The sequence below is a fragment of the Melozone crissalis genome, unplaced genomic scaffold (genome assembly GCF_028551555.1).
Source record: "Melozone crissalis strain CALT ecotype California unplaced genomic scaffold, PUWL_Pcris_2 ptg000045l_1, whole genome shotgun sequence".
NCBI lineage: Eukaryota > Metazoa > Chordata > Aves > Passeriformes > Passerellidae > Melozone > Melozone crissalis.
The window spans coordinates 14,939,489-15,000,436 of NW_026535823.1; the positions used below are offsets into that span (position 1 = coordinate 14,939,489).

At 39.0% G+C, this 60,948-nt stretch overlaps 1 protein-coding gene across 2 annotated transcripts; it reads right to left on the reverse strand.

The window, feature by feature from the left end:
- Nucleotides 1–770: 770 nt before the first annotated feature.
- SNX7 (sorting nexin 7) lies at nucleotides 771–57,006 on the reverse strand. Of its 2 annotated transcripts, none has more exons than XM_054285658.1 (9): nucleotides 56,986–57,006; nucleotides 23,587–23,769; nucleotides 21,660–21,770; nucleotides 21,089–21,253; nucleotides 19,905–20,106; nucleotides 17,881–18,080; nucleotides 14,455–14,541; nucleotides 8,874–9,026; nucleotides 771–1,170 (listed from the first exon to the last, which is right to left on the reverse strand). In XM_054285658.1, exons 2-9 carry the CDS (start codon nucleotides 23,707–23,709, stop codon nucleotides 1,090–1,092), a joined length of 1,122 nt encoding a protein of 373 aa, XP_054141633.1. In that variant the 5' UTR covers nucleotides 23,710–23,769; nucleotides 56,986–57,006; the 3' UTR covers nucleotides 771–1,089. The 2 variants fall into 2 exon arrangements, with proteins under 2 accessions (XP_054141633.1, XP_054141632.1); XM_054285657.1 differs by lacking the exon at nucleotides 56,986–57,006 and adding an exon at nucleotides 29,453–29,635.
- Nucleotides 57,007–60,948: the final 3,942 nt, after the last annotated feature.

Below are 60,948 nucleotides of genomic sequence, written 5' to 3' on the forward strand. Positions count from 1 at the left end.
ACCAGAGCAAGCTCACAAAATGCCACCACAAAAGGTGCAGGTGATGGCTGAAGCCCTGCTCTTCTGCAAGGCCAGAGCCCTGGTTAGGCTGTCTCTAATCCCTGGATCTCGTTCTTTCCTTATAAAGCCTGTGGCTTGCTCAGACCTTAACCACCAGGGAGAACTGCAGAAACTACAGCTGCAGACTGGAGGACCTTCTGGGTGGAATAATTCAGTGACTGGAAGACTTTAATGCATATTGCATGAGTGAATCAGCTGATCGTTTTAATGCAAACCTCTTATTTTCTTAACCCCTCCTCTTCCACACTGACTATCTAAAGAGGAAAGAAGTTGATGAGTACAGGAATGTGAGCCATGGGAGCAGGTTTCACCCTGCAAACTCCAAATGGAAGTTCTTGTGTTGGCAGGATCAGTGCTGTGACTAATGGTATCACTGTACATACAGTGTTTCATGAACTATCACTTTTTTCTTTATCCTTTAAAAAATGTCAAACTGAAGATGTCTAACAAACATGTAAATAATGCAAACTGAAAAGTAAATTATCAACACTTTAAAGCAGCATTAATCTCACAGAACATGTTTGGCATCTTTATGTCCTATGTTGCCATTGGGCAACCTGAAAGATCTATTAAAATAATACTAAAGTACTAGTCCTTGAGGACTACATAATTCTGTAAGTACAAGAAATTACTCAAGAAAGAGAATCTAAAGAAGCATGCTAAAATACCAAAATACTTCAAAAAGACGAGGATACAGACTGATGACAAACTTTCCTTAGTCAACTTTTTATTAAAATGGAGCTATTTTTACATATTTAAAATACTTTATATCAAAATTACACAATATTTATGAAAAAAATTGTATGCAAATGCATAAAAATATGTAAAATCAGAGCTAAGCAATATAAAGCAATATATAGCATGTTTCAAAATGTATTTCAGGACTAGAATACCTGAGTGTACAATAAGCTGGTTTCTTGCATTTCACTGATTTTAACAGTTAAATTTAATAATATATCTGATCTCATATAAAGCACTTTGGTTGGGAGAAACTGCATGGAAAAGGCAGAGATCAAGCAGAAATATTTCTCAAGGCCTGTCTTCAGAATCTTCATCCACATGAAGATCCACTGTTTGAGATGCTAGGAAGGACTCCCACGTGGCAAGGCACTGAAAAAACCAAAGAAATACATGAGTGCAGCAGAGAGATTTCTGTGAACTGTTAGCCAAGGAGAAAGAGAATTTAAAAAAATTGCAGAATACACACACATTGTCACAAGCTGCTTTTGTAGGATCATGGTAAGAGCAAAATACGGTTTCCTAGGCAGCTCAAAATGCAAAATGTTACCTGACATGCTGAGTGAGCTGTAAAGGTCAATTTTACATAATGACAGGCACACACTGTGAGCACTGTAATTGTATGTTGTAGCATGGAAGATGCTATCATTAATTATGCTCTTCTTTAATCTGTTCCTTTAGTTACAGGCAAAGATCTCTTCCAAATAGAAAGCACATTGTCAGGCACTGTTCTCTTGTAATCTCTGTGGATTCCTAATGTGTACCCAATTTTCTTTCCAAGTTAAATTAAACCATTTTTTTTTCTAAATAAGGAGAGAATTCATTTTCCCCCAGAGTAATGGGAAAGAAATAGAACCAGAAAGACAGAAGCTGGGAGTAGGGAAATTGTTATCCTTAAGTGGTATTTCTCGGCTTATGGAAAAATGTATTTACAATTGTAAAAACTATTTTTTTTTTATCTGAAGCATCCTGCAGGCAGTAAAATGAAAAAACCAGAAAACCAACAAAACCCCCCAATTACTTTGGTTCAATTTAGCTTAAATGAGTGTTGGCAGCTTGGTAAGCCATTCTAAATCAGAAATTATTGTTGAGAGCCATGGCAAGGCTGTCACAAGGTAACCTGCAGTGAGTTGATGCTTGTTACCCAAAGCACCAGGTTTCTACTATTTCAAGTCTGTCAGTAGAACAGGACAGGCAAATTGCTGCAGTAATTTCCTTGTTCTGATGCTATTGAAAAAAAGCCCTTGAAATGGAAATGTTCTTAAAAAAATTTGACTTACACATTCATACCTATTGTTCTTGACAATGCAGCTGATTTACTACTTCCTCTACACAGTTCTTTTTCCATGAAGAATCTTTATTATGCACCATAAATAAGTCTATTGAAATTTCCCAGGAAATATATATTAAAACCTGGACAGCACACTCCATTTACCTGAACTTTGAATTGAATCAGTACCCTGAAAACAGTGTTATTTCCTAACTGAAATCTTTTGCCAACAACTATTCAAGCCACAGCAACCTGCTAAGCCCAGCTCATTGAAGCACCTTGTATCCATCTGTCATTGCTTAGGAGACATGAAAATGACCCTGCTTGAACTTGCAGCCACCTAACTCCATTAGACATTTCTTGTGAATGACTTCCAAACTCTGCCATGAAATATGGAGATTTAATCATTCTACACTGAAGAGCCAGGTCCTGGTATAACTGCATGTCTGTGTGTCAGCAGATGAGTGGGAGGATCTGATAATGTTAAATATAAGCTTGAAGAGAAAAACAAAGAATACAAACAGGATGACTGGAGCTGGGGGAATCCATGATGATTCAAGGATACAGAACCAGGGATACCCAGAAAATTAAAGGTGACAAAAGTAACAAGAAAAAGAAAAAAAAAAAAAAAGCAGTAGCTTTGTCTCTAAAGACATAAGAAAGTAGAACAAGTGGGTCTTCAGGAAAATGAGAGCAGTTAAAACCCCGAGCCAACTGAACTAAAAGATCACAAAGAAAAAGCATGAGTTTACTATTGCACAGGTTTTTGGCTATTATCAGGTACGACATCATTCCTGTTATTCACATTTAAATTCATGGATACCTTGAATTTACTGCCCCAGTCTTTCTCTTCAGATCTTGCTGACAAAAGTCCCAAGTAACTTCTGCTGCTCTTGCACACAACAACATTATGCTACTGTTCAGAGTGTATCTAAAGTCTGAATTACTGTGAAAAGAGAGGACTAACAGGATAAGGTTCATGTGGAAATCTGCTTTCTTCATTGACTTTTTGGAGAAATGTTATTTAGAAATGGTACACCAGGGAGAAACAGTGACGATACTGCCAGCCTGAACAGTAAAATACAAGTGTTGAAAACTGATTTCTGATTTAAAAGGTCTTTTTGACCTTTTGTATAAAGCCTTAAAGTTTGATCATTAGATTCTCCCCTACTTCACTGTGGCATCTGAGTCTATCTGAGAGGCTTGAGCTGGAATGTGGCCTCTTGGTTTTGAAATGTCGGTGAGGCAGCTACTAGCAATTTGTCTTCACTGTGGCTCTCAAACTCCTCAATTTCTGTTTGTTAGAGCCCAGCCTGGATCACCATCCTAGAAAGCTGCAAGGCACGGCTGTTTTTCTAAGCTTTTTCTAGGTGTGGTACAAGAAAACATCACTTTTTCTTGAAGTGTCTTTCATTGGAAATGACAGATTTTTTTTCTGAACCACAGTTTAACTGAATTACCACATAAGTCCAAGTTTTGTTATTCCATCATTTCAGTAATGTGAATTAAAATACATGTATTGGCATTGGCTGCAATGTAAAAATGGCTTTGTGTTATCTTTGCAACACTGAGCCAAGCTGCACATGTTAAAATGCAATAGTAATACATTGCTTGACCAGATAGATATGATCTACTCAAGTCTGTCCAGACAAAGATGCAAAGCATTTTTTTCACACAAGTTATTCAGCTTATAATTTATCCCTCTTTATGGAACCAAAACACATTTTTAAAAATGTAAGAGCAATGGTGGCTCATTTCACTGTCAGACATCACAGTGCTCCTACAGCTGACAAACTTTATAATTAACCACACCAAAATAAAACTAGATCCCTGTGCCTTAGGGCCAAGCTTTTCACATTGTGAAGCATGAACTGCATAAACAACATTTTGTTAGTGATGTATACTTCAACATTATTACCAAATGACTTTACTCCATTCTCCTGGGAGGTTGAAAATGGAGATCAAAATAGAGGATCAGCCAGTTTTCACAAAGGAGACAGAAATGAGAAAACTCCAGAAAATCCAAACAGAGGAAATTAAATGTGTTTGCACAGGATTGAAATTCATAATCCAATTACTCGTAAAAGTCCAATGGAAAACATAATAAAAAGCCTAAATACACAAAATGAAATAGCGAGAACTTAAATAAGGCTACTTTACCTGAAATATTCTGATTACTACTGGAGGACACATATCTATTCTGCAACATCATTCTTAGAAAAAGCAGCAAAAAGTTTTTCATATAGTATAATTTCATATATAATGAAAAAGGAGATATAAAAATTGAATATGTAGTAAGGATGCTAGCAGAAGCAGTGTGTCCCATGCCATGTGTGTTTCTGTTCCGGTTATCCGTGGCTGATACCTTAAAACCAGCAATTATGATGGAATTTTTTTGGCGTAGAATCTGAAAATGAAGTCTTGTTTGTGTCTGAAAGTATTTCCATTATTTCTGTGTGCAGGGGAACAAAAACTAGACCACTATCTGACTATTAACAGAAATAGTAATTCTCACTCCAAAAAAATCTTCCTGAAATTATTAAAAAAAAAAAATTTAAAGGCTGAAGTGAATGAGGGTTCAAAGATGGATCTGCCTTTGAAGCAACAGGGACAAAGAGGCTCAGATAGGGGAGCTTTTGAAAATCTCATGGAGTTTGGTAGCTGAACTCCCAGGCATGGCTAAGGCAGGATGTAATCAACACACAGGAGCAGCCAACTTTCTGCTACATGACCAAATGACTGCTTAAATGCATCACTAGAGAGGCCTATAGGGCAAATAAAAAATCTCATCTATTTTTCTGTAACTTTTACAAGACTGAGAGGTTCATAAGGGCTTTGGAGTTAGAGGGAAGTTGCTGTAATGGGGAACAAGTATTGCTTTGAATCTTTTGGATCCATTTATGCCTGTACAACAAATTGTGCTTGAAACACTTCAGAAAATCAGGAAATTATTTACTTTTTTGAAAAATAGTAAGATGTGCCAATACCAACAAGAATCTGACTATATCAAAGGTAACTAATTATCTGATTAAGATGCGGGGATTAATTACCCATGCAATAAATAAAATCAAATTATATACTTTAAAACAAAGGTTCATCCATGCTCAAGAGAAAACAAATTCTTTCAATGCCAAAACTATCATCCGATTTTAGGAAAAACCACCAATCTGTCTGCATTTCCTGGAGTACCCAACAAGCAGTGGAAACCCAAACTCTGGTATATTTGCTGGATTTGCAATCTATAACTAGTCTTTGGGTTGGACTGTAACCTAGCCACTTATTCTGGTGGTTTCCTAAAAAAAATAGGTTGCCAAAATTCATTGGCTGCATATGTACTAGCTATACTAAACACATGAGAAAAAAAATGAAAAATTTAGCACATGTTGAATTGCTTCTATTCTTTGAAGCCAGAGTTCAACAGGGCCTGGTTTGGTTCTGCTAGTCTGCAGCAGCAACACCTCAAACCTGCCAGCTAAGTAACACTGCCAGCACCACCACTAACTCTGCATCCTGCTTTGGATTTAGTGATGCTCCATCTTTAGAATATCTATTTCTAAATTAAACAAAATATTCATGGTGACACTCAGTTTCTCAGATGAAAGCTCCACCCTGTGGACAGTTTGTGATTCCAGCTGTTTGGCAGATACCTCTTCTGGACTAAGCTGTCAGACCATGGTGTCATGCCTAAGACCTCATGAAAAGGAATAAAATAAATGGTGCGCTGTTAACACATGCTGAATCAATGCCATTTATTTCAGAAATAGAAGTAAATTGATGAACTTTTAAAAACTAAAACCTTTTCATTTTGTTTCAGAAAATCCTCCTTATTCTAGCAACACATTTACTGTCATTGTAAGTACAATATTATTTTGGATTTAAGACTTTGTGGAATACAGAGAGACTTAAGGATGTTTTCAACTCTTTTCCAGAGCAAAGAAAGTACAGAACTGTATGAAGCACTGAGACCAGCTACAGGAATACCAAATGATTGGTCAGTCATGGTAATTCTTGGCTCCTAAATGATTTTAAATATATTATAACAAACCTTGCACATTATCAATTGAAAGCTTTCATTTTCAACAATGTAAATCTGTAACACTGGGATTTTATTCACGTCTTTGTTACCACAGCATTGAGAGACACAAAACAGCTGTAGAAACAAAGGAACACCTCCTATTCAAGTTTAATAAATGCAGATAGCCAGTGAACTGGAAGACTACAGGAATAACTTCTAAATTGTAAATCTGGAGAAACATTATTACAGGTAACACTTTGGAGTAACATTTAATTCATGTGAACATTAATTCAGCTAAGGAAGAGATGCTCTTTTGTGCTAGCTAAGTGATGCTTGACAAGTTGACAGCAGAATCCTTAGGAGGCAACTACAATTAAGCTAAAACCCAAACAAATGTAAGGTCATATTCTTTGCCCATTGTGACAAAGATGAAATAATATTTTGGAAATTCTAGTGTACTTTGACACGCTGCTGTGTTGTGTTTGACCACACTGGCTTGGGTTTATAGTTTTGAAGGGCTGCATTCTCTACTGCAGCAGCCATCAGAAAGTACAAGATGCCTGTCTCTCAGTACTTTGTGGCTCCCAAAATCTAAGGGCTGCAGAGAATCACTGTGAACAGAAATGTCTCCTCCTTTAGTTGTGTGCCTGGGAAATGCACTCAGCAAGGGAAGTAATGAGAAGCACAGTGAAATGCTGCTGTAGAGAAGAGAATGGGACACTGCTCGTGGAGAGGCACAGACAGTTTAACTGAGGGTAGGGGGAAGTTGTGGAAAGGATGAGAAGCAGGTAGTGACTAAGTTAGAAAGCAGGAGATGATTTCTTATAGGAGCTGGACAGAAGAACTGGGTGACTGAATCACATTCATAGCATCCATGGTGCCTGGGAAAATGCACAGATCATGCTTTGGGGAAGAGAAAAGGCAGGAAATAACATGTGGGATGTTACAGCAAGAAAAGGCTTAGTAAGCATCAAATGGTGCATCAAAAGTCTGAATGAGTAACTTCAGACATGTGAAAGAATGCTAATGAAGCAAGTAATAACTGAACAAGTGAAAAACACTGTAACAGACACTGTGTTTGTGCATGAGTTTAATGAGTCAGACTCTAACTATTACATTTAAGGCTGGATTCTCTTTCCTACTGAAAGCATAAAAACAATATTCTGCTTCTCAGGTTTCTGAGATTCCCTTCCTGAAGTTTCACTCCCAAACACCAGGTGCAGATGCCAGAACTGCTTTTCCTGCTGCTTTCTGAAGTATACAACTTGTAGTTTAAATACACAGGCCTCTGACAGTAATCAGTAATCACTTCTCTAATAATTAACCATCACTGTTAACCACGGGTCTCAAATAAACAAATTTTAGGTGAAAACTCCCAATCAAAATATTAACTTTATCAAGTTCTTTTGAATATCATGATTAGATGGTGATTTTATGATAAAACAGAAAGAGATTGGTAAGCTCTTACTTTGCAAACAAGGAGTGATAGAGTTAGCACAATTGTTACTTATTATTGCAACTGCTGTAGTAAGATAAGGTGCTTTTTTCATTATTCAAGAAAAGCACCAACAAAAGGTTGTGCCTCAGTATAAACCAACTTGTCTGGTATTTCAGAGGCTATTTAAGAACCTCTGGCAGTTACAGAGAGAGCTGAATAATTTTCTACAGTTTGTGGCTTAAGAACAGTAATTTAATGTACAATATGTGCTTTAGTGCTCCGGATTAAACTTCTAATTCAGCAAAAAACCATTTCTAGACAGGAAAAAGAACCAAATAATTATTTTTATATTTTAGCTAATCAGTCACAAAGAAAATATTCTAATATAGTTCAGCATTGTTTTAACATACATATTGCTGCTATAGAAGTCAGAGACCATCAATAAACGAAGACAATGTAAGAGGATGCCAAAAGCTTGCTGCCTGATTTCTGAAAATATTTTGATCTTAATATGTAACAACAGATTGTCAATGTCCATGCATCTCACAGACTGCATATTAATTAATTAGACTTGATAATCAAGAGCTCTGTCTTTTCAATTATGTTTTAACAAAATGATTTGTAAAATCAGAGCACTGCCATTGGCTAATGTGCAATCCATAAAAGGCTCAGACTACAGGACTGAAGTTACACATACCAAAATATATCTGTGAAAATGACTAATTTATGATTAATAGATAGCTCAGTGCATTCCATTTTTTCCCCCAAAAGTAAGGAGAAATTATTTTAAAACCTTCAAGACATGTGGGATATTTTCAAAATGCGCATTTCAATCAACATGGTGTTCCCCATGAGGAAACTTCACAGAATGCTTAATGTATTTTGTTATATGTTTTTAAATTCTTCTTCCTAGCATATATTCTTGGAAATTCTTACCAAGAATATTACCTGAGGCATTTGAGCTGAAAATAAAAATCTGATGGAATCACACTTAAATGTTTTCCTCATACAGGTCTGAGCCTTTCAGAGGGCTTCTTCATGCTCTCACAGCAAAATGTTTCCAAACTGAAATATAGCAGCTGACACTGAACCAAAAATCATGTTCCAAGTTGTTGTGGTTAGTAAAACAAGAGTGCCCTCTGTCGATGATGAACTCAGGATCAACGACTTGGGCACAATAAAATATATTCTGCTTGAAATTTGTCAAATTAAGCATAACTGCCCCACTATTCCCACAGAAACTGATTCCAAAGTTATCAAATATTTGAACTAAAATGGAAAAATTCCTCCTTACCATGGACTTCTTCACTGAAATAATAAAAAAATAACATTTTTGTGAGAAAGAGTTTTACCTCTTCATAGTAACGTAGATTATTCTCAGCCACATTTGTGAATGTTGATCTCATATCCCACTGCATGTTCTGCTTCCATCTGTCCCAATCTGCTTTCAGAGCATTATTGGCATGTTCAACTTTGTCTTCAAGTTTCCCAATCTCTTCTGAGAACTAAATATTAATTTTAAACATTAAAAAATATTAGGAAAATCACCATTTCCAAAATTATTTAAACCAATTGACTGTAGTGGAGATGAAGAGAACTGCAGAATCAAGGCTAGTATTTAACTTAGCAAAAAAAGTCTTTTCCCAGGGATAAATTTAAAATTAATTCTTAATTAATAACTCACTACAATTTTTGAAATATTAATAAGAGAAAATATAGATCAGAATGAAAGTATTCCTGGAGATATATTTTATTACTGAGAGAATTACAGACTCTGGCACCTCTTTACTAGCACTTGACATTAATGCATTAAAACAGAAATATATAGAGGGCTTTACCGAAGCAGAATCAATTGTACAAATTAGATTTGGCGAGGAAAACTGAGAAAATCCTGTCAGAATCTTTGATAACAGGAGAAAACAGAATGGGGAGAAGACAGCAGAAATCAAAATCACAAGCTTTCTGATTTCTTGCCTGTCACATTACCATCTTTTCTTGTGGAACTGTGTGTGACCATATGAGGGAAAAAGAAATACAGAAGCAGAGAAAGAAATGAAATGACTTCTACAGAGAAGAAACTCTTTCACAGCAATCCAGGACCCAAAACTTTGAGGGCTACTCTTCAGACATTACTTGGTTCTCATTACTGTAGATGCACAAGCTGACTTGCCAGCTAATGGGAGTAAGTGGACAGCAGCCCTGTCTTTAATGAGTTTTTCTGGTCTTCTCAGTAATTTGGTTACCTATTGTCATTTACTCATCAGCTGTGTCTGTTCTGGCTGGCACCAGGTCACAGAACATCTCCTGTCACATCTCCTGTCACATCTCCTGTGGCTACAGTGCAAAATCCCCTGCTGGGACTGCAGAGCCACTGTCTGCAGCAGGAGGGAAGGCAGGCACAAAACCACCAAAATAAGGAACATCAAGCAGGAAAACTTAATTCCTTGGATTGCTTCCATTGCAACTCAGGTTCATACATTTCTTCTTCATCCTTATATTCTGCCATAAAGCAAATAGCTTCCTCTTCATACCACACCTGTGTGAAATTGGATAGCTACTTTTACTTTCTGCAGAGCTAGTGTTTTCATTGATAGGAAGTTCAGGATTCCAGGACTAACTTCCAGGATTTTAAAGGAATGCTTATGCTCCTGGTAGAACACAGAAACCTCAGAACTCGGAGCAAGACATGGAAAGCCTGGGTGCACAGCCTCAGCTTGGACCATGCAGGGGAGAACAGTGATCGAGTGCAACAGCAGTGATGCTGCCATCAGACACAAACTGAATCATCAAACACTGCCTGAAAGGGTCACAGAACCTGGATCCCATTGTGCTCTTAAAGAAGCCAAGAACTCCTTAGCTAGTAAAACTGAAAATTTCACCTGAATCAATGTTATCCACAGTCAATAACAAACATTTTTAGTTAGATTTGATTTCCGCACTGATTTTCTTTGCCACACTTCTAGGTTAATGACATACTGGTTATTAATGAGGAACAAAATGAAAAAAAAAATATTTCTACTTTACTGAAAAGCCTAAGTTTAGTTATCTGGCCAAACTACTAATCAAGCTACAGACAAGAATAATTTCAACTATTAACACTGCATTCAAAATGAAAAGGCTAATCCAAAGCTTAAATGTGGGGGAATTACCTTTAAAGGAATTACAGACAACTGGATTTGGTATTTTGACCATGTTCCATGCTAATTGCTTTTCCTTCAAATACCAAAAAATGAATGTGCACAGAATACTGAAAATGATGACATTTTAAAGATGATTTAGAGCAGGAAAGGCAGTTGAATCCATTCTCTGCCTTCTCAAAAAAAAAAAAGTTCCTATGTAGGAATACACTAGTCTATACACATAAAGAACTTTGACTTAAAAGTCCTGGCTGCAGCTTCCCCTTACCTCCTTGGTCTTTACAACTTTATAACTTTAAGTTATTTTACAGTTTGTTTTTGTCTACCCTTTTCTAGGAACTACAAACTTCTTCCATACTGCAGTCAGAACATGATATGGACAGGCAGACTGTTACACAACTCTGCCTGGATATGCAGTTTAAACATCCCACTCCAAAGCCCCAAAAAAATCACATGTTGTATTAAGCAGGGGTTGGACTTATGGTCTAAAGGCAGCATTATGACACATGTCACCATGTCAAGTAGACATGTTCAAGGTCTACTTCTTCAAAACTGAAAAAAACCAACAATGCTACTCTCTTTAGCTGCCATGACAGCAGAAATTGAAGAAGAATGGCTTGGAGTTAACTAAAACATCTAGTTTTTGTTAAGTCCAAACCAAACCACACCTAGCATGTTCCTCATTTACAAGGTGTAAATTGTTACAACTGATCCTGCAAATTAAACAGGATTCTTAATCCATTTTCTTACAAGGATCTCACTGAGGCAGCCAGTGTGAGAAATGAAATCTCCCACCACAGCACTAATCAGCCAGGGGACCAGAGCTCAGGAAGGTGGGAGCCAGGCATTGCTAGGGCAGAGTGCTGCAGACATGGACTGTGTGACTGTAGCCAAGGAGACATGGCCCAATAGCCAGATTACATGGTGACAGTATTTTACACCATCTCACTAAGCAAAATAGCACAAATTTCTAGCTGCTATGTGAATTAATCCTACAGCTTGGTGATACTAACCCCTTTTTAGCCTGGAGTTAAAACACAAAATATATTCAGAATGTAATAGATTCAGCATTTCATCTCTTTACTACTCAGTTTCAAGCCTGAACACTAGAATCCTTAAGTTGGCATTTAATGCTTATCTTGCTTTGTCAGAGCACATTAATACCAACCTTTTTTTTCAGAATTATTATCAGCCCTAGTGGCAAGACTAAAACCATTAAAAATGCCCAAACCATAGAGGGATACACCAGCATTGCTGTGTAACCTTCAGGATGGAGTGAGGGAGTCATGGAGCAGCATATTCCACTATCTTTTCAGCCACAGCTCTGGAGGTAAGAAATGCCTGGTTAAGCAGGAGGGTACCAAAATCGAGCCCAATCTCTCTGTCAGAGCCTGCATGCAAAATCACAGTCTTCAAACCACCCATACCCTGAATAACAGCCTCCTTTACGGACCAAATTTGGGAGTAAAAACCAAGGTTCTGGCTTTTGTAGCAGCACCAGCAGCAGCTGGTTTCTAACACAGCTAAAGAAAACATTTTTTTCCCAGCTGATTAGACTAATGTCCCATAAGGTTTAATTTGCAATTTCAGCCTATTTCATCTGCACTGACCTTAGGGATGTTTTACATTCTTCTGCTGTACAACCTTGTATTTGTTAAATCATTTAATGTTTGCCACGACCAATGCTAAATATCTCACAGCCTTTTATCAGCTCTAATGACAGTCTGAGACTTCTTATCTGTGGTGGAAATGTACTTCAAATGAGATTAGGGTTCATGCCACTCATTGTCAGCAAAATTTCTGGCTACTAGATGGCACTGACAAGTTCAATCTGACATCTATGAGATCATTAGAAGCTACAGGAGGTCTGCATAGGAATAGATATGTACAAATATACCCAAACTTGGTGTCTGAGACCTGCTCCAACAACATACCTGTATTATGACCACCTTTATAAGAAATAAGTCCGATTAGAAGTGGTAGAAAATATTTCAACACATAATAAAAATGAAAACATATTAAAAAAATGACCAAGAAAATAGTTAAGTCACTTGAATGGTTAAAAATAGCAGTACACCATTCTCTGTTGCCAAACTATTCTTACTAGAAAAAGGCTTCAGCTTCTAATTAAGAAAAAGTCTTCAGGATACAGCTGCCACTCAATTAGAGAACACAGGATTTTATTATCAGATTAGACTAACAGACATCTGTTTTACTGCTCTTCTGAGACTGCAAGAAGAACCAGACTCTCAAAAACAGGATTTTCTGAAATTAGTAAGAAATAGAGGGGTTGGAAAGATAAAGCAAAGATCTGAACACCTGGGGAATCAGTGTCCAAAGCCTTTACCAAACTGTAAATGCAGATATGGAAACATACACACAGTGAAAAAAATAAGTTTGGGCAAACTGATTTCAAAATCCTCCTGGAAGCAAGTGCAACCATCTCATGATGGAGTAAACCACTGTCAATATCAAATCAACATGGTATGATCAGTACTACACTAAAATAAAGATATCCCTTTTTTATTTGTAACAGTTCAGGAAAAGGGAGTGCATGCACACTGTCTGAGAGCTCCATCAGATTATAACAGGAAATGCATCCTGAAAAGAGAGCACGTCCTGCCAGGCTATGGTGTCTTTTCTGCAGTAAACAACAACGAGTCTGGCTGCTAAACAAGCTGTATGGAGCTGAATTCATCTCTGAGTGCACCTGCCTGGCTACCCAACTCCCAGCCTAGGGGGCTTCTCCAACTCACCATCCTCTGAGCATTTTATAAGAGCTTCAGGCTTTAGACTAAGAAAAAAGGACAGGAGAAATAGCAAATAAAGTAGAAAAACAAAAACAAATTACAGAACACAAAATTTCTGCTTCAGGAAAAAAAAAAACCCAAAACCAGAGATATTTACTTAATGTCCCACTGCATTACACAGAGGCAAATTGTTGTATAATATACCATAGCCATTGTAGATATCTGAGTTCAGCAATATATTCTTATTTATTCATCTCAGTGCCAAAAAAATCAAATGAAAATATGTATTTAAAGTGCCAAAAAGTATGTAAACAGCTCATCTTTACATGGAAACTAATTAGAACAAGCCCAGTAAAAAGTATCTGGAATGTTAAAGATTTTCTCCTTTGATGTACTAAAATGGTATTAGTAATTCTTACATATTATTTACACTGTATAACACTTGGTGTTAATACTGTGTTAAAAGGACATTATTTAGACTAGAAAGTTTAACTATCAAAAATTTTTAAAATGCCAATTCTCATCCCAGAGGTTGTTTTTATTTGGCTGCTGAGCCTTCCTGGTGGTTTTGGGGATGCCTGCCCAGTTAGAGTCTGACTTCACTGGAATGAATGAAAGTTTCATATTGGAAGAAAAAAAATATCCCTGGGCCCAACTAGAAAAACCAGAAACCTGTAAGAACAGAACATTTTACTTTAAATAAGTTTAATGAACAGTTTTGCTGATTCTAATCCCCTCCTCTACCTCTCCTACATCACTGAAGCAGCAGCTATGAGAGCACTGCAGCAACTGTTACTTTCTTTTAACTGCAAAAATGAGCCGTGGTCAGGTCTGTGTTGACAAAGGCCAGTGGTTGCCCACCACGACCAGCAGCCCAGCTACTCAGTGCTGCTTCTTGCTGGTGCTGGCCTTTGCCTGGCACCAGAGCTGCCAGTCTGGGGACAGCCCCCAGTCCCAGCCCCTGGCCTCAGAGGACAGCGTCCTTCTGTGCCTCTCCTGCTGCTACAACACGGCCTGGAAGAGGCCAGCCTTCTGAAAACACTTACCAGGTCCTTCTCTGTCTTTTTATTGGCTAAAGCATCAACTTTGGAATCCAGCTCGCCTTGAATTTGGTCTCTCCTTTTCAAAACACCCTTAGTAGGGAAGGAAAAAAAATAAAGAAGTAAACTGCACCAAATTTTAGCTCTTTCAGAAAACAATCAAACAAGTTGGCTATTTGATAAACAAGACCACAGAATGATACCATTTAATAATTTAGACATGATATATGTTTTATCAAAAAAAAACCAACTTAAAATAATGAAGACTTATTTTTCCATACCTGTATTTTATCTTACAGGTTTTTCAATAATCTTACTAAATCCAAAATCAGTGCCACAAGAATCTGCCATACACAATATCACTGCCAGTTGTATAAGCAGAACTGCTACAGGAGTTTACTTGGTATCAACTTAACTTACAATATATTCCTTAAAAAACAGCAACATGAATTTACCAAATCTCATGAACAGAAGTATCTTCTTTGAGTAAAATTTACAATATAAAGCAGAATGACTAGAAATAGTATACAAGGCATTATTGAAATTGTGACTTTAACCTTTAATATTATTTTGTAAGTGCCAAATATGGTTCTGGCAAATCAGAAAAAAAATATCAGAAAAGTCAGATAAAATTATCACAGGAATGAAAGCTTTTCTACCATTAATATATGTGCTTATTTTCAGAATACATAATTTTTACCTTTTTTGAAACTATCTTATCAGGTATTGGGTTTTTAGCATAATGTCAAAAAATAATTAGAAAGGGGAAGCAATATTACTCATTAAGCTACAAAACATGAACAGCATTTCCAATGCTCATTTGCTCTGAGACCTTGATGAAGCCTTACAAATGTCTCTTTGCCTTAGCTTCCTCATCTGTAAAAGCACACTCAGGTATGCTTTTCTTGCAGAAGTGTTGCAAGGCCTTAATATTTTTGAAAAAAAAAATCAGAAGCAGAACATATGTAATTACAAATCTCAAAACCTTCTTTTACATTACCTTGCCACAACTGGTTTTACTGCTTCTTCTGCAGAGATGTTCAGTATTCACCTCTAGCATAGGGCATGTTGAAACAGCACAGGGCACAAGCAGCTTTACCTTCTCTAGCTCTCTTTTTGACTGAGTTCTCTCTGAAATTTTGGCACTTTAGCAAACATGATAGAATAATTTAAGAGCTTAATTTTCAAGTAATTTTGCAATGTTCCTTTTTGAACAGGTAATCACTATAAAAACCTGGTAAATCTGACTTTGGGTTTTTCTGAGCAATAGATCAGCAATATAGATGAATGCTTATCAATACCTTGGAATCTTTTGGTTAGATAAATACAGAAAATGTTTATCTGGAAGCACAGAAGTGCAAAAAACAAACTGTCTGGAATAGCTTTTCTTCATAAAGAAAAGTTATTTCTCTTTTTTCCTATTTCTTTTGCCTCTTTTAAAACTTTTAATGACAGCTTGGCAACATTTATCACACATACGCTTTCAATTACAAGACAAAACCAATTAACATTAAGGTGCTACATCAACAAGTGCCGAGTTCTAATTGCAAACAAAGGCACTATACTTTTAAAACATATTATTATACTTCTGCAGGTTTTTTGTACAATACTTAATGGTATCTTGCCACAAAACACACAATTTTATGTGGACCCATAACTAATTAACGCTGTAATTTGTACCCTGCGGGACAGCAGATTTGTTCTGTGGGTCAGTTAGGAAGGGGTTGGTCCAGATGTAAATATTTTAGTTATGAATCCAACTCTTTTCCTAGTTACAGGCTGGACTTTCAACGCTGGAAAATACAAGGATTGTACTGTATTGATCACACCTTGTTCTGCACATTTGCAAGTGATCTTGGCAGCACTGCACCAAGGTCCCTGGGATGAGGGGTTAAACACACCTCTGAAAGGCTTACTAGTGGGTGACTTCCACAGAGTATTTTGGGTATTTTATTTTAGTGGCTAGCATTTCCCTGGGGAAGTAAGCAGTAAGTAAAATAAAAATCCATGGTAAATGAAGGGAAAGGAACAGTTGTGGAATAGGAATGAGCTACTGAAGGAAGACTTCTTCCCTGGACAGGACCTCATGGCAGCCTAATACTGTGTTGCAAGTGCTGCATCAAGAAAGCTACAAGCAGAAAAATTATGCAGTGGGCAACAGTAAGGTGTGCAGGAAGAGCCAGGTAATCATCCCGGGGCTTGCCCCCAGAAATCTTTCTATGCTCTGCACAGAGCAGAACGCCTGAGAAAGGGTGAGGGTGAGCCAGGCTGCAAAATAGAAGGCAGTGAGTAGGCAGCATCTCCTCAGTAGCATAAAGACTACAATTGCTTCTGGGTAACATAGAAATTCTGAAAAATAAGATTGGAAGTGGGGGAGAAGATGACCTGCTAGGACAGTAATCTCTTCAGATCTTTAAGCAAAGCAGTACCTATCTCCATCTACCAGAAAAAAATGAGGACTGTGAGATACAGGACATTTTGTATGGCCCCTTTTTCTGTGAAGCTTGTTTTAAAGACAGCAGTCATTGCAGCAGGAATTCCTAACTCTCAGTAGCTAAGCCTTACTGAGAAATTGGCAATACCCTGCAGAGTGCCACCAAAGGCTCAGTTAACTTGGGTCTTGCTCTATCTATGGACTGTAAGACCCCTACCCAGAAACCACTACAGCAGGAGCTGGGTTCCCAGCAGTAACACAACAGATTCTGCAGCTGGCATTGCTCAAAACCTAGACAAAGAGGGGTTTGTACACATGTTCTGCTTTCTGTAGGCAGCAAAGTGGGAATTATGACACACTGAATTCAGTTGCTTTATTATGCTGATTATCCACCAGCACTGACTGTATGAACTCTGGAGTCTGATTTTTTACATCCTCTCCAAGTGTAAGCAAAATACATACATAAAGGGAACTGAGAGCAGTAGCTTATGGCAAAGACTAACACATGCTTATATAATGGTACAGAGACTGGAAGTTCCCAGCTGTTCAGGAAAAAGAAAACATACTTAAGAAGAGCTCCTAGAAAGGGAAAAACCTCTCCACTCCTTTTCCCACACACAATCTGTTACTCAATGAGTTCATATTTTTGCAGTGTCAGGGAAGGTCTTTCTCAACTGCTGTTCCCAAAACCTCACTGCTACAATGCAGAGCTCACTGCAGATGACAAACCTAGATACCCTAGCACAGTTACCCATGGCTGCCTGCCAGGCAAAACTATCAGACTCTTCTTATTTGGAAGGGGCACCTCTTGCCTGATTAGCAAGAGAAACCGGACCAATCGGATTCCCCAATAATGGACAGGAATCATATGCCATGCATGCTTTGTACCGAGTAAATACAGGGACATTTTCATCAGCTACAAATTCTCTCCTGGACATGGTCACTGGCCTAAGTCAAATTTTATACTGAGCCATCAGGAGTCCTTCAGGAAAGCTTACCATGAGAATGTCGCTGTAGAGGACGTACTCATGCAGCATGGGCAGCAGGTGCTCTGAGAGCCCTGCCATCCTCCTCTCGGTGGCCCTGCAGCAGCGCTCGATGCAGCCGGCCAGGCCCTTCAGGGAGTCGCCTATGGCCTCCTCCGACGCCGACCACAGCGTGTGGATGGGGCCGTACTCCTTCATCTCACTGCAGTAGTCTTAAAAGGAACAGATACACCTATTACTCTTCATTTATAGAGATCTAAGGGATACTAAGTGCAATTTCATATTTACTGTGAATCAAGCAAGAGACTGACACTAATTTTAAATTTGCTCAAATGACCAAGGTAAGTAAACTCCAGTTCACTGTTAATGAATAAACGAATCAATTACTGTATTGTATTTAAGTAGGTTTGAGAAATTTACCAGCCAAAGTGCCCCACACATTTCACAATGACACACATACTCAGGCAGACCTGAAGAGCTGCATGCAGACACCAACCTTGTAAGGTAATGACCTGCATTACCTTGCACTGTCTTCAAGAAGAGCAACAGGAGCCACGGCAGCTGGTCTGACTTGATGACTTCTACTGCCCTGAATTCCTCTGCTTCTTGGTAACAGTAATGTTCCAAATACAGTCTCACTTATTGAAACTGGAAGCTTTGTTATGTCCCAAAAGCTTTAGAAGAAGCACTGAAGTTCACTCCTGCTCAACAGGTATCTCCTTCAGTAGTTTTTATTAATTTAAATACAGAGATATCTTATTAATTACTTCTCTTATGTAGAAGACATAAGAGAAGTAATTTTCTAGACCAAGTGATAATCCATAAACAGAGAAGGCCCACAAATCACTGTGCCATTTGGTAGGGCTAAACATGGGCAAGCTGCAGTTCACAGGAGGAGAGACTGTGAACACATTGGTCATGCATTGAAAATGCAATTTTGTCACTAGATTTATAATGAAGAAATGTCCTAAGAGAGAAGAAAGCAGTTGTGTGGCATAAAGAGTGTAATGTTTATTTTGAGATTATTTGGACAAAAAAAACCCTCTATGGAAGATGTAATCAGGAACCCCATGTTAAGGTACTGCAAGCAGGAATTCTCTGTATCACAGCTATCAACAATTCCTATTCACAACAGTGTAGCCCCACACACAAGTGTTCTGACAAGTGTTGTTTGGAAAATCTAGAAAGAAGATATAACCTACAACATTTGGGAGCATGTCAAAATTCTTAAGCTTTCCCAAGAAATATTTTGGCACTGATACCTTGAACCTACAGAGCTCAGACAGCTACTTTCACTGGAGGGAACAATGTCAACTGTTCACCCTTTCAGAGAGGACACACTGAGATCTGGTACTGCACAAGAAAGCTCTAGGACTCAGTTATTAACACAATGCAGCTCTTCAATTTATATTCTAAAGACAAGTAAATAAGTGCTGCCCAGTGGAAATTCTACTGAACAGGCATAGTCTGAGATCAGGATCATCTCAGAATCTCAGAAAGTCAGTAACTTAGCATTCCAACTAGATGTGTGAACTGCTCTTACTTAAGGAAAAAATTCAGATCAACCCATTCTTCTTGAGAAAACTCTAGCAGGCACAGCTTACCATGACAGAAATTATCGCCAACAGTAAAGCTATTAAAAAATTAAAATCTACTTTGTCAATGGAAAAAAGGTGCAGAACAAAACTAAACAAAGTTTAGAGACCTAGAATCAAGACAGCCTCATGTCACCATAAGATTGCACAGAAAACTGTACATTGCCTTGAAAGTTAAAAACCAAAGGTCATGCAGCTTTCCAAAAAGCACATCTTAAAATATTCTTCTAAGTTCCTTATAAGTAGCTGAATGACATGTTAAAACTCTTCATATTAAAAAATTATTCAAACTTGAATGTCTGTCAAAAACATGACCAGAAAGAAAAACACAATAAAAACATCTCCTTTTTTCCTGGAAAGAGTATTTTGCCTGCCACAATGAAAACTAATTTACTTTTAAGTGTCTTAAATCAGTAAAACAGATACATGTTTTCTACTTACCCCTTTCTTCCTTGTAAATCCTATGAGCTATTTTATCTAGTAAGTTTATTTTCTGACTAAATGTTTCCATGTAATTGTTCATTTCTGTAAACATTTCAGGACGATTTTTAACTGCTCCTCTTACTGAGGATGCTACAGCTCTGACGGTCTGTCCCATCCTGCTCAGCAAACCAGGACCTTGCTTCTTGTGGGAGGAGAGTTCCTAAAGACAGAACAAGCTCTCTTTACTCCAGGTACTTTTGTTAATTCTCTGAAAATTATAAATATAAGAGTGCTTTTTCTTTTTTTAAAAAAACCAAAACTACATACATAAAGCTCTGTGTTTTTAGTGTATAAATCTTATCACTATTAGACCAGTGTCAGAACCATCCCTGTCTTGTGCATGTACTATTAGCTAAGCCTTTCTGAGCAAACACAAGCACGCCATGTGTGAGAGTGTCGCAAGAATGGCTGAAGATGGCAGAGAACCTTCACCCCTGTGCTCCTCAGGGTGAGTTAGCCAGTCCGCAATTTAGCTTTTTGAACAGGAAAGCAGAGGTAATGATTGAAGAAATAAGTCTTTGAGAAAAGCAGACAATGCTCCTACTGGAGGAAGTAATCCATCTGGTTTTTTTAACTTTTTTAATACATTGCTAGAATAACCTTTGCTGAAATTCAGAAGCAGGCTTTTCTGAGTACAAAACTCCTGTTTGCAACTGGACACAATTTTACAACAATGCAACAGGAAAATCCTGTATTTTTCTTTTATGAGATTAATAAAATTTAAAAAAAAGAAGGAAAAGACATTGCCATGCCAAAACAATAATTAATTTTTTTACTCAAAAACTTTTACACTGTTTTACTCATAATCTTGGAAACTTATATGTGTACCAAAAAATATGCAGAGTTAAAATACTATGAATTTTCTACAAAAATCCAAAATGCAGTAACAAAACCAACTTTGGATGGTACAGCAGCATTTATGGTCATGATTATCAAAACCACAGAACCACATGATTACCAAAACCAACAGAAAAGGTTATCTGAGGTTATGAATATTCCACAAATCCCTGCCTGCTTCTGCCACTTCTGTAAAAAGCCATGGGATGACACTGCTGAATACTGAACCAGGAAGGCTCCTGATATACCCTATTAACATAACATGTGGCTTCACGTAACTCTAAATAACAACAAAGTCATTTTACCCAAGCTTGAGCAGTAAGAAAAATTTTGAAGTCCTCATTAAAAGTTAAAGTTGGATGATCAGCAATACGGTTCAAAAATTTATGTAAAGCTTTTCTTCGAGTCTCAATGAATTCATCACTAAATCGTTCCACCATTCCCCTCATTATGAATTTTTCAGGCAATGGCTAAGGAAACAAAAAGGAGAAATATATTGTATAAATTGCATAATGTTTGGAGTATTATAACAGGTCTTCTGCTTACTAAAAAACATAGGCATACCTTGTAAAATCCACTATGCAACAATCCAAAAGCTATATAAAGTTATTGTATTCAACTAAGATATACCATTTTTTCTTGTAATATACAGTGCAGAAGAACACAAGTACAACTAGGAAAGGACATAAATTACTGCCAATTAACCTAAGAAATACCTTTATGTGATTTTTGTCACATATATATAAAGCTAAGGAAAATAGGTTGGCTTAATATTTGTGAAATTTCAGAAGCTGAAGAAAGACCTCAAACATCTCTATATAAAACTGGAGCCATCTTATAAACAAAGAAAAATAACTTAAGTTTTAGCAAACAAACAGGTATGATCAGTGTTGGATGTGCTTCTTCAAGTTTGCTCTTCAACCAAAGGAAATCCTGGTATCGTCTTCGGACTTCGTATTCACTGGAGTCAAATTCACCACGGGTTGTCTGAAAACCAAAGGCAGAAAAAACAGGCTTAGGTTAGAATACCAGAAAAAAAAAGTTTTAGATTTTGGAGAAAACTGAGTACTTGAGGGAATGCATACATTCTATTTGGTCTCTGTTACTGGTTTGCTGTTATGTTAAAGAACAATGATCAACTCCTTGAAGAGTTAACACACCATATTTCAGCAAGAAATCAAAGTTTTATTGGGGGAAAAAAAAAAGCACTAAGCTGCACTTTGTGCATGATATATAACGATTATCTTACCACAATATTTCCAAATTATTGCAATAATTACTTTAGTGTGGCATTTTTCTTTCATCAATCACAATTATGTTTGTTACTTTGGGCACTTCTCTTAAAGTGATTAGTAATCTACAAGTGAGGAAAGTCCATTTTATAGCACTCTGAACAAAGCCCAAAGAGCTGACACACCTCCTTGTGACATTACTCAATAATCCCCACATTCAAAACATGAAAACTTCAGCATATCACAGCAATAACACTTCCTGCATTGCTTAATGGATTCTGCAGCCTATCATTGATTCCAGTTTTGAAGCCCCCTATTAGAATTTGCCATCAAACCTTTAATGCCTACAAAAAATGCTTATTACAGATTAAAAAATTGTCAGATCCTGAGATTGATTTTACCACTGCTCTGTCTTCTGGAGGCAAGCCACAAAGAGCCCATGTTTTCATTTACATGTGCTTTTCAGCATTCTTTGTTGCACAGAAATTTATAACACGATGCAAGTAAATTCTAAAAACCTCAGAAGATGCTTGGTAATCCAAACATTTCTGAGGGCTGAATAAAAATTTTTCAAGGTGTGTGGGAGGAATGCTATTACTTTTATCATCAACAACCAGCACTCCAAATTAAATATGATAAGAAAGGATAGAAGAGATAAAAAAAGCAAGACCAATGCAACTTACAGCCCTTTCATACTTGCCTGAAGAAAAAAATGTTCTTTCGTCTACAGAAAGAGGCATAAAGTGAAAATTATTGCTAGCAACATAACAAAGATAGCTCTCTTCCTACTCATTAAATATTTTATGAGGAATTGATATATCTTATTTAAAGATAATAATTTCCATTTGAAAATATGCTTTTAAATGAATATTTTAAAAAGAACTCAAAGTAAAATAAATTAACAGTGCAATTCTCAAAATGGAGCCAGTAGAATATTTACTGGTAATCTCAGAAGATCTGTCTGGTCTCACAAGGCTGACTTTCTTCCTTATTTTCTGTAAATAAGTTGTATTCAGGACAACTAAAAATACACTTAATTGTTTCCTAATACTACTTTTTCATTAGAGAATTGTGGCAGTTCCCCCAGAAATCACATCACATGTACATGGGAAGCAAACACCCATGTGTTAATGGCTGCAATAAGAAAAGAGTGGAACTGAAAGACTGTAGGACGTAATGTTTATGCAAAATGTAAGACTGGTAGCCTGTAAGTTATCCAAAAGTCATCAATACTTGTGCTAATACAGTGTCTTCAAAGTGGGTGAGTCCTTTGGCTGTTTCCTGCTCCTGCTGAAGATCACAACAGAAAATGTTATTGCCTCACAGCACTCATTTTGCCATTGAAGAATTATTAACTACTTTCTCAACATAAAGAATCTAAGCACGTGTGTATACAGACTCACACTGAATTTTTCCATTACATAGCACAGGTTTCATGCAGTTTTAGTTGTCTATAACTCCTGGCAAAAATAAAGTTTAAATTTAGCAATAGGCCAGAGAATGGTGTGCAAGAAGAGTGAAAATGCCAGTTGTTATCAAAGCAAGCCATTAAACCACAAATAGATACTCACCTTTGTGACTACTCTGTATGTGATAAATGTTTCAATGGCTGTAATGTGGCTTTCAGGATCATCCACTGTAATGAAGAGATCTCTTAATTCTGGCCCATCTTCAAATTTATACTGGTTTATCATTGATGAGGGGGATATTGGCACTGAAGGACTGAATGAGTTTACCTCAGTCAGAGATGCATCCTACAGATAAGACATGAGGACATCCATATCAATAATCTTTGTATACAAACACGTCTCTGATGCTAAAATGGCAAGCTTTAAAATAATCTGATAGAACAGATACAACTCAGAGCAAATGAAAGAATTATGTAGCACATAGCAAATCTAGTATCCTTTTCAGTATTTGCTTTGGTGAGGATGTAAGAAATGAGATTTATTCTAAAATGGATGAATGATCAAAATACCACCATTTGAGAAAATGTTATGCATAGGTAGAAAGAGTACTTGCCTATGAATAGTAAAATTAGTTATGAACCAAGCACCCATTAATTGTGTAGGGTACTTACCACTTTTATTAAAATTGTTAGAAGCCAATTATTGAGGACTTATGATGTTTGAATTATCTCTAATTACCTGAACAGGATGGATAAAAAAATTATGATTCAAAAAAACAAGGCAAAATCCAAATCAGAATTTTTACTGGAAGTGGATATTTCAGTTGCATTTATTTTAAATAATATTTGAAATGGAAAACAATTAAAATACATAAATTAATTTTTTTTTCTTGAGGAAAACAGTAAGTAAGGATGCAGTACAAATTTGCTGCTTAATTGCTAAAAAAAAAAGTCAAACCACTGTTTTGCTGAAGTGAAAAACCTCTTTTTGATACCATTGACCACTTCCACACAACTCAATAAGAATATGTCCCCATAGCAGCTGCTTCTGCTAGTGCATTCAATGGTGTTCACTCAACTGCTGAGAAACAAGGTGGAAACTGGAAATGGGCCAGAAATCTCATTTTCTTCCTTAGATACAAGTCTGGGTGAAATCTACTAATCTAGAATCTTGAGGGTTACAGTCACCATGAAAAGAAATTGAATTCACTAACTTCATAAAAGAGCATAACAAATTAATAAATCATTAGAGATAATAGAAATTGAAACAAATAATATTTTAAATATCAAATACTGTATATGGCTTTTTTAATATATGCAATACAAAGAATTCTCTTTGTAACAAACTTTAATCTATTTCCTAGAAGTTTTCTAAAAGGGCTGTTAGACTACATAAACTATGAGCAACAAAGAGTTCCCCTCTCCAATGCCTTGTTAATTATGGAGGAAGGAGAACAGGGATGCAGTTAAAGAGAAAACTGCTCAAATGCCAGGACTGGAATAGTTGAATCCACACAAACTGGAGTCACAGCATCATCCCAAGGCTGATCTCACAGGAATGAAGGGAACCCCACTTTAGTGCTGCTGAACTGTGTCAGAGTTGCTTTTTGCCCTTTGAATTCAGCTGGATCAAAACTTTCTAAACACCTTATCTCGTTCTTCCGCTTTGGATTTATCAATGTACTCCTACAAATATGGAAGAGACATTTATACCAGGAATTATGCCCAGAAAGTGCTTATGTACTAGCTCTCCTCCCCTCCCTTACATGCAGCTCTTTGAACAGGGAGACAAAAGCAACACAGAAGACTGAAGACAACACTTTAAATATTACACAGTGGCCTCCTTGTATGCCTGTCAGTCATTCTACCTTTTCTCAGTGTGTTTCTACACAACTTCTATACAGCCAGCACTATCCTGAGTCGTGCAGAATAAACAGAGCTGTTCTCAGAGCCTGCTAGCACTGGCTGCCCGTGGTCCAGATGAACAATGAGGACTGCTAGCTCAGAGCAGGCCATGCAATTCAAAGTGCTGAGGCAATGGGAAATTTCTACGGAAAGAAAAATGGATGTGAGCAAGTAAGGGACTTGAATGGCCATATAATTTGAGCAGTAATGACTCTGCAAAGTCTAAATTGGATCAAGGTAAATGTGTTTCATATTTTCTCATTTTACATGGAGCATTAATGTCATAATGTTTCCTCCTTCTTCTAGGTTGCTACTAAAAATTGTTCTATTCATGCAGGTATGAAAGTATATTTTTATGTGGAAGGGCTTATGAATATGTGATTTGAGAAACAAAATATGGGTAACAAAAATCCACAGAATAAGCAAGTCTCTGGTTTTGTTTAATACAGCTCTAGTATTCACATGCACAGGAATGAATACACCTGAGTTTTAAAGAAGCATCTGTCTCTTTATCCTCATGATAGTTCAGGTTTACTTCCAGTAATTCTTGAAGTTCATGTGACCTAAGCCTGATGTCATCACAGAAACACTGTTAAAAAACCTCTTGATAATTTTCTGTACAGCTGTAATTTTGTGGCTGGAACTATGTTTTTGTGTGCATACAGATGAGGGCAGGAGTTTTGTAGCACAGGAAAAACAGACAGCTCTCGGGTCGTGTAACCTTCTTCCTCCTCATCCATGCCAAGAACATCAAGGCCCTGTCCCAGAAAATGACGTCCTTTCCCACACGTCCCCCATCCCCACCTACCTGCAGTACCCCTTCTCTTTCCAAGCCCCTTCCCTCCTGACAGAGCAGTTGGCAGAGCTGTGTGTGTGCCAGTCCAAAAACAGGTTCATGCCTTTGGATTTACTGGCCAAGAGACCAAAGCCATGGAAAATCAATGAGCTCCTCGCAGCATGAGGGCCTTTTTCTGTGTCTCCTTTCTCTAACACTTGCAGTTACCTATCTCAGTCTCACATTTGACTGCAACTGCTCAGTTGCAGTCCAAAATACATAAGGGAAGAAAACACTCCTGCAGCCAGAGCAGCCTCAAAACAGGCTACACCCAGAGCTGAGACTGCAGCTCTTTGGAGACAACACGAAGCCTGGGGGTTTGTCTAAACAATGTTTTCTCCCACAGCATAGGTCCTTGACCCAAGGTTACCTCTGTGCTCCATCCATCCATCCATCCATCCATCCATCCATCCATCCAGAACTGTCCTTTATCCAGTTCTTGAGATAAAGGACATGGGGCAGAGTTTATCTTGTAAGTGAATAGCTTGGTTGTTGGAGAATTCTTCAAAGAGCAAAGAGATTCAGGAGGACTGATTTATATGTGCATTTTTTGGCCAAGGAACTATTCTGTCTCAAATTCTTGATGAACTTGAAGAAAAATCTTAAAGAAAAATTTATTTCTATGCAATTCTGAAGTGGTATATACATGTTTTTCAGAAATATCATTAAGTTTTCTGTAATTATGAAATGCAGACAACCACTGTAAAACAGAGTTTGAAAGCAGAGGTGCTAAAGATTTTAAATATTAACCAAACTGCTGACAGCTTTGTCAATGCTACATATCAGTAATCAAAGAATGCAAAAGATAACTGAATGGGTATTTGTGATACAGGCAGTACTCTATACTTTAAAGCTAAGGGAAGGAAGCAGGTTGAAAACATTCCATCTGTCTGACTCATAACTCAGCTTCCAGAATTTGTCTCTGCTGAAAAGAATTACAAACTTTTTCAGTGGCAGTGGAAACTAGGATAAAGTGAAATGCATATCACATCATGAAATGCTTTATCAGAGCTGCTGAAGATGCTGGTCTGTAATATTTGAGATATGTCAGAGGATACCAGGTCAATGGTTTATAGCACTATCAGGTTAAATGTCTATGGATTTTCATAAAATAAAAGCCCAGTGTTTACATTCTGAGTAATAATTCAGGGTATTGAGGTTGACAATTTTTAAGAATCTCATTTTTCACCATTTTGTTAGCTGGCACATTGCACTGCCTCAACTGAGAAAGATGAAGCTGACGAGAGTGGCAGGCAGCGAGCTCTGCACGGCTGCCTTGGCCTGCAAAGGCTGCACCACTGCCTTACAGACACTGCATGAGGAACCCCATTAAGGTGCAATTTAAAACAGGGCAGTCCTGGAACACTATGTTATGGAAAAATTGGTTTTACAAAACTTAGCTACATTAAGCCTGTCAGATTTCTCCGAATATATGGAACATGAATAAATAGGGTGGAAAGCCCAACCACCGTCACAGATTTTCATCAGCTCAAAAGATCAGATCTCAAATTGCACTTGAAAATAAACCATGAATTTCTGGTTGATATATACAACCACTACATGCAGGTATCCAAGCTTTGGACAGAAAGCTGTATTTTCATATAATATGATAAATTTTCTTGTTTGCAGGAATAACTTATCATGTAGCATGCATTAACAGTAGTTAAGATTTCATATATGTAAAAACTATTTGGCATGAATCCAGGGAGAAATTTAAAGATCTCAATATCTGCCATAAAGCAGGAGTAACTTGTATCAACTCCACTTGGTTTTATTTCTTATTCCCAAGGAGAATTGCTCTTGATAAGGAAGCAGCATAAGCATCAATATACTGTGTTGATAAGCAGATACCTTCATGCAGAACTGCCTGAACTTCACTCGTAAAAGGAAATGGATGCAAAGTGAGCACCAACAACTAAAATGATATTTTAGCACTATTTCTGCACACAAGTTCAGTGAATCATTCATCTTTTTAAGTAAAATCAGGACTGGTGCTTTCCAAGAAAATATAATTCAGCTTGGCCCTAGTTATGCTTCAGAAAAACACAGGTAAACTTGGTGAAATTTAGTCTAATCTCTTGCATGTTACAGACTATTAAATCACCTAAGAGTCCTTTCTGGCCTTAAAAGCCATGAGTTTCAAGAATTCTATTACAGTTTAAATACACAGCAATACATACATAAATTCTATTACAGAGTTTAAATACATAGCTCCTAAGAAGGAAGTCCTTATCCCAATAGTAGTATTCATTCATACCACAACAGTGTTTCTCACCTACAGAAATATAAAAACCACACATTTACTGCCTGTGACAATCTGTCCTATTGAATAGAAATACATTGTCACTTTTTCAAATTGTAAATGTAACTGCTATTTCTCTCCCATGGCACACCACACATCCTATCACAGCAGTTCACAAGTCTCAGATGGTGAATGCCACCCCAACCCCATAGACATTTTCTCCACCCTACTTCTCTGTATGCATTTATATTTTAGATGCTGCCTTGATAAGGCAAATAAACCCATGGCACGCCCTCTTCTTTAACTACAGAGGAGACAGAGGTAAGTCTGTCAGCAACAGACTTCACCTGTACTAAATCAGTACTAAATGAGAACGATACACGTGGAAGCCATACCACCCTCCGCTGGTTTAATTAAAAACCAGCACTATCAGCCAGACGGGCACGCATCTACTTGGCTGTGTGCTCTCTGAAGGTGGACACTGATACATTGTCAGTTACGTTCACTTTATTCCCTTCATCAAAATTCAGGTATTATCTTCTCAAATCTCCCATCTGAAGGTATGATACTTCATCTTTTAAAAGAAAACTCAAACTGAAACTTGGAAACATTATTTACACTCAAACACAAGTGCAATTACTAAACACGATTGTTTATTTAATTTTCAGATACTTATATGGCACCTGACGAGAATAAGTGATGGTAAGGGTACAGCGAGTCCAGATTAGATGGCCCATGCAAGGTAAGCGCAGTGATGACTCGCACTGCTGGTCCGAAGCAGCGACTCCGCGTTTCGTGCCCGAGAAGCCACCCGGGACCGCCGATCGCTGCCCGTGCCAGCGCCGCGCCCTGGGGCAGCCCGGCCCGTCACGGAGCCCCGGCGGCACCGGGAGCGCCGCGCGTGCGAGGGGCGGGCGGGCAGAGGCCGCGATCGCCGCCCGGGGCGGAGCCGTCCCGTCCCGTCCCGTGGCGCCACCCCGGCTCGCCTGGCGCCCGCTGGGGCAAAGGACCGGCGAGCCGCCCCCGGCGCGGAGTGTGCTGCCGTACCTTGCTGAACACCTCCAGGTCGTCTTCCTCATCGTCCAGGGCCAGCACCTCTGCGGCGGCGAGCAGCGGCCCCCGGGCCGTGCCGAGGGCACCCGCAGCGAGATGCGAGTCGGCTCCGGGCCCTTCCCCGCCGGCGGGGACTGCCGGCTCCGGTACCCGGCCCTCCGTCTCCATCCTGCCCTGCGAGCGCGGGCGGCGGCCCCGCCACAGCCGCTCCTCGCGGGACCGCAATTGGCGGCTCCCCGCCCGCCCCTGGCCGCAGCCGGCTCGGGGGGCGCGCGCAGTGCGCAGGAGTGGAAGCGGCGGCAGGAGGGCCGCGCTGCCGGGCAGGGCTGGCAAGGAGCGGGGCCGGGGGGTGTCGAGCCTGCCGGCAGGCCCGGGCAGCGGGGACTGCGGCTGCGGCCTCTGCGGAGGCGGGACGGGGCGGCTCAACGCCCACAGGCGTGTTCGTGGCGGCGCGGGGGACGCCGCCCTGGCCGCCCCCGGGGCTGCCAGGGGCGAGCCGCCCACGGGGTGCCGCTGGCCGCAGCCGCTGGAAAGGGTGTGCAGGGTCTCGGTCGGGAGAGCTCCGTGCGCTCCCAGGCAGCCGCCCGCTCTGCCCTCGGCAGCCCCCGGGCCCGGCAGTGGCGTACCCAGGCTTGCTTTTCTGCGCTCTTCGGGTTGGACTTTATTCCCTCCTGGGTGGCACTCAGGTGCCGCCACAAGGGCAGCAGGCAAAACCCACGCGTTGCTGCTTTGTCTCTTGCCTCTCGTACAGCTTCTCTTGAGCAGCCGCTCTGTCGCTTGTAGCTGGACCCCTTCGCCGTGAGGTCAGGCGTGTGTCCTGATGCTGGGGCCAGGGACTCTTTGGTGTTAGAAATGTGAGAACAAAGTGACGGCACATTACATCAGAAAAGCAGCGGGGAGAGAAACACCAAACATTTAAAAGCGCAAAGCTGTCCTTTTTTGTAAAGTAAAACCATCGGAATTGTGGGATTTCGAAGTTGGCAGTGTTGAACTGGAAGTAATGGCCGGCGCCGTTCGTTGCCGGAGCCAGGGCCGAGCAGGGAGGCGGCGGGCGGGGAAGGCAGCCCTGACCTGCCCTGGGCTCCAGCGCTTCCCTGGCACCGACCCTGGGCCGGGCAGGGAGCGCCGCTGCGGGGCCAGGCCCGCGTTTGCTCAGTGTGGAAAAGGGCACATCTCTCCAGGCGCCGCCTGAAATAGCTGAAGTCAACTTTGTTGTTAATGTAAATTTCAGGAGTCGTGGGCGGGTTCTTAAACAGGCAGATACAACATTGTCTTTGTGTATCTTGATTCCCTTGCTGTCAAATTAGAAAAGGCAAACCCCGTAATCAAATGAAAGTATTTTGAAAAGTATTCCTTCGTGAAGCGCTGCCGGCAGCTGATGAGGAAATACATTTGGTATTTCACGGTTTTCGGCGAAGTCTTGAATCACAACTTGAAATAAAGGGATTAAAATAAAAAACACCAAATATTCACTGAACTGTGAAAAGAGACAAAGACTACGTCTGCCTAATTAGAGAGTGTTTACTGAGACATTTTAATTTTTGTTTGAAAATACCCTAAAGTTCGCGGGGAGCCGGGGGCAGTGGCCCGATGCACGCCTCAGGCGCCAGCAGCGTTTGCTGCAGGGGTCTCGCCCGGAGCCGCCGGCAGAGGGAGGCGGGATGCGCCCGTCCTGGAGCCTCGCCCGCCCGCCGATGCCTGAGGAGCTTCCAGTAAGTGCAGATAAACAGTTCCTGTAGCATTAAAATAACAACTGCCCCTGGTACGAGATGCCCAGGCTTCTTTTCTTTCCCACCTTGTGTAGACTGTCCCTGCCCTACAGTTCTTTGCTGTGCCTCAGCTCTGCGCCCCTGAGGGGCCCGGGGCTCTTTGGGGCGCTGCGTTCCTCGCAGCCTGCCAGGGGCCCTGGCCTGAGCGCTGCTCCCCTCCAGGTGCTGCCAGGGCCCTGCTGGGGCTCCTTGTGGTGTGCCAGGTGCTTCTCGTCTGGTGTCAAATCTCCGGCTCTTCCTACCTCTGGGTCTTTCACAGCTCCTTTCCAGTGTCGTCGCTGCTCCTGTCCCCACTGATTACCTTCAGGTACCAAAGACTGATGAAAAGTGACTATTACAATATAAATTTTCTACTCTGTCTTTTGCCCATCAGTGAGAAGTGTAGCTAGTTTCTGACTTTATCTATAGTATACAGTTTCCAGTGGCTTTGCCCTTATTTCCGTATGTTCTGCTATAGGCCTGCAGGTTTTCTGAATAGATACCTACAACCTGTATAATGCCCAAGTTTTTAATATGTCTGTATTTAAATTTAGATTATATACTTGTGAGGCAATAACAAAACTAACTCAAGGAACACAATTTCAGACAATGCACATCAGGGATGATAAATAAAGGAGCCAGTCAAAGAAAGGATAAAATTGATGTACTGTAGGCTTGAATATTAAGGCTGTTGTCTGAGTCATACTAATTTTCCAAAGTTTTACCATGCTCTTGGAGATTTCTATTTCTGTTTGAGAGAAATATTGCAAGATGCTTTAATTGGATTTTTTTTCTTATTATAGCTTTTTATTAGCTCATTAATCAAGAATATTTTTAGATTCCTTGCTGGCAGTGCTTATCTTTCTGTGCTTTATATTTGGAGTATCAATCTGTAAGGAAAAGGTATTCATTGTCCTTCACTCTAGAAAAAATATGCATTGCATTTAACAGTCGGTTGGAGGTTTAATCATCAAAAGGACGCCTGCTAAAACAAAATAGGAGACTGCTCTGTGATTACTTTCAGCTGCCCACCCCACCCTCTCCACCAGTTGTGCCTAATTTCTGTTAAAAGGGCTGAGTAAGTAAATGCATCTTCAGGGCACCTTCCCACCCATGCTGAGTCCCAGGGGCTTGCCAGCACCTCTCCCCTGCATTGTTTAGCAAAAAGAGCATTTTACAGACTCAGTGATTTTGTGCTCATTTCCTGCTGCAGGACCAGAGATGACTTAAAATAGTTGAATAGTTGTTCGACTCAAAGATATTGCAGATAGTGTAAATACAGACTGCACTTAGCAAAGGGGATTTGCAGGTTTCTCTTGAACTTTTATTTCAGAATTACATTGCTGTAGATCTTATTTTTTCTTCATTTCCATGTGTGTATATTCACAGGCTGCATGTTTCCTGGGCACCAGGGATTTACACATTTTACTGCAGATAACCTTTACTGAACCTGTGGAATGAGATCTTGGCAATAATTAAGTCAATATATTAGATGTTGTACCATGAATATTGTTGCCCCACTTATTTAAAGGAATAGGTATTGCACTGAAACAATACTTGACAATATTTTGCTAAAGAAATTGTAACATTTTCCAAAATATGGGGTTTTTTCTAAATTCCTATGCAGTTTTCATGAAATACTGTAGCTTTCAAGGCTCTCCTACTCAAGAACACTAAGTGGAATATTCTCATATGCTGGGGTTGAGCTGCAATCGCCTCCAAATTTTATTTATTCACTTAAATCCAAAAAGCTATTTTGTATTACAAAAACGTCAGTATTATTCCTACTTGCATTTTCTCTTTTTCTTTGGTAAGAGTGTTGATCTTAGCTAGTAATCCCTTCCAGAGTTGCTTTTCCTTGAACAAATTAAATTTACAAACACCGAAGCAGAACCAAGCTATTCCTTTGCTCTTATGTGCAGGCTGCATGTGATCCCTTTAGGCCACAATACCACGTTGAATACTTAATGTTGACTTGTCAAGTTTCACCAATTGCACAGTGATATGGACAGGATTAAATCTTGTTTTATTTCACCATCTCCCTAGCCACGCAGCAGCGGGGCATGGAGGGCTCCTGGTGTTTTACTCTGTTCCACCACTGCAGTGCAAATAAGCGTGTTAGTGAATCTGCTGACATTCAGCACCTTGACGCAAATGAGAACGTTTCTCTAGCTCTGAAATGGATTGTCAAGTAGCATTCTTGTCAGGGTTGTGTAGTGCATAAGCAGAAGTCATTATGTTTACACCCAGAAGATATTTTGATGGTGAATTAAGGGCTGACCTTCATATCATACCATTTATTAGAGCAAGCTTTTTAGTAAGCTCCATTTAATGGCTTAGAATAAGGTTAACTATTTATGTTCCATGCCTGGACTCACAAGGAAGTTGGAACATTAAAACTCTCTACATTGTGAACTGCTTGGCTTTTCAGCTGCCTTTTGATTTGTGGTTGAAAGGTAATTATTAAGTTATTGTGTTATTTTTGTTGTTGTTAATTTAAATTTGGAAGATTCCTTAACTGGAATATTGTAAAATGATTCATCTGTCAGATGGTGGATATCCTGCAAGCTTATTTGTTTCAGAGACTATCAGACTGCTTTTCCTTTCTGACTGCCCAAAGGAAATTACAATGTAGTGTACTCGTAATCATGTTATCTCTTTTATAGCTGCAGATGATTTTTATGGCATTGCAGCTGTACAAACCCCTGATCAATATCTGGAGATGTGCTATCCTTTTAAGTTATGTTACTGTCAAATTTTAGACATGAAAATATTCCAGGTGAAGCACTATTTGGTCTCATATATTTTACAATATCTAAAACCAGTCAAGCTTCATTAGATATGAAAGCATCATTTTTTGGGGAGGGTGGGGTGAGGGGGTGTAATACTTTGCATTGTTGTGAAATATAGTCTATCTGTTCTAATACAGCATTGTCTTTTCTGCTGAAAAAATGGTTTCCTGTTTTCAAATAAATGCTGCTGCCCTAGTTTTTTGAGGAACTGTATATTTAGCAATCTGTACTGTATGGCATGAAATACTAGAGTATCTACTAGTCAGAAAGTATGCAAAAATATTCATACATTAAATACATATCAAGGCTTATTGAAGCAATTTGATACAGGAGTTGGAATTCTCTCTGGTTTTAATTTTTCTCATGCCTACTTTGGAACTCTAGGTAAAGAGAAACAGATAATTGGTGGACTTCAATTTTTCCATTTATCAATGACCAGATGTAATCCTGCTTATTAATAAATCCAAAACAATTGACAATGGTTGATATGAATGTTATTTCTTTACAAGTGTCTGTTTATAATCCATTTCACTTGAAGAATTGTGTATTTCAGCTGGTGCAGTGTAATGGCTCTGAAAACACTGTGCAAACTGGTGATAATTTTTTGACCTTTAGGCACAGGTTTTGCCACCATTTCAAGGTTAATTAGCCCTTACAGAATTGCTTGGTATGGATTTAGCAATCTTTAATGTTTGCACAGGCTTTCAGTGACCCTCAAAACTTTTTAGTAGGTGAGCCTAAGTATGTTTGTGGTAGGTGAGAGTACATATATCAATACAGACGATGCACCGTGGTTGAATTAACACTCCATATTCGTGATGTTTTAATAGATTTATTTTTTAGATAGCAAATTTGTGTGCCTTTTGCCTTAGTTTATTACTACCAGGATGACTACTAAGAAAGTTTTATATAAGAGATTTTTTTTTTTTTAGTCCTCAAATTCACATCTGAACTATTGACATAAAATTTCAAACAGCACACAACCTAAATAACAATTTCATACTAATTGATAGAAAGGGACATGTATATTGGTATTCATAAAACATGTAGAAAATTCATGTTGCAGCTGTACTGCTGGAGAATCTCTCAATTTTATCTGAGCTCTTTCCATAAAATGCTATAGTATAATACTAATTGTAAAGGACAGTGACTCAAGGTCATTCTTGCTAAAAGCTTCCACTTTTTGTTCTACAAAGATCAGAAATTTTTTTAAAAGCCCCATCATCATAATGCAGAAATAAAAGTATGATCATGTTACTAGATTATGACCCAGAGGAAAGAATGTGAACAGCATGGCTGCAGAGAGGAATTCCAAGTGATGTATGTGAAACTGCCAAAATGAGAATTGCAGCTGAAGGAAGTGAGCCAGCAGTCTAACTACAATCAATATCCAGGTTAAGTAAACAATTACACTCTGCCAGAGCTGGAAGAAAATCCACACAGCCTGACAGGGTACCTGAAGTGTCTTCAGGTATGAATTCTGAATTTACTTCTTGGATAGCTTTCTTGTCATTTGCACAGACTGTTACTGTTGGTTTTTTTGGTTTTTATTTTTTGTAATCTATAAGGGTAAAACTGTTCTCACTGTATGAAGAGCTGTTTTTAGGTCCTGGCAAACAAATGATAATTTCAGTTGATAGTGGAGGTTGTTTGAAAGGCTGGAAACTGGTGTGGCTCTGAAGTGACCAAAGAACAATGTGTCTTATCAGACAATCTGATTGGTCAGGGAAGCAGGCATATGAATAATTAAACAATACAAAGGAGTAATATTGGGGTCCTTTGTGAGCACTGAGCTTACCCAGCATAGATGTCAAGTTTAAAATGGGAACAGCTGTGTTCACACAGCTCCCATTTGAGGACAGTTTTTTTATCAAAGATTAATGTGGAAAAGCCCTTGTGGGAAAACTTGGCAGTTGGTCTAAGATTCTTCTTCCCTTTGACATCCTCTTCCTCTCTTAACTTTATTTATTATGAAGTTGCTAAATAGCTCAAAATAGTTTCAACATCGTTAAAAGAGATGCCTAAATCTCAAAAAGAGCTAAGATGGACTTAGAGAAGAATTAATGTTTTTTATACTGTGCCTTAAGTAAATCTCTTACCCCTTAGGTAAAACTTCACAGGAAACCTCAAAATTTTCCTGCCAGGATACATACATATAAAACTAGCAGTATAGTAGACAACTGTTCTACTCATGTGCCCTAATTTTATATTTAACCCCCCCCAAATGTCTTCATGATTTAAAAATAATCTGTTGCTTCTGGGGGACAGTCAAATGACAGAGTATTTCCCATTGCTCAGAACACATAAAAAGCAACAAACCAGCTATTGTCTGTTCCCTCACCACTGCATGACATGCTTGGGATTAGCTAAGGTTTGTGGTGTGTCTGGTGGGAATGCTATATAGCAAATGTATGCATGAGCACAAGTGCACAGGGGAGCAGATTCAGTAATTTTGTAGATTGGAGTTTTTAAGTTTCCTCTTAGCATATCTTAGTGTGTTTGCATTGTGTACAATTTTGGAGGCTCTGTGTCTTGAAAACTGAGAAGTATTTGTCTTCAGATACTAAGAACTATTGCCAAATTCTAGAAAAGAATAGCAAGGGAAACAAATTTCAAGACTTTATACCATGATGTAGTCCAAGAATAGAGTGACTTTGGACAGTATGGTCAGACTGCAGCTGCAAGAGCTCTAGATCAGATGGGAAGGAAGTATTCCAGCAGATGTGATTTACAGTGGCAACACAAGCAGTCATTTGCTTCCTGCAGTTTTCTCTTTTGTGAGAAAATGAAAGAGACCAGATTGGTCTGTGTCTTAGAGGGAAAACAATGGGATTAATTAGGTCATTATTACATCCAGCAGATTTTCCACTTAGGGATGATGTGATATCAAGGCACTGATAATGTTGACCCTGTGGATTTGCTAGAGAACTTCTGTTTAAAATGAGGTTGGTGGATAGACTGTGGCATTGAAATATTGTGTTCTGGCGAGTTGCAGTGAGCTCTGCAGCTAGGATTGGTACTTGTTTACCACAGAGAGAAAGAAAAAAGCTGTTAGGCAAGATGAAACTGCAGGGGAGAGTAGGTGTACCTCCCCAGCTCCTAGGAATTAATCCCTATCTTATTACATGAAAGCTTAAATACATCAAATTTCTCTTCTTTATTCATCTTTCTGATAAGCAATTGCTAGAAGGATGCTGTAGACTTCAAAAAGGAAGACTATAGGAAAGAATATATGAGAACTTAAGAGGCATTTACCACAATATTTACACTTTACCTACTCCACACTCTGAAACAAAGTTCAGAAATCAGAGAGGTCAGTTCCTTCTGCCATAAGTATGTAACTGTGCTTTTTTTTTAATCCACAAAGCCAGGTTGCATACTATTTTTGGCTTTGTTGAGCTTCTGAAGCATTAGCAGAATAATATTTTCTTTTCTATATGCCCTATCACTTAAGACAGCAAATGACCATCTGCTAGATTGCATTTCTCAGCCTGTGGCCACATATACTATAATAGTTGTTTTGGTGGTCTGCAAAAATTTCTCTTCAAACTGACTTAATGATTTACGCTACCAAATTGTTCACATTTCTAAACTGTATATGAAACTATTGAAACAGACTAGAATTTGAGATTTTTCTGTTCTCATGTGATACACATGAGGAAAAAAAGCAATGAACAGGGCACAACTTTTGGAAAGGGTAAATTTTCAATGTGCAGCATCTCTGAAAGCACCTTTGGTTTTGTTTAAGAGACATTCCAGTTCAACCATTCTAGCACCTTTGAGACTATATCTTACCTGGGCAAACTCTGTTGAGGCCAGACTCAATAGCTGAGTGTAGGGGGAAGGGTCTCAGTGATTAAACTCATCTGGTTTTGAAGCAGCTGGGAATTAGTCCAGCTCTTTAGAAGGCTGGAATACTTTAGGAGTGCCTTCATGTGAATTTGTACCTCTGTGTTTCAGAAAGCCCTCCAAGCCACCAGGAGGAACGATACAAGGCTTGGAAGACTTACATTTGGCTCCCATTCCACCAAAAATATCTCATATAATTTCCTACAAGCAGTATGGATTGTGTTCGAAGCTCCATGCTGATAAGGCAATACAGAAGTGTTTTGTATATAATGCTGCAGCCATTCTTCCCTCTAGCTATTCCCTCTGCTAAAAAGAGTCATTGAGTAGATTGGAGCAACAAATCTCCTTCGATGTCTCTGTGCCTTTTGAGGGCCTTAGGAGCATCCCCCAAGAAGATTCCTAATTCCTGGGGTTTAGCAAAACCAATTCAGATTATTCACGAGACAACAAATTAGCTGAAGGTTTCCATGAAAAGATGCTGCTGCTTTTAGGATGCTTTAATTTTACATGCACACTGGAACACAGAAACATGCCTAGGAGTAAGGAAAGGAGGTGAAAGGCAGCAATAAAAGCAAACATGGAAGTTATGAACTTAAACCCAGATGAAAAAAGGTTTCAACAATCCCATGTTTATGAAATTTATTAAAAGGTGTAATCTAATTAATTAATAATTTTTTGCTCATTGTTTTTAGTACAAAAAAAACCAGGTAATGTAGTAACATGCAGATCAGCATGTTACTGGAGGAGTGAGTCTCCAGTAAAAGTATGGCCTGAAATGCAAATGATTTTTAAACAAAATTATGTCTATTTAAAAAATGAATCAGTCAGTTTTTAGGTAACCCAAATGCAGAGCAGAATGGATACAAATTCTCTGGTAGATAATGGCATGAACTGCTGCATACTGAAGAAGCTGGGAATAGGAAATATTTTTGGTAATCTGCCTCTGGGGGCTGAAGTTGGCATGATGGACATAATGGGTCCGAAGCCAAGAAACGGGGTAAGACAGATTTTTGGACTGCCCAACTTACCTTCTGTTAAAAGCAAAAGTCAGTTCAAGTGTTTTCCAGTGATGATGGAGCTGACAATGAGCAGAAACAGTTCAGAAAATGAGGGGATGTGGCACTGAGATAGGCTTTAGTGGGCGTGGTGCATTAGGGCAAAGGCTGGACTCGATGATCTTGGAGGTTTTCCAACCTTGATGATTCTGTGTTAGACGGATTGCAGGCGTGTTGTGGAACCACAGGTGAGAAATCTGATGTGCTCATCACAAAAGGTAGAATTGCATGAATTCTTGTCAATAGCTCTAGTGTAGCTGTCTTTTGAAACAAAAAACCTCAAAATCAGAGAATGATAGCAGAAGTCTATTAGTTTGGTGAGTCTGTAGGATATTGTAGGGTTGAATTTGCATATTAAAAGGGATCTTTTTAAAGCATTTTATGTTTTAACATTCTGTGCGTGGTTAAAGCTTTTAAGTACTACTAGGAGTTGTGACCAGATGGGTGGGCAGCCCTGCATATGGAAGTATTTAACTTCTTCAGAATAGCTTGGAGAACAAATGCTGATAGTACTGGTTATTTCTGCTGATAATAGCTGACAGTTTTTTCACTTCATCAATAAGGTTTCATTTAAGTAATGAAGATATTCTAGATGAGCCGATTGAAGAATGTATGATGTGTGATTTGGATAAAATTAAATGACAAGAAGAAAAAAATCTGTATGTAACTGAGGATTTCAAAGCTCAATACTCTACAGATGTGAATCAATCTACCAAAGAAGCCCTGAAACTTAAACATGGAAAAGGTCTGGAATTTCCTTATTCAAAAGCTTTAACACTCTATGGTATTAATACCTGGAAAAAAGAAAGAAGCATTGTAGAAATAATGTAACTGGATCAATAGCCACATAATCAAAGGTAAATTAGCAGAATGTAAAAAGATTGCAGAAAGGACTGACAGGCCTAGAAATGTATGCAAAAGAGTTAGAGAAAGATAGGAGTAAGGTGAATTAAAGTCAAGCAGAGCTAGACCTTGGACTGGATATTAAACATGATAAAATTAATTAGCCTTAAGCAGTTTCAGAAACAAACTCCTAAGAAAAACATGTAGTCACTGTTCAGGGATTAAATGTATTGCTCTAAAAAAAAGGAAATCTTTTATTCTGTGTTCATTGGAGGCATTGATGCTGATTATGGTGAGAAAGGGAGGTTACATAGTAGGAATAAGTCCACAATCTTAATAAAAACAATTGCAACTGAGATCCAAGCAGTTTGGTGGAGTGAAGGGTGGTGACCAACAGTTCCTTGGCCAGAAAGATACTGGCTCGTGAAGTCTCATACCTGACCATATGGCAGCAAATACACAGTGATTAGGGAGCAGGAATAATGACCCAACTGGTTATTGGGTGCATTAGTCCTACCTTGAGGCTTGAGAGCAACTTGTAAAGGAAATCCTTCCTGTAGCTGCAAATAAATGCTTGACTGATTGCAGCTTTGGTTCTGAGCGTGGGCTATCACAGGATGGCAGTGCTGCAGGCAGTGCACACCCCCACACCCACACACCCCTCCTCAGACACCACGTGTTCTTAGGGGCCACTTTACCCCAGCTTTGGGCTGGAACACTTCTGTACAATTTGGATCTTTAAGTAGTATTAGACTTTTTTTTTTGTGTCTGAACATGGCTCAGTCTAGAAATTATTCTTAATTCCTTGCCTGTAACTTAATTTTCATGCATACTGGGCAGACCTAGATTTGCATAAACATGAATTTCAGTTATAGGCTAAAATTGTCTCATACAATGCACCAAAACTTAATATAGGTGCAGAACAGAGATTGTGGAGTTTTTGTGAGATTCCCCTCCCACTGACTTATGAGTGCAGTGAACTCTGTGAAATGATCTTGACTTTCTTCTTGAGGATGAGAGAGATTGTGAAGAACACACTTGAGTCTACAAATATTTTTCCATAAGATTCAAGTCCACTGGATGAATTTCAAATTTTGTCCCGTAAGGTAAGGGCTTTAGACCTCTTACTAGCACTAGGCATAAATTGTGAATTGTAATCGTTTCAGAAAAATTAAATTTATTTCTAAATTTTATTTAAGAGGTGAAAAGACCCACAGATCTTTTACCAATAGGTTTCCTGACAAAGGAATTTTCTTCTTGACCATCAGAACCAACAGCTTGACAAAAAGCATCCTAAATACCACATTTGTTCCACCATATCTACAGAGACTGTAAGAAAAATAGGCTTAACCCAAATATCAGGGATAAAGTCACATTTTGTGACCTGTGGTCTTCCCCACAGTTTAGGACTGCCTGTTGAACTGAAGTTTGAGAAGTTCTTTCCAGAACTGAGATGAGATAGAGGTGGGCATTTTTACATTAGGTAATTTTAGTATTAAAATTATTACCTAGAGTGCTTATTCTCTCTGAAGAGTGCTGGAAGAGGACTGTGTGATGAATAAAAAGCTTAGGCAATGCTGATAAATGAAAAATAAAACCTGGCTTTAGAATTTGCTCAGAGGAGCTTGTTAATCTTTAAAATTTCCCAAAATTAAATATGAAACTATTGGTAATGTCTGGCATCCTTTATAGGAATGTAATTCAGATACACGCACCAAAAGAGCTCACATCATTAGCGGGGTGATTGTGTCACCTTCTGTTGAAATATTCCACACCATTGGTGTTTCTTGGCAGACTGACATGTTTTCACTTGACATTGCTGTAACCTCTGGGAAAGAAAGCCCTACCTTTCTGTGAATAATTCATTAGTGAGCCATCATACTGAAGTATTCCCTTCTTTTGAGGGAGCAGGGGAGGGATACCAAAGCTACTTACTTTTGGTTTGGGGTTTCTTGTTTTTTGCTTTTTTAAATGCTACCTTGCAGTCTTAACACTTCTGAAGTATTCTTCCATAGGCACCTTCTCTCCTAACATAGAGCTAACTCTCAGTTCTGATCCTTTGGTTTGTGAATTAATCCATATAATTTTTCCAAGGGCTCTGGCTCAGAGCAGTGGAAGGCTGCTGATGCAGTATAACCTTTCTGATAGTTCTGGGTGGTCTGGAACTGGACAATAATGCCAGTAAATCAAACTGCCGGAAATTCAGCTAAGAAGCATGGCTGGCTGTTTAGTAAAATGTGCTAAAATATGTTTGAAGCGACTGTGTAGGCTTCCATTGCCAGCAGTGAGCATGCTGGACACGCAGTATGCTCCTGGCAGAGCCAGGGGAAGGAGCCCTTTTGTGTTTGACCAGAGAATGAAGAGTTCAGTGTCCACAGGCAGGTTTGAAGCATTGGGGAAAATGTTTACATGGAGTTGGTTTGTCTGACTTTTGAAGTGTAAAAAGGCTGTATCTTCACTTCACCTGGATAAATGGTCCTATTGCTAGCAATGATTTTGAGAAAAAAGGTGAAACAGAAGACCCAGTACAGCTTTTTTAAAAATTTATGTTAGAGAAGCCTTTTTTTAGGTAGCCTGTTTGAAGGTTCTACCAATGACTTTTTTCCCTAAAATTGTATCAGTAGCAAGTGTTCACTTTGTTCTTTACTTTTTCACTTGTGGTGTGTATTTTTTCATGTCTGCTGGAAAAGCTTGACTCTCAGTTTAAAGCATGTTCTTGATAACAGACAGGCAAAGGCTGGATGAGCTGTTCTTCTATTCTTATGTGCAATATCTTGGGTATTTGAAGGGCTCTTTAGTGATCCCTTCCTCTAAGAAGCTCAAATAATTCCTGGTCTTTTATTAATCTGTCAGAGCAGGGGTTGCTTCTGAATTTATCTTAGTATTTCTGTCTGAAACAGCTGTGCAGCCTATGCTTCAAATTGCCAGCATTAAATCAACATAGTTTTCCTCCTCATTCTTCATCAATTTGTCATATAGATAAGCCCACTACCTGCACTAGCAATCTTCCATTATCCACTGTTCTTGCTAGTTTCTTCCATATACTCCCATCAACACCCACAGAGGCTTTTTACCCTCAGATATATTCTGTCTTTCTCTCTCTAGGTTTTTTAACTCTACTGCATAAGACAGTGTCTATGATAGCTAATGACTCTAAAATTGAGCATGACATATGACTTATTTTGCCAGTGATATAGCTAGGTGATTTGGACTTTAATATCTTGAGATAGTATAAAGGAAATTAAAAAAATTATAAAGCTGATAAAAAGAAAAAATATCACAAGAAAAAGGCATGTTGATGGTTTTTGTTATTTATGTAAACTCTAACATCCAAATTTCTTTTCTAATTGCTGAAACTGTATGCACTGAAAATGTACACATTTGAGGAATATAAAAAGAATATACTGTACCCTCCATTATGCACTGTGCAGAAAGTGTCCTTCATGATCAGATTTCTACCCCCTGAAATTTAATCTTCATTCAGATTCTTCTTTTTTCATTTATTTGCTTGTCTTTAAGTGTGCTTTTGTGACATCTGTATATGTAACCTCCATAACTAAGATGTGCTTATTTGCATTGTAAAAGAGTAAAATGTTTCCAGTGCCAGTTTTATAATGAATACTATATTTAAAAGATCATGCCTCATTTTTCTGTGTGCTGTGTCGGCAGCAGTGTTGTAGTCTGTCCTGATATTTCACTGTATAAATTAGCTAAGGAAGGGAGAAGGAGAGCAGCAGATACAGATTGAGTGACCTGTTCCATATCACAACACACGAGTTTGACAGCATGAGAAGCAGATTCCTAGCCCAGCCTACTAAATAAGGAGTCATCAGAAATGTAGTCCTGATTATTAGAAGGAGGTGAGGAGTTTGGAATTGTCTTGAATTTTATTTTTGTCCTTTTTGTGCCTCTCTACCAAAATAATTATAACTATATACAGTGGCTGTTGTAAACCTCTTTGAAATGTTTTCAGAAACTACTGCTTCCAATTGTCATTCTGTAATGTTTTTCTAAAATAAAAAAAAATATATATATAGAAAGAAAGACATTTCAAAGGTTTCTGGTTTTCCTCCATTAGAGCTCAAGAACAAGTTGAAAAGGGGCATATGTTTTTCAATGTGTAACTTCCATGTATAAACATACTGGATGCTAAAAAAAGAACTGATGGACTTTATAAAAAAGAATAGATCTATTTGCATGGAGAAGGATTAGCAAAATAATCTAAGCACCTGAAGAAATAAACAATTAAGAATAGAAGAAATGGAGACTCCTCTAAAAATTTTGGCAAGGTGTTTGCAAATAAATACTTTAAAGGAGGTGAATCCTGTTTCAAATCAGAGCGAAGCTGCTGGTTCCCTTTGCTTCCCTGTGGCTGCTGCAGGTGCCCCAGGCTTTTTCCTCCAGAGCAGCTGTGCTCCACTGACACAAATGGCACTTCCTGGGGACTACATCTTTAGTTACTGGTGCATCACAATGTGCAATAGGATATTTCAGTCATGCTTTCAAATGGCTGCTAAAACACAGCACTGCATAAGCAAATCACAACTGCATGCTTGCAGATAGAGGTACCAGTGACACAGCTACCTATGTGTAATTCCCTTCAAAGAGGAGCTCCTAGAAAAATTGTAGGGCAGCAAGGAAACGTGTGAAAAAACCAGATGCTTAGTGATGTAGTCTTACTGCTGCCTGTCTTCCCATCTCCCTCCCAGCTTTCTCTTTCAGCTCATGATCTCCAAAATACTGAGATTTCATAGCTCAACTTATTTTTTGCTTCACATCACAGAGAATGCTTAACGATGTCAAATGTGGAAAAGCTGATTCAAAGTATGCCTATGTCTTCAGAAAGGTCCCAGTTTTTACCTGCACAAAGTAAACATTTTGCTTAGGAGAGTGCAATATGATGTGCATTAAGAGGATGCTTTGCCTATTCCCTAACAAAGATCTCTTAATTTAGAATTTGAGGAACAAAACTTTACAATCTTTATTTGGGTTTACCCTTGCATTAAAGCAGGGGTAAACCCAAATAAAGATTGTAAAGTTCACAGCCTGTTCTGCAGGATAGACATTAATAGGATAAAGAAAAAAAGCTAATCAGTGATGAGGAATTGTAGCATAATGTTCCTTTCTCTTTCCTAGTATCCCACAGTAAATACTAAAAAGGAATCACATTTAAGTTGACTTTGGTGCAGCATGTGTTCCTGGCTTCTCAGGACCTCATCCAGGACATGCAAAATTTATCTGCCAAGGAGTTTGCAGCTGTGGAGGTTCTTGATCTCAAAAGTGGTGCAGGAATCTTCACCTTGCTCTAAGGGCTTGTGTGTCATGGTGGGATGCTGTTGATTGAAGGTATCGAGATACCCAGTAAAGAATAATGTACACTTGGGGCAAGTAAAAAGGGATTTAAAAGTTCTTCTGAGTGCTTAGAAACTGAGCCCCACAACAGCCAGCAGCATCTGGTCCCAGGCTTTTTTATTTTCATAGCTTCATGCTTTGGTCATTAGCTTATTCTGCCCTTAAATACAGTTTGCAGCTTGTCAGGTTTTTCATTTGAGGAGGTAAGCTTGTCATCCTGGATCCATGAAGTTGTATCTGTAATATGAAGAGGAGACTAGTAACACTTCAAACACCAGCATGTATTTCAGGCAGACCCTGTATACTCATAAAATGTTAGAATTTAGGGTCTTTCCAATGACAGCCATGACTGCTTTGTTTAATGTCAGGCTTCTGAAAGATCCTTTCCTAGCCAATGCTGTTTACCTCTCTGTCCCTTAAAGAGAAAGGAGACACAGATCTTGAATTTGAGTTACTCTCTCCAGCTGGAAATGTAGTGTAGTACATTCTTTGCTGTATTTATTACAGAATATGTGGTACCTGCTTGAGTATACCAAAACCACATACTTGAATTGCTTTTTTAGAAAATTGTTCATGACATTTGCCCAATGATTTACACTCAAAGTTTATTATTGCAACAGAATTTCAGTCCCATCTTGCATTCTCTACTATTTATTTTGTCATCAGAACTGTTAAAATTTATAATAAGTGACTTGGCACTCTATTTGTTAGGCAGTTTATTTGGGAACAATTATGGTTATCTCCTAGATATTTCTATCATATTTTTTGGAAACACAGCATTTGGCTCTACAGTACTTGAAAAAAACAGTGATTGAAATCTGAACTGTATGCTACCATGATAGACAGCATATCCTGGTTTTGTTTTCTGCTTGGGGAGGAATCAGATTTCAGCTCAAATGGTCATGGCTGTCCCTCTGTGTTTTGTTTCTGGTAGGTTGTTCTACAAACCTGCAGATTAATGATACAGAACAAAAGCCTCCTGAATACATCCTAAATGTTTTCGCATGTATATATTTTATAGATATGTAGATTTGCCAGCATAGAATATTTGTAATTTCAGGGGTTTTAGTTGCCTTATAGTTTGGATAGGATTTTTGTGTGTCAGAAAAGAAATGTCTGTCTTTATCATCAGCTGAGTTTTTGCAGTAGTGTAAGGCAATTATAAATATGTCTGGTAAAAATAGTCTCCTTTGATTCTTTAGTAGGTGTTGCTTAAATTCATCAGTCTCTTTATATATGTATGTGAATTCAAAGACTGTAGATCAATATGTTTGGGAAACTTAAGAGCTGCTGGAAAGGGGACAGTGGACAGTTAGTCAGATTCAGCATAAGTGAGACTGGAGATGCAAACAACTGCATTTAATATTGATAGCCGTACCTAATTTTCTTCTGATGATTTGTGTCATTTCAAAAACATGATTTTAAGGGCGAAGCTTTCTGTGGAGCTTTCAAAATTTTATATTTCACATTTCTGAAATAATCAAATTACATCTTCTTATACATAACTAGAGAGACTGAGGTGCTTTTCACATGCAGTATTGCACTTAGCACAAAAACAAATGCTAATGTGACTATCAGTACAGGACCAAACTTTATCTGAGATCTGGGGTGTTGCCATGGCAATTCCAATTGTTGGAAAAAAATTCTCTTTTGTGCTTCATTCTGACATTAGATTGCAAAATGATGATTATGAAGAAACATACAACCCAAAAGGAGGGTGTGGGGGGGAATCTCTTCTTGAAGATATAAAACATACTTTCTATCACATTTACTTTTTCTGAAACACTGAGTGTGTGCCCAGATTGTTACAAGCTGTATTTTTTGCAGATTCAGATATATTGTTATTTCTCAAGCTGCCATAATAATACTCAATGTTATTTCTCCCAAATGTAATAATCAGCATAATAAGGAACTCAGAGACATATATCCCATTTCCTATGCAAAATATCAGCTTCTAGTGTATGTTATACTGCTGCTGTGGCCCTTTTGCTTTTAACAATACTGCCTATGGTAGTTGAAGCATATCTAAAATACAGACCTCGCTTAAGGTATTTATATAAATCAGCTCTATAATCTATGTATAATAGAATAGCTCATACTAGCCAATAGATCAGTCATTTCTGTTTAGTTATAAAATTGTTTTTCTACCAATACATCTCACTGTGAGAAAATTGATATGGCTATTACCTGTTCCTTGCTAAATCAATACACAACAAGCTTTAAATAAATCAATCAATAAATAAATAGACACTCCTACGCCACCCCCCAAAAAACCCCACCAGCCAAACAACAAAACCACACAATACTTCCTAAAAAGAAGCAAATGAAGGAGTGCAGTTAAAATGTGGTTTGCAGTGCAATTCATGCTGAAGTTTATTGTGCATTCTTTTATGTAGGAAATGTGCAAAATGGGAAACGTCTCCAGAAGAGAACTAATTCATGCAGTGCTGCATTGCTGCTTTATAAATAAATCATTGTCCTTTCTCTATTGATCACTGGAACAATCCAGTCGAAGAATGCTGACTTAGTGCAGCCCTTCACAGGATGGCTGGATTGAGAGGAAAAGCCGGGTAAGTGGGACCCAGCAGCAGGGAATTGGGAAAATCCCAGACTGGTTAGAGATCAGGTTTGGTGCATGAAATCCTTGACTTGTCTTTTACCTCCAAAAAAACTGGACAAAGCAGCTGATTTCTACAAGATATTCTGACTTTCCATAATGTCATTGATCAGGAGAAATTAAATATAAGATGATACTAGTTGTAATAAGTGGATGATGCTGAAAATCCATGTTTAATGTATTGTGATATATATTTTTTTTGAGAACACACAAAAAAAAGACATTCCAAATTTATTTAATGATCTCAATTATGATATTTATTTGTTAAGAAATAAGGGCTCAAATCTGCCAGAAATATGTTTGAGTTTGTAGACTCTCAAAAATAGTACTGCATTCCTGTGAGTTGAGGTGGAATCTGAATTTTATTTGGTTATCACAGATAACCAAGATCACAGCTTGCCAGTCTGACAATTGAATGATGTCTGATGTTTCAGGACTTCTGGTATCAAGCCCCAAGGCTTTTCTGGGAATAGGAGTAGCCTGTTACAATGAGGAGTGAGAAATACTATTTGGGTTTGCATGTCTGACCAATAAGATCAGTATTGGATCTCAGAGGCATATACTTTTTAAAACACGGCTTTCACTGACGCCTGTGGTTGTCATCTATAGCAAGAGTGCATATTCACAATGTTTTTATCCAGAACATACAGCTAGTTCTAGAATATGAAGTTCCTATTTTTCATAAAATGAGATTTACTGGTAAATGCAGCACTCAGCTGATGGCAAGTTAGTCAGGGTCATGGTGTTGCATTGCTTTTAGGACACGTTGTCATCACATCACATTTTTTTCTGTTTCGCATTAATTACAGATACTTCCAGGATGCAGGTCTGTAAAATGTAATTATTTATTCCAGTGGGTGTTTTATCCCTAGTGCTGCAATCAGAGGCAGCACATGCTGCTGTATTCTCACCGGGGTGCTGTTGGGTGGCTCTCAGGAAGCAGAGGGGCTTGCAGAAGCTTTCCCGGCTGCAGCCGAGGCGCGGGCCCGGAGCAGAGCAGCTCCATGCGGGGATGCAGGGCCGGCTCGGGGCTGCCGGGGCTGCTGCGGGGCCGCCGCATCCGCTCCCTGCTCAACGCCCAGTTGACGGCAACAATTCTCCCAACTTGAATGATAAGCCTGGACCAAACGGGCTACAGGGAACAATTCTGGAGGTACAGGAAGAGACTACATGTGTCGGTGTTGCTAGCATGGCAGAAAGCACCTGGCACAGCCCTAGTGTCCATTGGACTGGCAGTGGATGGGCTTTCCCTTTCCTCTCCCAATGTCCAAATATCAATCGGTTCGTGCTTTCTGCTAGGATGCTAAAGGGCCTGTAATTAACATGAGCGTAATAATCCATATAGTATTTCGTTATCTGAAATAATGCGATCTATTAAACAAACAAAAACCCCGTTGGTGTTTATCATTACTCCTGCGTTTGACCGTCTCCCTCTTCCAGCTGGAGCAGAGCCTGGCCGCTGACCACTAGATGCCACTGTTGTATAAGGACATGTCGGGCGTAATGCCTTAGACAATGAGTAATTTACTTAGAGAACATGTATGTGTATAATTAGGAGTCATCAATGTCTTTCTTTTAAAATAAAATAAGTTTACCATATCTAATTAGATATTTCTTATAAGATGGATTTCATTCTAACTGGGTAAAGCTATGCTGCTGGTTTAAAATACAGCAAAGGATGTATTTGTATTCACTTTCACAGTTTCCATATTTTTTTAGTCCTTGCAATAAATGTATCTGATTACACCTTTTAAATCGATGTTCTCTCAAACTTGTATGACATAAATGATTGTTCTGTCATTGTGATTTTACTGCCATTGTTTTCAGCATGTGAGGTTTTCTAGTGATATCTCTCTTAATCTCATTCTGTCTTTCCCTGTCCTCCTGATTGTGATCTTAGATCTGCATATTCTTTCTATACAAACTCAAGTAATCTATTTAAAGAGCCAACAGTGGCCACCACGGATGACTCTGGCTTGACCATGACAGCACAGGCTTTCCAGCAGCAGTGAGCTCGGTAATCCACAGCTAATGAGCCAGAGCTCTAAAATGTCCGTTGTGCAAGGAGCTTCTTTAAAAGCTCAGATTTCCTGTAGCTGAGTGTTGACAATGGAAGTCTAGATTTTTCAGATGTTGGACTGTATCCAGCCTAGGTAAAATTCAAATTCAATGCTTTTTTTGCAGGGAAAATACATGCCTTAAAGCTTTAATATGAATTCAGATGGCAGTGGCTACTCAGTGTGACACCCAGTGTGGGTAAGGCTTGCACCCCTTCCCAAAGCAGTTTCATTAATGCCTGAATTCTCTTCACCAACCTGAGTTCTGGGTTTTCCCACCAAGATTCTGTGTTGCATGCTGATGTCAGAACTTTGCTGGTTTTACAGTTCTTTCAGAAGTGTGGGAGTTTTGGTGTGGGTGATCTTCCTTAGATCAGCTCTAGTGGCACAAGGCTGCAACACTGACCACTTCCACCTTAGAAGTGCTCCCATCAGCCAATTTCTGCCTGTCTGGCACGTGAGCCACTCCTGTGTTTCCCAATCATGACTAGAACTTGTCTATTCAATCTTGATGGCATCTTTCAAATTACTTTGAATTATCTCCTGAAAGAAGCTACGCCTGCAACAAAACAGTGGCGAAGTGATTTTAGAGTAATTTTCAGATTGTGGTTTATAACTGTGTTGTACCTCAGAAATAGCTTGTCCCAGTGGGCATGGCTTTCTCTGCTATCCCCATCTCTCATATATCAAATTATGGATTATTATACAAAAGTTGTATCTCTGTCTTATATATTGAAGTGTTGGTTCACTAAATAACGGATCTCAACAATGATTTGAGCTGGCTGAAAACATGCTTGAAATTTATGTATTTCAGTGAAAGGTTTTCAACAAGCTCTATTTCTGAAGCCAAAGTACTTCAGTTCCCAATGACCAAATTCATTAAAATATAAATTAGCCTAAAGAAACATATGAATCACAATAGTATATTTGCATATCATCTATTTGGTGTGCCTATAACAGTTTCTTCATGTAGACTAACAGCTACTGCAATCTTTACAACCACAGAGTTGAATAAATGACTGTGGGGTGAATAAGAAAGCAAAGAGAACAAGGAAGAAAATTCTTTCTGCTGAATGGGGAAGAATACTGCAGAATTCTGCAATTGAAATTAAAACCTGTGTTAAACCAGTTTCCTCCACTAAGACATGTCTTAGCTAATCAATTAGCATTGACTGTCTCGGTATTCTAATAATAGGAAAGGATTTAAGGAAATGTCATGTTTTGTTTGTATTTTCAGAACTGTAGATAATTACTGATTATTGCAGAAGAGTGAATATCCTCTAAGAAATAAAGATGAAGAGGATGGAACGAGAATGTCTTGTCTAAGGGGAGTTAGATGATCCTCCTGCAGTAAGAGCTTTGCATCCTCAAAAGGCAGCACCAGAAATTTCTCATAAGGTTTGACCTGTTGTTCTGTAAGTAATATATCCGAGACTCCAATACAGAGTATCTTGTCAGTTCCTTTGAATAAATGAAGCTGAACTGATGCAGCAGCTTGGCTAGTTTCTCTGATCTGTACCCGTTCTCTGCTCTATGCCTTCACATGTATTTCCATGAATTGTTGATACACTTGGCCAGTGAATTTTCTGTGACTTCAAAGCTAAGCCTTTCACTTTGCCTTGCATAAAACATGCCCAGACCTGGATTCGGAAGAAAATAAGTAGAAGAAAAAATATTGATTTTAGATGTTAGGATAATCTAAGAAAAACAATTCAAAAATAAAAGGGGAGGAGAACCCTGGTTTTTTTGGTTTTTTTTAGATTTGTCATTTGTTGCAAATACTTCCCAGAAAATTATTTTGTAGTGAAGTAATTATCTCCATATAAATGGAAACAATAACTGCAAATATTGCATTTGTGACATCCAGAAAGTGCCATAACATTCTTAAGAGATGTTGTTCTACATCTGTTCTTCATCTTTCCAGGAGAAAGGAGGAAGAAAGGATTGGTTAGTCTTCAAGAATGATGGGCATCAGGTTCATTGTTAGATTTTCTGCAAAGGCTTATGTTTGATATCATAGAGCACAAACTCAATTAGCTCTAATGTAATTTGTTAGCTGTTGTGATGCAACTCAGTGTGTGTCATTGTGCATTGCTCTGATCAAGGAACGTTAGGGAGACAGTCAAAAGAACCAAATAGTCACAGATTTATGCCCTTTCTAGAACAGACTAGGACATTTTGAATCTTATAGGAGAATAGACCTTTATACTTTTAACTTACCCAGAATATCTTTGAAAATATGACCTTAAATATAGTCCCATCTTTCTAAACAGCTGCAGGGTCATCCCAGCATTTCCAGATAAAATTGAAGACATATAAAATAAGGAATTGCTGAGTTTTCATCAAACTGAGAAAGAATAAATCATAAGATGCAAAAAAAAAAAAAGTTTCATGACTAAAGCTTTTCAAACAATGAAATTTTACTGTATTATCATATCCCATTAGTTCTTCAGTCACATGAGAACACAAAGCATGTAGGTAACCTAAGCATGACTATTGCTGCTCTCTAGGAAAATTGTTCAATAATTCATTAACCTCCCATTGCTTAGGTTTTCTGCCTAAAATATAATCCTCCGTTTTCTTGATATTGTCAATTTTTTTTGTAAGTGGAAGAATTTTTAATATTCAACTTGGTAGCATTTGAAATCAGCTTGAAATAGGAAATTTTATGAGAGTTTTATAAACTTCATTTAAACTGAATCCTAGGAAAGGTGGAAAAAAAAGTATTGCAGATGACTAATTTTTAAGGAATTGGGAGGAAGAGACACCATTATGTAAAGGAATGTTTAGTATCAAAGCATATAAATAGCTTTAGCTGACAGCAGAACAATAACTTCAAAAGTTAACAAATCATTCTCAAATTTTGATAGAAAAGGAAGCTAGAAAAAGAAAGCTAGATTTATACCATTCTGAAGATAAGAAAGGCTGTTTTAATTGTGATTTTTAAGGATTTTTCAGACATGCTCAACTTTTGATTTCAGTGTTTTTAATCCTGATTTGCACTAATAAAAACTAGGTGCAAATGAGTGCTGATGAGTCTGTATTGAAGTTAAACGAATAGTTGAAAATGTCTATGAATATTCATTTAAATTCAAAAATTAACTCCAAATTGATCATGCCTATGACTTTGTGAATTTGCTTTCTATGAGCATACTTGCACTTGAAATTACCTTTCATGAATATTTGAAAAAGCAAATTTTCAATTAGATATTTCATATACTTGCAGAAAATAATTTTTCAGTGATATATTTAATTGTGAGATTTGGATTTTACATCATGCTGCCTGATATTTGTGATCTGTTCTGTGGGACTGCATATTTGAAGGAAGGTTTTAGCTGGATGGAACACTTTGGAAAACCTTTACCTTGTGCATTACAGGATTTATCAAGAAGCAGAAACAAATGAGAATAAACAATAAAATAAGAAATTCTGCAGATTTCCAATTTCCATTTGAGGATTTTTAAAAAAATATATTGAACTTTGTACTTCAGCATGAAGTGAATCTTAGAGGCCAATTTCTCCTCATTTGTGCTGTCAGGCCACGATCACGGCCAAGTTCAGTGACTATGTCCAAGCAGAATAACTTTAAGGAAGTGGTTGTTTGGATTTTTAACCATTGAAGACGAGAGTCATGATAAATTGCAATGGCTGATAGTTTGGGGTAGCTTAGAAAAAGTGGTATACATGCAATGATTGTCACTGGAGCTCCAACATGGGATGTGTGGTTTCAATTAGAAGCTGACTTCACAAAAGAAGTCCTAGATCTAATAAGGTGTTTATTGTATAGAACTGTTCTCATTGTGTATCCAGTTTAAACATTATCTAGAGCCCGGTGACTTGCAGGAAGAACTGAAGGTGAAAATAATATTCTTACTAAGGGGCACAAGAGAAGTTACATTTTGGCAAGTCTTCCATATCAGGAGGAGAAACCAACACCAGCAAGTGAGAGGAGAGAATGGGGTTTGGGCCTGCTTGGCACAGGTATTTTTGTGTTCCTAGGAGCAAGGAGAAGCAGGAAGGATGCTTGACCCCTCCATGGATGCAGTAGGATCAGTTCTGGCCAGAGCTGTGATGTGTGGGGAGGCTCAGAGGAGACGCTGCTGGCAGTCTGCAGGTGACCACGGGCACCATGGGCCAGCCAGGAAGGTGAGCTCCCCCAGCTCAAACAAGGGCAAGGGGTGCTCAGGGGGAGCAGCCTGAGCAAGGCTTGCACTGGCCTTAGCAGCCCCTGTGCTGCCAATCTCACTGGGGGGAGAGGTCCTCATCGATAACGGCAGTCTAGGAACGCCATTTTAAATTTCAGTTTAGTTTTTATTTTGTGGCTTCATCCATTGTTGTGCACAGGAGTGTAAACACTTATTTTGCTGGGCTAAATGTATCCTGATTTCATCTTTCACCTTGGCAGCTGAACAGAGTATTCCCTATGGCTGATTCAAGGCACTTTCTTACTGGTGGAGCAAGGAAATAGACACACACAAGTGTTCCCTCAGAGCAGGAGAGTGGCTTCCCACCTAGTTACTGGAGCCAGCTTGGGGCAGGTAAGGCAGTGCTGGGTCAATCTCCCTCATCAGGCAGAGCCAGTGCCTCCAACAAGCAGCAGGGGAGGGAGGAATTGTTTACGGTGCATAAGGTACCATGAGAGATACCATACAACTCAAAAGACATTGAATCAGGTTCTGAAACTGAGACAACCAAATTTTTCAGCGTGACCAGCCTTGGCTTGCCAGGATATTGAGTACTTTGAATTCCATGTTCAAATATTTTGCAAGCTAAAATACTGTTTATTGGAAGAAATTTGTGAGTAATTTAAAGCCAGGAATTATTTGGTGAAATTTCTCAGTGATTTTTAGATAATTTAAAAAGAAGAAATGTTGGATGAATAAATTATTTTGTTATATTGCATCTTCATCTATAGTTTGAATAGTGAGAGAGAAATCTGGCCCCAGTGCCTAGAAGTCATACTCAAGGATTGGATTTCCTGTGTAAAAGCTATACAGTGTGATAACACAGTTGTACTGCATATTCAGTTTTGATATGTAACCTTTTAAATAAATTGGAATACTCTTTGTGCCTATACTGGCACACACACAGAGATCATAAACAATAATTTTGTAAAGGTCACTTCCTCACTAAGCGCTTGAGCTCATGGCAAGAGCAGCATAGGGCTATTAAAGGACCTTTATGCTTCTGTTTTTTGGTGTCTGTTAATATTTTTGCAGCTTTGAAGCTCTGTTTAATATAAAGGCTGTGTCCCATGCCATGGGTCTGTCTGTGCAGGCCTGTGCAGTCAGACCCTGGGCTTCCTCCCTGTGCATTTTAGTAGCAAATGCCTGCTGGCCCTAGGATCCGGGGTTACTCACAGCCTGGAGCAGCATGCCCGAGGCTGGCAGCATCCTTCCTGCTGGGAATGAGCGGGAACACAGCAAGATCCAAATGGTGGAGGCTTTTGTGTCAGTAGCACCTCAAGACAGCCAGGTATCAGGAACCCGGGCAATACATGAGTGCCAGCAGTGGCTGAGGGATCTGCACAAGGTGAGAGTTACCAGATGCTTGCCAAGTTCAGCTACATAGCACATTGCTCAGATTTTCCTGCTGTTGCCCTTCTAAGGTGCTAATGAAGTTGTTAGTTGAATAATTTTTTTTGGTCCAGTGGAAATTCTCCTTGTCTTGCTTGTCTCCAGCAAAATACTTTGTCTCAGAGGAAATGCTTGGAAATTTATAGTCCATCCAACCAACATTAAAACCACATATATCTGCTGGTCTTCAGAAACAAAAGCACATTTTGTTACAAACTCCCTTTATGCTATACCTGTTGGACTGTTCCTTCCTGTGATTGACAACATGGCCTAAATCAATATTCTTTTATTTTCAGATGTCTATTATTTTGAAGAAATCCTCCTGACAATGTAGGGAGAGGTTATTCTTCACTATAGTGGCATCAGAGAAAACTCTTAGGAGGGTAAGTGGAGTCTATCAGATGTCATTAAAACAGCCCCAAGTGTGTTGTATTTTCTGGGGGGCAGTAGAGCAGGAGGCTGAGATGGTGCATTTTAACTCTGAGATGTTTTCTTTCCACTGCTGCCTGCTGGTGTAAAGCCACTATGACTCACAGTAGGAACAGGATGTTTGTAAGGATATTGGCCATACACAGAGGGGTTATAACTGGAAAACACCACAGTGTGCCTGGAGAAAGGATGCTTGACGTTGCAGGCATGGCCTCTCCAGTGGGCAGAGGTTGGTGCTGCTCACACAGGAGGTGGCTTATCCGTCCGCTTGTGGGGACACTCCCACACCTGCTCTGGCACAGCTGGAATTGCCCCAATCCCAGACACAGCACTATGCAAAGCCAAGGCCAGAGCTGTGAACAGCCCAGGTACCCTTCCAGCTTCTGCTGCCACCATCCATGCTGCTGTGGTGTTTATTCAATATCCAGAATTTTGTTTAAAATTATTTCACTTCTGTCTCAGTGAAAAACCCTTGAATGTATGATTCAAAGCTTTGATTTTCTCTTCTGTGGAAGACATGTGCCTAGCACCTAGCACCTGTCTGTGATCTTGGGGAGGTTACATGCACCCAACAACAGAGTTATGTCAGCCTTAAAGTTTAAATCACTCAGATGTCTCTTATCCTGGAAAATTTTTTCACTCATTCTGAGGGCAAGCTGATAAAAATCCATATTTCCTAAATTTAAAGTATCAATGTTGCTAGCTCCTTCTGCATTAATAGATTGTCTGTTTTATGGGGTTCTTAATAACTCACTTAAATTTTAACCAATTTGCATTAATGAATTTTAAGGAAGGTCATAACATTATAAAATTATGTATTTGTACTTGTTCCACGTCACTCTACAAACTGTAGCTGGTTTTTTCTCAAGCTGATAATTGTAGCTAGCCTTTGGCAGCATTTGACCTTCCCTACCTTCCCCCACTCCATGAATCGAAAATTTTTGGTAAGATACTACAAAATCTTCACCAAAAAGGGATGGAACTTCAATCTCATAATAAGAAATAAAAAAGGTAATTTCCCTTATGATTGATAAGCATAATTTGTAAATGAACCTTTTTTATGGAATGGTGAAAAATGGTTGGAGCAGTTAAAAATGAATTGAACATGCAGAAAATAGATTCCCTATAAGAAATAGTATAAATTTGTAAATGCAGAATACAAAATTATTTATAGACGTTGAATGAACGAATTAATTTGGCTGACATTACCTTGCATTTACATAGATACCAGCTTTCACATTTTCCGTGTAGACCATTTTCTGTGTTCTACTGTGACTGAGGGAAAAACAAAGCACATGAGTCCTTTAAGGCAAGAGGAAAACATCCCAAAAGTCATTTTAACTGATTCCAAGAGTTGTGCAGAGGGCAGCGATTCAGGGAATGACAAAGGCACATGCAGAGAGGGAGGCAGCAATGCCAGGGAAACAGCTGGTGTCTGAAAAGCCCAGTTTGCTGTTCCCCTTACTGCTCTGCCTGGAGTCTGGGGTGGAGCCCTTTGCTGATCAGGCCAGGCTCCAGCCAGGATGCTGGGGGGATGCTGGTCTGGAGCTCATGGCTTGGGAGGCCCCAGCCAGCTGGGATCGAGTATGGCAAAAGCAGATCCTAACTCCACACTGCCACAGAGCACTGTAAAACCAGCTTCTTGCTTGACCCCATGGGCTCAGTGGGAGTGACTGTACCAAGGAAAGGTCTCTGGGGTGGGCTTGTTTCAGTTCTGCTAGCATGGTAGACATTGCTCCCACACTACATGGATACATGTGGGCATGTCTGGGTACTTCTGGTTTTTCTATCACAAGACTTGGAAGCAGAGTTTTAATCCATGGGCCTTTGTTTCTCTAATTCTTTCTGATCACCCCAAAGCTGTACAGCTGGTGAAGGCCAAAGATATGTGTTTAATGCACCAGTGCTGCAAACAAACCACAGCATGGTTCTGTCATGTCATGTCATAACAGCATCCAGCACATTTCTTGTGCAGGAAGATCTAGATGAACATCTTAGAAGATGCAGTTAAATTGCACAATCAAAGTCCAGCTCCTGAGCCCCACGGAATGTCTTGGAACAGCCACAGGCTGGTAGAGAGGCCAGGAATGGCGACAGTCTGATTCCTCCTCTTCCCTCTGCATCCTTTCCCATCTTCTTGGTGACAAGTACAAGAAACACCCATTTATTCTTCCTAGATCAAACCGTAGCTAATCCATAATGAGACATGCTGGTATCCTTTCTTGCTACTCAGGCACATAAAACATTCAGCAAGTTTTTCCAGGCTTAAAAACTCGCTGAGTTGAGCCTTGCATAGTGACATTGTGTGACCAAAAGCAAAGTGCAAAAATGCCTAAAATTCAGGACCTCAATTTAACTCACTTTTGTTGGGACATTTCAGACAGGATAATGATATATGAATCCAAAAGACAATTTTTGTATAAAAAGAATAATAAATGTTTCCAATTTCTTCCACAAGCATTTAAGAAAAAAAATTAACAACTATGCTGTCCTGTTCTGTTTCAACATTGAAAGTAGTAGCAAAGTATTTGAAATTGGCCCTTCACAGTAACTGTGGCCACGGGAAGGAAACGATAATGTCAAGGTATTAGGAAGAGAGAAGCAAAAAAATAGGTTGCCCGTTCTCCTTTCTTTCATCTCTTGCACAGTTTGGCAGAGAGTTCGGGAAGGGGCTTTTCGCCTCTTCAGGGAGAGACATAAACTTGGACCACACATTCTCAAACACTGCCAGCTTGTCATTCAGCTCATGCATTCAAGATGTTGCATATTAATAGCACTCCCTGATGACTGGTGGGTAGGGGTCTCTCCACCTATACAAAATAAGCCTCTTGGCACAACAAAGTACAAAAGAGGCCCATACAGGGAAAAAATGCACTTGAGAACTGGTTTGGAGAAACTCTGCACAGATGCTCATGTGCAGATGCATATTTCAGATGGTTTTTTCCTGATTAGCATGCAGCAAACTCACCTGTTTTGCTGCCTGAAGGAGTCACAGCAGACATGGAGGAACACCTGTGTGAGTTCAGTTCTGTCTCCCTGTGAATATGATTTCCACCCTTATTCCGTTGCTGTTCTGCGTAGCCACTGAGACCCTTTTCAATCCCCCTCTTGGACATGCCTAAGCCAGCAAACACAGAGAGGTACTTTGGGATGGAGACAAAGCACGAACAGTGCAGGGTGCTGCATGTTGAGAAGGGAAGCAGTAATGAGTGGGTGGATTGGTCACACAGGTGCATTGGGGTGCACTGGGGATGCTCAGACCAGATGGGCTCTGGCGTGGCTGAGATAGGAGGATGAGCTCCCAGGACCTGCGCAAGAGCCTTGTGTTTGTCATCTGCAAATGATCTGACACTTGGCACATCCAGAGTTTCACCTGAGGTCTGGTCATGAGATTGAAGAGAATGAAGCAGGCTGTCTCCCCCCTCCCCTGCAGTGTGCTGGTTACACGTGTCTGCCTTAATTCTCACACTGCGCTCTACAGACAGATCCTACACACGCATGGGGAATGAATTTCCTTTGTGCTCTGCTCCATTGTAGTTTACTCCAATGGCAGAAAGCATAGCTTAGTTCTAACCATGTGTTTTGTAAAAATGAGCCTCAGGAGGAGAAAGTGGGGAGAGAGCTGCTTATACATGTGTCGGTATCTGATGCAATCCGCAGTGTGAGCCACGTTTTTCTGGATATTTCAGCATACACTGAGAATGACACATGAGTAGTCCAAGCTATTTTCAGAACTGACAGTTTTTCTTTTCACTCCAACAATTGCTTCTTCAATACACTAGAGTATGCAAAGTGCTTCAATAAACTTTTAATTGGGAGTAGGAGTAACAGTGAAACTAAGGGAAAACTTTAGGCAAAACGAGCTGACCTCAGCTCATACCTGTTTTGTGGGCTTGTTGTTAACTTTTTAAAAGAGGCTGCACACCTTGGCATTTGTTGGTTTCTGGCAAGGCTTTTCAGAAGAAATCCTTTTCAGGAGTCTTGCAATAGCCTATGAATGGTTTTATGGTGTTCTTGACCTAGGAAAGATCCAGCAGAAATCTGCGCTGGTGGGAGCCATGGGCTAAAGGTGCTTGGATGTATTTTGAAATACCAAAGCTCTTAGGTATTTCTCTAAAACAAAGTATTCAAAATGTTTGGGATTTTCAGAAAATCTCCTCAGATTCTTACAACAGAAAAGAGATTACAAGCAAAACTCTTCAGATAAATGTGAAATGGATTTTGCTCTAATGGCTCTTTCATACTCTTTGCCTGAAGTTCGCTGGCTGACACCAAGAATGCAAATATGCCAGGGACAGGGTCTCTACTTCTTCTTAAGCTGTCAAAATCAGTGAGGGATCTGAGGCATGGTGGAGTATTTCCAAGGAACTTAATTTCTATTATCCTCCTGACAAAATTAACCAATCTCTTTGGAGCTTGCAAAGTAAGGTGCATCCCACAGAGCTAATGCTGTGTGCACTACTTGTAGAAAGGTATGCCTAACAAAAGCTGCATTCTGGATGCACTCCAAATATCATTACTATTGTTTAATTTCAGTTCCAGTTCAGCATCTGTTTAAGATAGTTTCAAAGATAATAATCTCACCAGACAGATACAAAATACAAAACTGAAATTACGTTGCTCAATTATTTTGTTTACTAGTGGTGTTAAACCACTGTTTTTGTCTGAATCATGCAGAAGAGCTGTGATTTTTTTTACCTTTAAGCTCCTCTGAAAATACAGCTTTCGCATCAGTACCTATTTCTTTCCAGATTACGTTATATGAATGAGTTTGATAGGAGTCACCATGGTGAGGAAAGGATAATGGAATTTCAGGTAAGAGTTCTCCATAATGAATTCATTCCTTACAGCATGTTAACACCCACCCATGGAATTAGGGACCTTTGTAACACAATGCAACAATTTACTAGACATCACAAAACACCAATTATAGAATTGGACTGAAATGAGCTGCCAAATCCTCTGTTCCTGATAAAAGAAGGATAGGTATAGTCATGCCAGCACATTTTAACTCCTTCCTAAAAATTCACTTGGGTCCATTGTGAACATTCTCGGTGATACAGTAGATTGACTGCAGTGCTATGTGTATGACATGAAAGTAAAATAAAATAAAAATGAATAGGTCATGAACAGCAGTGAATATGAACTCAATTTGGATCATATTTATTTAAA

Excerpts from the sequence above, each read along its gene's own strand:
- SNX7 (XM_054285657.1), bottom strand. The coding sequence starts at position 29,626 with ATGGAGACGGAGGGCCGGGTACCGGAGCCGGCAGTCCCCGCCGGCGGG. Across the intron at positions 21,254-21,659 it reads ATCCAACACTGATCATACCT|CCATTGCCTGAAAAATTCAT; the intron begins GTTTGTTTGCTA and ends TTGTTTCCTTAG. Across the intron at positions 18,081-19,904 it reads GATTTACAAGGAAGAAAGGG|ACTACTGCAGTGAGATGAAG; the intron begins GTAAGTAGAAAA and ends GTTCCTTTTAAG.